Source organism: Rutidosis leptorrhynchoides, chromosome 8, assembly GCF_046630445.1.
Source record: "Rutidosis leptorrhynchoides isolate AG116_Rl617_1_P2 chromosome 8, CSIRO_AGI_Rlap_v1, whole genome shotgun sequence".
NCBI classification, from domain to species: domain Eukaryota; kingdom Viridiplantae; phylum Streptophyta; class Magnoliopsida; order Asterales; family Asteraceae; genus Rutidosis; species Rutidosis leptorrhynchoides.
Window position 1 is genome coordinate 306863469 of NC_092340.1, and position 72089 is coordinate 306935557.

Here is a 72089-nt window from a genome sequence, read left to right on the forward strand (position 1 = left end):
TTGTGTTACTAGTATCACTAGCTTCGTTTTGATGCATAGGTTGACTAAGAAAACTTCAAAAACATGAATATTGATTTTTGTGGATTTTGGTTAGGGTTTGATAGACTTAAAACGAACTTTTTGATGCTTGAATGCCATGAAATGTTATTTGTAAGTGTTTAGTTGTAATGCACGTTTCATTACCTTCAAAACGGCATATCATATGTGTGAATTGGATTCCCGAAACTTAAAATGCATTTGATGAACTTGAACTTTGAAAATAAACCTTTATTGATCAATTGACGAGTTTTCGGTTATTGTAATTGATGTTTTTGCTTGGTGAAAAGTAGTTAGTTGTATTCCTTGTCAAAATACCTTTCCAACGATATAAGATACTTGTTTTGGATGTTTACGGTTTAGGATTTATGGGTATTTGAAGTTGGATTCGTGCTTGAGTGTGAAAACTGCCAGAATTCTCTGCACAGGTAATGGCGCGGTGCGCCATATACCCGCGTGGCGCGCCAAAGTGGTCTGTCCAACTTTGTCGATTTTTGAATAATGTTTGCTATGCTACACACCCCCGATCAACATGAAACTTGGACAACATGCTCATATATGATTTCTAAGCTCATGAAAATAGTTCGGGACCCGACCCGACCCCATTGACTTTTTCATTGACTTTGACCAAGTTTGACTTTTAGTCAAACTTAACAAAACACTTATGCAATCGTTCTAATCTTATTTTATACTTGATTCTTGCATGAAACTTGACAACGTGATTCACTTGCTATACTATTCGAGTCGTAACGAGCCATAGGACTAATTGAACACATTTCACCCGACCTTGTGTCGTAACCGGTTAATTGATACAACTTATTTGTTTAGGTCAAGGCTAAGCAACTTTCATGCACACGTTTACTTTGTGAAGTACATTTATACTCGTGCACTCGAGGTGAGATCATAGTCCCACCTTTTCAACAACTTTTTATACTTTTAAATTGTGGGCTGAGAAACATATACTTTGTTACATTTTGTACTACTTACTTTTATACTTTGAACACAAGTACAAGGAAAACAAACATTCCACAGCGAGTTAGAACAAAAATCCTCAATTCGATTATCATTAGTTACACTTGCAGGGTGTAAGCGAGAACTTATATTGTGTGGCCATACGGGTTTGACAAACCCTCATTACGGACGGTTCGCTACCTTCTACGGATGAAATATATTTTCGAGAAACAGTGTATGTTCTAACACTATTGTGATGGGGTTCTATGGAAGGAAACGTTAAGTCTTGATAATTGGGTGCTCGCGAACAATACTTTTGGAATGCAAACGATTTTGATAATCAACTATGGGAATACTAAATCTTGTGGTTCAAAAAAAAAACAACGTTTACAAATACACCTATGATTTCACCAACGTTTTTCGTTGACAGTTTTCTATATGTTTCTCAGGTTCATACTCGGCTACTTGATACATGCTTCCGCACACTTTGATTACTTGCTTGAGGTCAAGCATACATGCATACGCTAGTGATAGCACTTTTGGATTAAACCTTAAAGCATACATACTTACGCTATTTATAGCAACTGTGATTTTCAACTTATATTATGTCGCAAGTTATTTCATTTATACTTTACAATTTTTGTAATCTTAAACTTGTTGTCGAATTGTTTGTAAACTAAACTTTGCAAGTCTTGTACGTTTCAAATGAATGCGACATAATTTTGGTCAAACGAGTCTCATATAGGGACTATGACCACGCAACGGGACCTAAGTAGTCGGCGCCGTCAATGACGATTTTGACGGGTCGCTACAGATGGTATCAGAGCTGGTTTAACCTTAGCCGTAAAGGTAGTCACGCGCACCGGCTGTTAGGCCGAGCACCCATACGGACTATGCTTTTTGGCGGGTTAATCGTAGAGGGGGTTCTCACAGTGTTACCTGTGACGAAGCATTGGCTCTTACCCCTTGCGATCCCTTGGAATTTGAGGGTTGGCAGTTTGGCAGAAATGCGGGCCGTAAAATCAGTGTCTGAGGTACACTCAGTGGTCACCAAGCGGTTAGCTGGAAAGGCACTGGGTGGGTTTCTACCCCATCTGTAGCTACTTGCAGGGTCGCTACAGATGGTATCAGAGCGTTGGTTGTAGGAAACTAGGATATGCATTAGTGTGTCTGACAGAGTCGTTAGGACGCATTAGTGAATCTAGACTACAACCGGATAGTTAACCATTGCATTCTGACATACATTTGCTATAGATAGCACTTACTTGACTACTTGTGCATTATACTTGAATCATTCTTAGGCAAACTTCTTAATGGTACCAAGTTTTCATCTTACGAACTCGTATTCCGCCACTTTTTGGTAACACACGTAAATTCATGATTCATACACGTATGGATGACGACGACTTCATTAGTCACACTTGTTCGGGAACTCTGTCTCCCGGATTGTTATTTGCCACCGTTTCAACTTACTATCGGTTTCCCACTGGTGTTTCTTACTATCTACTTTTTGGTGTTACTACCATCACTACTCTAGGTGAGTATCGTCATCAACATTTATCACTACGGTTGCGTGCTACTCGTTATCATGACTCGTTACTCTTTTCATACCTGAATACCTTATTGTCTGACTCGAACCACATTGACGTGAACAATCATTTATACACTTCCCTCGGGAAATGCATCTTCAGAGTTGCACAAATTCTTTTGATTAATACGAGTCACGTTAGAGACGTCGTTACACTTTGTTTATTTTAAATTTTCACGATTACACGAACTTGATTCTATGGAGTGATGTGGGAATGGAGGTATGAGTTAGCGCAATATAACGTCATTTGATCAACGTAGTTATATTACGGTAAGTCATACCAAAGTTCTAATGACACGTGATGGTGGTTGGACTCGATCAACCTAATCACCACCATGTGCCATGTACATGACTTCACTTTTCTTGTTTGGATATCTGAAAACTCCGAGAATATTGATAACAACCATACCCGGGACACATCTTCGATTATTGTCGAACCATATTTATGCTTCCGAATGAATGGAAAATTCTTTCGACTTCAAACATATGTTATACGCGTATACTATCTCGTCTTCGCACGGTTTCATCGAAGAACTACAATATGCTTGATATGCCCACATCGAGGCGAAAATTTCTCTCGTATTACACTCGTACTTCCGTTTAAGGAAAATATTTTATCTAAATTCTCAATGGAGGGAGAGACTCTTCACGTTATACTAGTATTCGCCACGAGGGTGAATAGTCCTAACGAACGTTTTCGGAAACCGATAAATCTTTCGCGGCGTGAAATTCTCGAGAAACAGAAACTTGTTCTAACAAACATTTTCAAGTCCTAACAAACTTGTTCGAATATACCTTACAGAACTGTACCTCATTTCGGATCGAAATCCTCGTTTCACTTCTAGATTTCGGAGTGCTTTTCGAAAAGCCTCGGGACCACGTTTAAACATGAGTACCACGCATCAACCATAAACCGACGAATAAAGCAAATGTACGATTCAAACCTTGGAAACCGTAATACGAGCTTGTGTTATCAACTCCAAATTTACTTGAGAAGAGTATTTTCCTTTAGCCGAATTCTCTTACTACAATGATTTTCATTCTAGTTTTAACGTCACACCTTTTGAAATCTTATGTGACCGGAAACGTCATTCTCCTTTTGTAGAACCAAGTTAATGATAATCAAACCACCGAACCCGAGCTAATTCATGGAACAACCAAGAAACTTCTTTAACCTCAGAAAGGCTCGAGACGACCGTAGTCGCCAAAGGAGCTATGCCACTGTTAGACGTAAACTTTTCAAATTCCATGTGGAAAACCGCGTAACGTTAAAAGTCGCATCTTGAGGAGGTGTAATTCATTTCGGGAAACGTAGAAAGCTAAATCCGCGATATTTTGATCCTTTTGAAATCTTGGGGCGTATTGGACCCGATGCATACCGTTTAGATTTTCCGATTCATTTGAGCTCCGTTCATCCTACATTCCATATATCAAACTTGAAGAAGAGTCTTGCGAAACAGGAACATGTTATCATCTTCGACAAACCTACTATCGATGACAAACTTTCCTTCCTAGGAGAACCGGTTGAAATTTTGAATCATGAAACCAAACTTTGAACCAACGTAAAATCGCGACTGTCGAAGTTCTTTGAAATACCCGAGGGAGTACCTTCACTTATTCGTAGAACCGACAACGCAAGATCTCGAGGAAGAAACAACGACTACTACTTCCAACTAAATTTCGGGACGAAATTTCTTTTAAGGTGTAGGTAATGTAACATCCCGCGTTTTTCCGTTAAATTTATTTTTAACACTTTTTTTTAAATAAAATCTTTCTTTATTTAAATTCGTAGTTTCCGTTGACCAATGTTCTTAATTTTTCCCGTTATTTAATTATAACATCACTCGTTTACTCGAGCGTTTTTAAAATATTCGTTTGGTTAATTCCCGCACCCGCTTTGAAACTTGAGGGACCGAGGTTGCCAAGTGGGCAAACTAGTTGACTAGGTCAACTAGTCAACCCACCTTATCCACCCATTCATTTCACCTCCCACCTTCTCCCTCTTTTCTCTCTACTTCCCTTTCATGAACTCAAACACCCATCCTCACAAATTCATCATCTAAATCCGATTGGAGAAGAAAACATCAAAACAAATTACTTTTTCGTGATCCTCTCTTCATCCTCTTCGATTTGGTATCAATTTCATAGCTTGGGGTAAAGTTTCTAAAAACTCCAGATTTCTCTAAATTCATGTTTTGACTTGAAATGGTGTTAGTTAGTGTCTATGGCTCGTGTATAACATGAAAATATGATTTATTTGCTCGATTTGTTGTTTTGAAGTAACTAGCATGAACTTGAAAATGGGTGTGCTTAATCTTTAATTTTAGATGAGTTAATGTTGTTAAATTGTTAAAGTTCATGTTTTAATTGTGTTACTAGTATCACTAGCTTCGTTTTGATGCATAGGTTGACTAAGAAAACTTCAAAAACATGAATATTGATTTTTGTGGATTTTGGTTAGGGTTTGATAGACTTAAAACGAACTTTTTGATGCTTGAATGCCATGAAATGTTATTTGTAAGTGTTTAGTTGTAATGCACGTTTCATTACCTTCAAAACGGCATATCATATGTGTGAATTGGATTCCCGAAACTTAAAATGCATTTGATGAACTTGAACTTTGAAAATAAACCTTTATTGATCAATTGACGAGTTTTCGGTTATTGTAATTGATGTTTTTGCTTGGTGAAAAGTAGTTAGTTGTATTCCTTGTCAAAATACCTTTCCAACGATATAAGATACTTGTTTTGGATGTTTACGGTTTAGGATTTATGGGTATTTGAAGTTGGATTCGTGCTTGAGTGTGAAAACTGCCAGAATTCTCTGCACAGGTAATGGCGCGGCGCGCCATATACCCGCGCGGCGCGCCAAAGTGGTCTGTCCAACTTTGTCGATTTTTGAATAATGTTTGCTATGCTACACACCCCCGATCAACATGAAACTTGGACAACATGCTCATATATGATTTCTAAGCTCATGAAAATAGTTCGGGACCCGACCCGACCCCATTGACTTTTTCATTGACTTTGACCAAGTTTGACTTTTAGTCAAACTTAACAAAACACTTATGCAATCGTTCTAATCTTATTTTATACTTGATTCTTGCATGAAACTTGACAACGTGATTCACTTGCTATACTATTCGAGTCGTAACGAGCCATAGGACTAATTGAACACATTTCACCCGACCTTGTGTCGTAACCGGTTAATTGATACAACTTATTTGTTTAGGTCAAGGCTAATCAACTTTCATGCACACGTTTACTTTGTGAAGTACATTTATACTCGTGCACTCGAGGTGAGATCATAGTCCCACCTTTTCAACAACTTTTTATACTTTTAAATTGTGGGCTGAGAAACATATACTTTGTTACATTTTGTACTACTTACTTTTATACTTTGAACACAAGTACAAGGAAAACAAACATTCCACAGCGAGTTAGAACAAAAATCCTCAATTCGATTATCATTAGTTACACTTGCAGGGTGTAAGCGAGAACTTATATTGTGTGGCCATACGGGTTTGACAAACCCTCATTACGGACGGTTCGCTACCGTCTACGGATGAAATATATTTTCGAGAAACAGTGTATGTTCTAACACTATTGTGATGGGGTTCTATGGAAGGAAACGTTAAGTCTTGATAATTGGGTGCTCGCGAACAATACTTTTGGAATGCAAACGATTTTGATAATCAACTATGGGAATACTAAATCTTGTGGTTCAAAAAAAAACAACGTTTACAAATACACCTATGATTTCACCAACGTTTTTCGTTGACAGTTTTCTATATGTTTCTCAGGTTCATACTCGGCTACTTGATACATGCTTCCGCACACTTTGATTACTTGCTTGAGGTCAAGCATACATGCATACGCTAGTGATAGCACTTTTGGATTAAACCTTAAAGCATACATACTTACGCTATTTATAGCAACTGTGATTTTCAACTTATATTATGTCGCAAGTTATTTCATTTATACTTTACAATTTTTGTAATCTTAAACTTGTTGTTGAATTGTTTGTAAACTAAACTTTGCAAGTCTTGTACGTTTCAAATGAATGCGACATAATTTTGGTCAAACGAGTCTCATATAGGGACTATGACCACGCAACGGGACCTAAGTAGTCGGCGCCGTCAATGACGATTTTGACGGGTCGCTACAAATAGAACAAAAGAAGAATGTATGCTTCTTCGAAGATATCGATGCAAAATAAAACAATCTTCCTTTTTGGTATTGTGCCATGAATACACAAAAGAAAAAAACGTATGCCTTTTGTTGTTGTATCGGCTCACACCAACCACCAACCCTTTGATTAGTATTTGTTTTTAGGATTACCATGTCAAGAAAAAAAAAACTTTCGATTATATTTTTGTTTTTGTTGTAGCCGTCCCCAACAAGAAAAAAAAAACTTTCGATTATATTTTTGTTTTTGTTGTAGCCGTCCCCAAAAACCAAAAACATATCAACTCTTTATTTAGTTATTTTGAATGACGGTGGAGCAAATCAAAACAACCCCCCCCCCCCCCCCTTTTTTTTTTTTTTTTTTTTATGAGGCAAGGCTCACCATCCTTTTATTTTATCTATCTCCAAAAAATAAAAAATAAGCCCATGTATTATTTAATAGTCCATCGATCCATTAAGTCTTTTATGTTTAATTAAATCGCATTTAATTAACCTATGCTTTTTAGAACTATAGGTTATAATTATATATCAACAATATATAATAATTGGTGTCTAAATGCTAAAGTTTGTGACCCCATAGGCCTGTATATAAGCGGTAGTATAGATTTATGTTATGACGTGCACACTAAAATCAACAAACTCCCACTTGTGCATGCCATAACATCTAGAAACCTATACAGACATATATTGGCGTCTAGCAACACGTCAATGCCCCCGAAAATATACAAGTGTTTGTTTCAGCTAAACGAACTATCATTATTGTTAACAATGATTTAATGATTGAGTGTCTATTGTCCTTTTATTACCGATACCGAATTGACATGAGACATGGATCTAGTCATTCTTATTTGTCACCCATTCGTGTTTCTCGATCTAGAAAGACTGAATGCGATCACCAAGTTAAAAATTGATCAACTATCAATATAGTTTGGACACGGCCGTGTAAATATCCATTCACTTTCATCGAGAGGCCCAGTGGTATCATACCCTCACATAGAGGAATAAATTCCATTTTGATTATATGCGTTCGTCATGTACTTCACATCATACCCAATGATGGCCTTTATAACTACCTTGTTCAGGACAGCGTTTAACCATATCAAAGTATAATATATCATACAATCGAAAACCAACATATACATCTCAGGTCTAAGGACAAAAAGACATAACCATTTTGAGATTCACTATTGACGACGATCCATGTAGTGACATCTCATGATTGGGTCATTCCAATATTCATCATCAATGAATACATATGAATTTTAGCCTCAACTAGTTAACTATTCACCATCAGTGAATAAAACCAAATTTCATAATAATCTTAATTCATGTTACTCCCATAACATGATCGATTATGGAGATTTAGAATAATCAACAATTAATCATGGCTTAAACATGCTAATATTGAACACAGTGATATAAATGAAAATGACCATACCTAGTATCTCAATTCATTAAGATAAAACTGCTTAATGTTCTAGAAATATCCAAATACTCAATTACAGATAAAAAAGATCAGTAGCATAACGAAGTCCAATATTACTAGCATGATCATCATGCCTGTTGTGCATTAAGGGCTTCGTGAACAGGTCAGCCACGATATCATCTGTATGAACCTTAGGAATACTAATTTCATTCCTCTCAACGACTTCACGAATGTAGTCAAACTTTCGAAGAATGTGTCAGATACTTTTATGTACATGTGATTCTTTCGAAAGTATATTAACACTCGAAATATCATAGTACACCTTTTATAGAAGATTGAATGTTAGGCACTACTCTGAGTTCCGAAACAAACTTCTTATCCTGACAGCTTCCTGAGCAGCTTCTCTGGCAGCAGTGTATTCTGATTTTGTTGTAGATTGTGCAACAGTGCTCTGCTTTGAGCTCTTCCAATCAACTATCTTATCCATCATGACAAAGACATAGCCTGAGTAGGATCGAGAATCATCTCGATCAGTTCGGAAACCAGTATTTCAACTCTTCTTCCAAACCACCGTAAACCAAGAACATATATTCAGTACTTTGCAAATACTTAAGAATATTTATAACCACAACCCAATGTTCTTAACCTAGATGGTGTTGATAACGACTCGTCAAACTCAAAAATAACGAGACATCATTTTAGTACATATCATGACATACATAATGGATCCTATAGCCGAAGCATATGGGATACATTTCATTTGTCTTATCTCATCATGTGTGATAAGACTTTGAGAATTGCTCAAGGATATGCCCTTTTGCACAGGCAATGCTACAAGTTTGGAGTAATGCATGTTAAATCTATGCAAGATAAGATATGTACATTAATTTAAACTAATAAGCCATTTAAATCTATTTCTATAGATCATGATTCCAAGTATATAAGTAGTTTCTCCAAGATTCTTTATGGAAAAACATTTTTCAAGTCAAGACTTGACATCTTGCAAGTTGAAATGTTATTTCCAATAAGCAGTATTTCATCAACATACAAGATCAAGAAGACTACTTTGCTCTCACTAGATTTAATGTAAACACATAGCTCATCTTGTTTTTGAGAAAACTAAACTTTTTGATATTCTCATCAATCCAAAGATTCTAGCTCCTGAATGTTTGCTTTAATCCATAAATGGATTTAGAAGCTTGCACACTTTATTAGGATGCTTAGGATATGCAAACCCTTTCGGTTGAACCATACATAAGTCCTCGCTTAGGTCACCATTTAGGAAAGCATTTTTTGATATTCATAGGCATATTTCATAATCATGAAAAACCTCAATGGCAATAAGTATCCTAATTTATAAAGCTCGCGATCAGTGAAAAAGTTTCATCATAACCTTTTGCCACGAATAGAGCTTTAAAGGTGTTTACATTTTCGTCCATGCCAGTCTTCTCTTTGAAGACTCATTTACACCCTAATTTCTTACAATTAGGTAGAAGATTAATCAAGTCTCATACTTTATTATCTTTCATGGACTGCATCCTTGCATTCATAGTATCTCGTCATTTGGCAGATTCTCATAATCTGATATGATCTCACAGTAGCTAGAGGGTTCATCATAATCCCCTATGTGAGGTTCATCTGAATTAATCAGAAGATAATACCTCAGGTCTATAAAGAGTTCTACTAGATCTATGAAGTGCAGGTGCAACACGTTCTGACTCACCAATAGTGTGTTCAGTTTCAACGTGTGGATAGCTAGTGTTTATAGAAGGTATGTTACTTTGTGTCTCTTGAATTTCGTCAAGATCTACTTTACTCCCACTAAATTCTTGTAAGAGAAGATCTCTTAAAAAGAACTCAGCAGACCGAGTTGAAAATACGTTGTTTTCAGCTTGGTAGTAAAAGTAGTAACCCATTGTTTCCTTTAGGTATCACAAAAGTGACATTGATACTTTAAAGTGTCATGTTTCACATACACTTCACAATCCAGAATTTCAGACAAGACAACTTGGGACTCTTCCCATGCCATAGATCATATGGTGTCTTTTATACCTTCTTGGTTGGAACCATAATGAGTATGCTTGCTGCAAACTCAAATTTATATCTCAAAAAGACTGTGATATAGAGTAGTCAGACTCATCATAGATCAAAACCATATCAAGTAAAGTTCGATCTCTCCCCTCAAACACACTATTGTGTTGTGGTGTGTAAGGTGGAGTGAATTGTAAGACAATCCTACAATTCTATAGGTGGTCCAAAAACTCTTGACTCATATGCTCACTTCCTCCATCAGAGTGAAGTGATTTAATGGTCTCTCTAAGCTAATTCTTTACATTCTTTTGAAAGACTTCAAACCTTTCAAAAACTTCATGTTTATGTTTCAGCAAGTAAACATAACAATATCTACTATAACCATCGGTTATTGTAATGACGTAAGAGTCACCATCTAGACATTGTTCTAGAAGGGCCACATACATCAATATGTATAAGTCCTAAAAGATCTTTAGCTCTTTCACCTAATTCGGAGAAATGGGCCTTTGTCATCCTTTTACATAAACATTACTCATATACATCAAATGACTCAAAGACATTTGATTTCAAAAGTCCATAGAATGGAGTTTTGAAATGCGTTATTTATATGACCAAGACGACAATGTCATAGATAGGTCTTATTCAAACCTTGCTTGAATCGTTTGGCACAAGTATACATAGAATTCTCATTTGAAATGACACCATGCATATCAATTTCAAAAAAACCATCACTTGGATAGGCATTAAGATAAAATTAAAATATCAAAGTGCGTAAATGCGAGTTCAAAACCAACATCTTTCAAACTATATTGCTCATAATACTATGAGCATTATAACATTGTTCCAACAAAACAATAAGACCACTTTGAAGAGTAAGCTCATAGTGACCAATGACTTCAACCGAAGCATGATTCTCATTGTCCACTCTCAAATCCATCGTGTCTTTCTTCAGTATATTACTTCTTCTCATTCCCTTCACATTGTTACAGGTGTGAAGACCACAACCAATAAACAAGGATCCAGGAATCACTAGAAGAAGTATATAACTGTATATGAAATATACCTGAGTTTGCTAGTCTTACCAACATTGCCTTTTCTTAGCTCAGATTGGTAGATAGGACAACTTCCTTATCCAATTGCCAACCTTTCCAGAATGGAAACATTCAGCATCTTTTGTTGGGCTTTCCTTGTTGGAAGGTGGAATAATTTTCCTGGCAAATGATTTATCATTTCCTTCCACAAAGTTTTCGGCTTATTCTTTTTTTCACCCTTTAATCCTACTTCTCTTACTCATCGAACAACTTTCGATAAGCATTTTGCTGAGCAGCAGTAGCTGCGCAAACAAGAGGATTGGATAAGGGTTCTAATTTTGTTCAACTTCCATTTATGATTGAGAACAGTTCTTAGATTGCAGTGCCAGTCTAAGAAGTTGAACATTGAGTATATCCTTCTTTAACAAAGAAGGAAGTGTGTTTTGGTTTACGTTTTCATTAGTTGACACCTACAACAGATATAAGATTCAATTTAGTATTTTCGATATTGAGCTTTAATAAATTAACTACCCAAGTTTTTATAATTTTAAAAACAATTAATTTACGAAAGCCTAAGATCCACATAGAGGTTCCATAGCCACATCTGTTGATCAGCTAGCAGTTATGGAGTCTATTGGTAGGTAGCGGGTACCAATTGCATTACAAGTGCAACTCTTAGATCTTTATGAGACCTAGAGATATATGTAGTCCAACAAACCACTATTATCTACTGGCGTATTTGTCTCATCCTTTTTAACAACCCGTCCTAATCCTCCTGGACGAAGTCATCAACATTTGGTCCCATTGCGATGATCGACTCCAAGTAATGTCCTTAACATGAGCAAATGCACAGCGGAAGACTTAATTCGTACCTGAGAATAAACATGCTTAAAAACGTCAATATAAAGTTGGTGAGATATATAGGTTTGATGCTAACAGCATTATAACTATGGACCACAAGATTTCATATTTATAAACATAATACACTCGCAAGTGTATGTAAAAGTAGTTGAGCACTTGGTAACCATACTTAACATTTAAATCATCGCAGCATATTCTTAAATAATCGCTACACCGTACCAAGTGTAGTATACAGAAACGAAGTACTATGCAACCGTTGAAAACTGGTCGTCCAGCCCGGTTGGGGTTGTCAGGCCCGATAGATCTATCAACAAGATTCGCGTTTACATTCCTCATGTAAATATTAGCTACCAAGTATAAAGAAATATGCCATGGTACAACTCAACATAGAATTTATTTTTGATCATTTGTGTCCATAACGTAAATCATAAAATGCAAGTATTCTCATTCCAAAATATTTAGAGTTTAAAAGGGACTATACACTCACCATACTGTATTTTGTAGTAAAAATACATATAACATCATTGAACAAGTGTAAGGTTGGCCTCGGATTCACGAACCTATAACATTTGTATATTTATTAATACACATAATCGTAATCGAACTTATATATTATTCTTAGTGATGTGGTTTATATCATAAATATATTTTTATATAGAAAAATCCTTATTTAACATATTAATAATTAATAATACTAATAATATTAATGATGAAAATAATACAAATTTTAGTAAAAATGGCAAATTTAAAAATAATAATACTCTTAGTAATAATGATGATAATAATAATAATAATGATAACAATAATAACTATAATTATAATTTTACTAATAATAATAATGATATTGATTTTTATAATAATAATACTACTAATATTTAATAATAATAATAATAATAATAATGATAATAATAGTAATAAAAATGAAAATTAAAATATAGAAGTATATACCCCTTTTATAACTTTTTCCAAAAAGAATAGCCCACGCCGGGGCTCGAACCCATGACCTCTCGCACACCCGCCAAACCCCTTAACCATCACTCCATTTGCTGTCTTTCTGTTTTAATTCTCACTCGGTTTAAATATAATCCGTATTAAGTTATCATCATCTTCATCATCATAATCCAATTACTTAAATTCGTACCAAATCATAACCATAATAATCTTATTTGTTTTAGAAATCGAAAACGAACCAAGAGTAATATGTAACACTTTGAATTTAATTAACAGAAAATAAAAAAAAAATGGAGAACAGGAGGCCTGCTGCTCGACTGATACCACAAAAAAAAATATGATTTTGAAATTGAGGGCTTTTTGGACAATGATTATAACACGAAATAGGTAGTAAAATGTTCCTTAAAACTTTCTGAAACATCAATTGATCCTAAAACCTCAAAACATAATCGAATTTCTCAATGAACGTAATTGTTGAGTTTTGAAAATTAAGTTTGACTTCGAAAATTAGAACTCGTTTTGAAGAATTGGCAGTTGAGACTTTGCATATAGATTAAGTAAGAGATTCCTAACACACCTGCACTCTTAGATTTTGAAGATTGATTCGTTTTAGAATTAAGAGCAAGAATTTTGTACGAGCAGGGATAAAAGAACAGAAAAGGAAGAAAAAAAATATAAGATAAAAATAAAAACATAGGCGATTGAATATATCAGTGTGTAAATGATGTTGATGATGAACAGTTATATATAGCAGAGACAAAATTCGATTCAGTGAGACAGGCAATCACGGGAGTACAGAAAAAATATATGACAGTGATAGAGAGAAAAAAATATATATATATATATTACGCTATATATATATATATCTGTTTCATAATCTGTATTTTATATATATTCATATTCAGTATTTATGTATTTATGTAACTGTACCATATTATGTATTTATCTATATATCTATCTATGTATTTGTATTTATATCATAATTAATCTTAATACAATAATAATAGTAATACTTTTATTAATATTAGAGTTAATAAAAATACTAATATTTATAATAATAGAAATAATATTAATACTATTAATAATTCAAATAATACTAATAATAACAATAATAAGATTAATAATAATATTAATATTAATATTTAAATGGTACTGATAATAATAGAACTAATGACAAAAGTAATAATGATAAAAATTTTAAATGAAAATGGTTATGATAATATTTCAAATTAATTGTATCAAATTTTATAATAATAATAATAATAATAATAATAATAATAATAATAATAATAATAATAATAATAATAATATATACTGAGTAATTAATATTTATACATTGATGAAGCGTGAGATAAGGTTCAAAGGTTAAATGAATGTATGAACTCATTTAAGGTAAAACGTCGGTATCTATTTTCTTAATTTCTATATTCCCAAAATTTCACTTTCTCCCAAAATAATATATAGGTTAACTAGTTAAAATTTATATTGGAAGTCGAACAGGAAACTCTACTAACATTTGTCTAGTTCCCGTTAATTAACATCTTTGTTTTTTTTTTACTTATAATTCACATTGCCATTTATTCCAAATACCGTTAAAAAGAAAGGTTCCCTAAATTGAAGTAGACCTCTTAATAGAAACTCGTGATCATACAATGTATCTAATAATTCAATCATTTGATATTAACTTTTAATTACATCGATAACTATATTGAACAAATATTGAAACAAACACGTTTATGTAAAGTAATATATATCTAATACCCATAATTGTTCGTGAATCGTCATGCATGGTCAAAGGGTAATTAATTACATAAATAAGATTTCAAACTTTCTAAACTCAACATTACAAATTTTGCTTATCGTGTCGAAATCATATAAAGATTATAGTTTAAATTTGGTCGGAAATTTCCGGGTCATTACAGTACCTACCCGTTAAAGAAATTTCGTCCCCGAAATTTGATAGAGGTCGTCATGGATAACAATAAGAATGTTTTCATGACAAATATGAGGTAATACTGGAGTTTTATCATTATTGAGAGATATAAATAAAATAATTTGATAACGCGAAGAATATAAATGAGGCTATCGCAAAAGAGTGAGATGAGTAAAAATATACTCGTTTTAACCGATGACGTAGTTTTGATTGATTTCCGGATTTTGCGGAATTTAAAGAAAATCTTATGTAATAAGATTTGGTTCTTTAGTGATTAGGGAAATCAGGATCTTCTGTGATTATATGCAATAATCTGTTTCGGTTGCTCTGTCGGATAATCCACCCCCTTTGTTTTCCTTATTTTCCACAACTCACATCTTCTACTCTTTCTCCTTAATTCCTACTTTAAGACATTCACCAATATGCTCCATCCGGTACTGATTCTTGATATACCCTAACTTTCATATCTGTTATTCTTCTTTTTCATCTACCGCCAGAAGAATCTATTTACTTCTACTATTATCTTGGGGTTATAGTGTTTCTAGTTCTTCCGTGTCTTTACGTGGCAATACGTATTGATATACACGGTTTGTAATTTCTGGGGGGTTGTTGGGTTTTATATCTTCCCTTATACTTCGATGTCCCTGCTTCTGTCTTCTATAATCATTGTCATCCACAGTTAATGCCTTCTCCTATTTGCTGCGATTTATACTCCAATTTCTATTTTGGAGTTTTCATTCTTTCGTTTCCTCTTCCCGTCCTCGAATCAAGCGAGTAATGGTCCGGAATTTGTAGGTATAAAATTCGAAATGAACATAGCTAATGCTCTAAGATAGAAATGGTAATGGAACATTTTTGATTTGTCAAATTACCAGAATATTCTGGAAAAGACCGATTCATCAAGAATTGTTTTCTTGATATTTTTAGAATTTAGATAGAATGTAAGAGCCGTGTAACATGGCACATGATGATGGTACTGTGAATCATCACATTCCATTAGAAACTCAACATGACTTACTGTAATATAATGACGATGATCAGGTGTCATTATATTATACTAATTCATGCATCAGTTTCCAACACTACTTCAAAACATTCATATTTTAAACTCAAAGGTTTCTGAATTTTGAACTAACATAGTTTCTTTTATGTCAAAGATATTACGGAGAGATAAATGATCTCAGATAAGGATGCTTATGAAAATATCTTCAAAAATATCGAGGATATTTATAATGAAAGGCACGATGATATCTTAGAATTTCTTACATCGATAGATGATGAAGAAGATTTGTCTGTGAAGGTTTTAGAATGAGAAGTAAGGTGTTTGCTAACAATTTCAGCAGGCACTGAATCATTTGGATCCTTTGAAGGCAGGTTCAGTCACAGCCTCTTTCATACTTTGCTCCATCCGTTTTTCAGTTCCAAACCTTCTCTTTTTCTGAGCTTTACCAACACACTATACTTTATCGTCAATGTTTGACTTGTTAAAGTCGTTTACAGTTTTTGCTGCTTCATCAGTATTTCAAGAACTACTTCGCAGTTCAGGGTGCTTTTCAGAAACTTCACATTCGAAGTATGAAATTCTCAGGGATAGACGTTATAGGTATAACTGGGGAAGTTTTGCGAGACTTTCAAAATACTGACTGCGGGTTCCGCCAAAGAAACGACGAGCTGCTGGTACATCTGCTGATGATGTCGTGGAATATAAAAGGTTCTCCGGTAACGATGGCGAAAGAACAACGCGCATATATCGAGGTTATAATAAGACTAATCTTACTGAGAAGTCGAAGTTAATTTGCTGGAGCTGTGACAAAATTGGCTACTTTGAAAAGGAGTCATAAGGTTGTTTTTGCTAATAAATGGTAAAGGATTCAACACAGATACGTGTTAAACTATGAATTTGGGTTCAAGAGTTTTTCAGGTGCATAAATCTTTTCTTCCGTAGATGAAGTATGGGTGGTACAACTTCTCGGTTGAGGTGTTTACAAGAATCATGAAAAGATTTGAACGTGGATTGTAACTGTCGAGATACAAATGAGTTTTAGGATAAAATCAAGTGACAAACTTGAAGAATTGTTTAGTTTCATGTGTTATAATCAATATTTTAATTCATTTTAATTGTCCAAAGTTAGCAGTCCAATTGTCCAATGGTCCAATAGTCCAATGAATCATATACAGTTATATATATATATATATAATATTCGAATTAATTAATACGTATCGTGACCCGTGTACCGGTCTCAGTATTAATCACAACTCAAACCATATATATATTTTGGAATCAACTCCAACCCTGTATAGCCAACTCCAACATTCACATATAGAGTGTCTACGGTTGTTCCGAAATATATATATATATGGATGGGTCGATATGATAGGTCGAAACCTTGTATACGTGTCCCGTTATTTAGAGTGCGTAAAGTAAATAAATATATATATCATGACCTGTGTACAACGTATTGTCTTAGAATTAATCCGACGTATTGTGTACATGTGTCCCGATTTAAAGTGCGTAAAAGTAAATAACATAAATTAAATGACAATAAATTAAATTGCGATAAAATGTAATACGAAATTAACAGTTAGCTGGGAACAGTTAGTTAGGAACAGTTAGCGTGGAATCTTAACAATATTTCAATTAGTTAATCCGTTTGTTTCTAACACTTTTTATTTTGTCCAATGTTTTCTTCGTTATGCCACTTGTTGGATTCTGATAGGTCAAAATCCAAATATGAAATTGAATGAAAATGGTTATTTTTCAGTGAACGGATTCGTATTTCTGTGGATGTAAGCAGGATAATAAATGACTGTTGAATCAGATTCGAAGAATGTACAGTGTAACTTATTAATGTGAAATCTAAATATTCCTCGAGTATTACCTACCCGTTAAAATATTTTTACCATTAACAGTTTGTACGGAAGAATTTTTAATTACAATCTTTATGAAAATATACTTGCATATATATTTTCTTCAGATGTAATCATGGATCTAATGAGTCAATAAGATATTAAACTCAATTGATTTATCGTTAGTACTTGATTACATGATATCTAAAACATTAGAGATTACATAATCGTCATGTCGAACGAAGATAAATGAGGTAGAACGATATGTAAATCGAAGATAATCGATGTAGAACGATATGTAGAACGAAGATCATACTCGAAGTACAGATGGGGTTATTGAGGCGTGTGAGGTTGATATCCGAGGTACAGATTGTGATGCTGAGATTTACGACACTGTTGTGGTTTGGGGGTGATAAGATTACTGTTGACGTTGATGATGGTGGTGCTAATTATGCTGCTGGTGCTGCTTCTGGTGTTTGTATCCTTCGCACAATATTCTCCAAAGTCGTCACGCGAGCGCGAAGTTCATTAATCTTCTTCTATTATACCGGGATGATTGGCGGTTGGAGCGAGCGGATGAATAAGATTTGAAATATGGGATAGTATGTAATCGTGACGAGATACTCTAGAAATGACAGAGAAAATGGTGTTTCGAACAGTTTCACCGGTAAGTGCTTCAGGTTCATTGCCAAGAGAGCAATTTGGTGAATGGAAAGGATCTTCGATGTGGAACGATCTTCGGATATCAGATGATATTCTAGCTATATAGAATATCTATATATAATACTAAAGATTTCGTAGACTACAGAGGAACCTACGGCATATGTCAGGCAAGTCTACATATGTGCTAAGATATGAACTATCAGATACGCTAAGATATGAATTTTGTCTATACACTATCGATGCACTAAATGCAGTAAAACGTGTCTAGACTTAAGAATGATAAGCAGGTAAATTTTCTAAGGATAATACATAGATGATTTCCGACTATATATGATAAGCAAAACTTTTGATATGTAGACATGGTCGAAGTCCAGACTCATTAATGTATCCTAACAACTACTAGTCAGACACACTAATGCAGGACCTGGTTCGCTAAGACCACCGCTCTGATACCAACTTTAACAACCCGTCCTAATCCTCCTGGACGAAGTCATCAACATTTGGTCCCATTGCGATGATCGACTCCAAGTAATGTCCTTAACATGAGCAAATGCACAGCGGAAGACTTAATTCATACCTGAGAATAAACATGCTTTAAAACGTCAACATAAAGTTGGTGAGATATATAGGTTTGATGCTAACAACGTTATAACTATGGACCACAAGATTTCATATTTATAAACATAATACACTCGCAAGTGTATGTAAAAGTAGTTGAGCACTTGGTAACCATACTTAACATTTAAATCATCGCAGCATATTCTTAAATAATCGCTACACCGTACCAAGTGTAGTATACAGAAACGAAATACTGTGCAACCGTTGAAAACTGGTCGTCCAGCCCGGTTGGGGTTGTCAGGCCCGATAGATCTATCAACAGGATTCGCGTTTACATTCCTCATGTAAATATTAGCTACCAAGTATAAAGAAATATGCCATGGTACAACTCAACATAGAATTTATTTTTGATCATTTGTGTCCATAACGTAAATCATAAAATGCATGTATTCTCATCCCAAAATATTTAGAGTTTATAAGGGACTATATACTCACCATATTGTATTTTGTAGTAAAAATACATATAACATCATTGAACAAGTGTAAGGTTGGCCTCGGATTCACGAACCTATAACATTTGTATATTTATTAATACACATAATCGTAATCGAACTTATATATTATTCTTAGTGATGTGGTTTATATCATAAATATATTTTTATATAGAAAAATCCTTATTTAACATATTAATAATACTAATAATATTAATGATGAAAATAATACAAATTTTAGTAAAAATGGCAAATTTAAAAATAATAATACTTTTAGTAATAATGATGATAATAATAATAATATTGATAACAATAATAACTATAATTATAATTTTACTAATAATAATAATGATATTGATTTTTATAATAATAATACTACTAATATTTAATAATAATAATAATAATAATAATAATGATAATAATAGTAATAATAATGAAAATAAAAATAAAAATTAAAATATAGAAGTATATACCCCTTTTATAACTTTTTCCAAAAAGAATAGCCCACGCCGGAGCTCGAACCCATGACCTCTCGCACACCAACCAAACCCCTTAACCATCACTCCGTTTGCTGTCTTTCTGTTTTAATTCTCACTCGGTTTAAATATAATCCGTATTAAGTTATCATCATCTTCATCATCATAATCCAATTACTTAAATTCGTACCAAATCATAACCATAATAATCTTATTTGTTTTAGAAATCGAAAACGAACCAAGAGTAATATGTAACACTTTGAATTTAATTAACAGAAAATAAAAAAAAATGGAGAACAGGAGGCCTGCTGCTCGACTGATACCACAAAAAAAAAATATGATTTTGAAATTGAGGGCTTTTTGGACAATGATTATAACACGAAATAGGTAGTAAATTGTTCCTTAAAACTTTCTGAAACATCAATTGATCCTAAAACCTCAAAACAGAATCGAATTTCTCAATGAACGTAATTGTTGACTTTTGAAAATTAAGTTTGACTTCGAAAATTAGAACTCGTTTTGAAGAATTGGCAGTTGAGACTTTGCATATAGATTAAGTAAGAGATTCCAAACACATCTGCACTCTTAGATTTTGAAGATTGATTCGTTTTAGAATTAAGAGCAAGAATTTTGTACGAGCAGGGATAAAAGAACAGAAAAGGAAAAAAAAAATATAAGATAAAAATAAAAACATAGGCGATTGAATATATCAGTGTGTAAATGATGTTGATGATGAACGGTTATATATAGCAGAGACAAAATTCGATTCAGTGAGACAGGTAATCACGGGAGTACAGAAAAAATATATATGATAGTGATAGAGAAAAAAATATATATATATTACGCTATATATATATATCTATTTCATAATCTGTATTTTATATATATTCATATTCAGTATTTATGTATTTATGTAACTGTACCATATTATGTATTTATCTATATATCTATCTATGTATTTGTATTTATATCATAATTAATCTTAATACAATAATAATAGTAATACTTTTATTAATATTAGAGTTAATAAAAATACTAATATTAATAATAATAGAAATAATATTAATACTATTAATAATTCAAATAATACTAATAATAACAATAATAAGATTAATAATAATATTAATATTAATATTTAAATGGTACTGATAATAATAGAACTAATGATAAAAGTAATAATGATAAAAATTTTAAATGAAAATGGTTATGATAATATATCAAATTAATTGTATCAAATTTTATAATAATAATAATAATAATAATAATAATAATAATAATAATAATAATAATAATAATAATAATAATAATAATAATAATAATAATAATAATAATATATACTGAGTAATTAATATTTATACATTGATGAAGCGTGAGATAAGGTTCAAAGATTAAATGAATGTATGAACTCATTTAAGGTAAAACGTCGGTATCTATTTTCTTAATTTCTATATTCCCAAAATTTCACTTTCTCCCAAAATAATATATAGGTTAACTAGTTAACATTTATATTGGAAGTCGAACAGGAAACTCTACTAACATTTGTCTAGTTCCCGTTAATTAACATCTTTGTTTTTTTTTTGTTTTTGTTTTTTTTTTACTTATAATTCACATTGCCATTTATTCCGAATACCGTTAAAAAAGAAAGGTTCCCTAAATCGAAGTAGACCTCTTAATAGAAACTCGTGATCATACAATGTATCTAATAATTCAATCATTTGATATTAACTTTTAATTCCATCGATAACTATATTGAACAAATATCGAAACAAACACGTTTATGTAAAGTAATATATATCTAATACCCATAATTGTTCGTGAATCGTCAGGCATGGTCAAAGGGTAATTAATTACATAAATAAGATTTCAAACTTTCTAAACTCAACATTACAAATTTTGCTTATCGTGTCGAAATCATATAAAGATTATAGTTTAAATTTGGTCGGAAATTTCCGGGTCATTACATCCTTGCCTCGAACTCAGGTCTCACCGTGAATGCGATTAAGTCGTCCAATTTGGAAACAGTGGAAATTCACGCTAGTCTCACTAGATCGAAAAATCCACCTCGTGGCTAAAATTCAGCCTAGTCTCACTAGATCAGAAAAATAACGAGGAGTATTTGCAAGCTCATTGGATGGCATGACTTAAATTTGACGGGTATTTTAAAAAAGTTTTTGTCAACGAATAATGCATGCACACAAGATTCGTTACAATATTAGTTAAAAAAATATTTTAACCAATTATATATGTCGATTTTGTTTGTGCGTCTAATTTGTTATTTAATTTATAGCATATAAAAATAACAAATACACAAACGTGTATCGTTTTAAAATAATTTTAAAAGATGTCACCCATATATATATTATTTGAGTTTTAAAATCATCAGTTTTAAACTCGTTAGAGTTTAACTTTTAAAATCATCAATTTTAATCTTTAAACTCGTTACGTGCTTTATTCAACATTTTCATCAAAAACATTTAGCATATACTATAATCAACAATTATATATATATAAATGCGAAAAATAAAACACAATCATGCATCACACACATACATAGCCTAGCCCAAAATCCTATGCTTGATCCCATGAGCCGACATGGGATCAAGAGGTCAAACTAAGGACAACACCATAGCTCCCACTTGATTCAAGAACCAAGTAAAGCTTGTGTCAAACGCCATCGTTGCTAACTTGATCCATTCGCCATCTTCTAAGCCAAAACCTCGTGTCGTATCTTTATCTTCAATCTTTAATCTTCATCTTTTTACATTTATTTAAAATTGAAAAATACAACTAATCTAATACTTTTACAATTTAAAATAAACTAAATTACAAAACTATGAAATTGAAAATAAATACAATACAACTTTGGCTTCTATGGCCTCCAAATAAATCAAATAACCAACATGGCTTAAAACTGCCATGATCAACAATCACAACATACAATCACACAAACCAAACACATAGGTCGGGGCATCATGGGCTATGTATGCAAACTACATTTTTAATAACTACATTATTAAAATCTATATATGGTTTGTCAATGGTTACAATGCATGTGTATAACCATGGAATAAAACAATCAACAATTATAACAACTATTCAAGCCATAACTATTAAATCTACAATTTAAAATAGTGATATTCTGTGATGACCCGGAAATTTCTGACCAAATTTAAACTTAATCTTTAACGTTTCTGACACGATAAGCAAAGTCTGTAAAGTTGAATCTCAAAATTTTTGAACTATTCAATTACCTTTCGATTGTTCTCAACGATTCGCGAACAATTATAGGTAAACAGATACATATATATACCATAACTTGAAAACGTAACAAAGTGTTGAGTATATGATACTGTGCATTAAACTTATTGGTTTGATTATCTGATTGATATATTTAGATACAGAGTTAAAAGATTATGCCAAACGATTGAATTAAAAGATAATTATTAAGTCCCTTAAAGATTATGATATTATTACGGGTCTCTGTTGTAAGGTCCACGTTGATTTGGGAAATCATTAATTCTTAACGGTATTCGGAATAAATGGTAAAGTGTTTGTTTAAATAATGTAATTTGGACACATACAATAATAAGAAATATCAACTGTTGGAATTAGATATATGAATAACTTGCGATATGTATTTTAAAACGTGTTTATTAATATTGATAATATATATTTAACAATACGATAAAATATAATATTAACTTGGTCATAAAAACGAATTGTTATTATATATATATTAACAAATAGCGAGACGATGATTTATAGAAGTAAATGATCAAAATACTCGAAAGTTTCAGATATACTTTGAGTGGTATAGTTTAGGGATAATTTAAGGCTATATTTTGACAAAGGTACGTGACACGAAATGTAAAATACAAGTTTTCTCAGCGTACGAAAGGACATTTGAAAAACCGGAACCGGAACATAAGTCGAGTGATGACGTACGACTTATCGGAACAAAAATTACAAGTCAACTATGCATGTGAATTTAATATAATATATAATTAATTATATAAATTAAATATATTATATATATTATATAAAATTATGTCGACAAACAAAAAGTTAAAAGTTTGTGAGCTGGATCAGAGGGCCATGCGATCGCATGGCCTTGAAGCACAAATCCCATGCGATCGCATGGAGTACTTTTTCAGAAAAGGTTCTTTAAATTGCGCAATTTTTGGCTCAAACTGAATCTATCTCTCTTTCTCTAGTATTATTACTCCGTAATATTTATTTAATTTATTTTATTATTATTATTATTATTATTATTATTATTATTTATATTATTAAGATTAATATTATTATTAATCTTATTATTATTAGTATTATTAATTATGTATTATACATAAAATACTACGACGAGGTCATGAGTGGGTTATTTTCAAAATGGTTTTCAAGCGGGATAGAGCTAAGGAAATTATGGGTTATTGCCGAGGAGGTTATGGGTAATGTTCGGGGGTATATTTGTGAATCAAACTTAGTGTTTATCATCTCCGTTACGTCTACGTACTTTTCTACAATATTGAATCTCAATATTAATACGTAAGCATTTATATTTTATATTTTATAAATTAATAGTGTATACATACTAGTGCTCGAGTGTATATATTTATACATGCTTGTATGCTAAATTTCGTCGTTAAACAGTTTATAATAAATCACTAATTAAATACATATATTACGGGTAAAAGGTATATGATATACATGTTTTCAGAAAGCTGGCGAAAAATCAATAACTTTTCATTTATATATCGAATAGTTTCGAGGAACGAATCAAAAGATATGGTCAACTGAATTATAATTGACATTAATTGGAATTGCTTTTTGAATCTGCAATTAATACTTAAATAACTTGTTTACGAGATTGATAAAATGGATTTTTGAATATTACCAACCGAGTAAATGAATCCTTATATAAGGTACGTCTCGTTTGTTGAACTATTGTCAAAATTGACTTTTTGAAACAACTTTGGATAACTATCATATGTCGATCTCGAGCATTAGGATTGTGATACACTATGACCTAACCTAGCTTGATAGACATTTATTGACCAACATATGTTCTCTAGGTTGAGATCTACGATTATTTGGTAATCCGAGTTTCGATCACATTACGATGAACAACTTTATGTGCTGCTAAGGTAAGTTTCATTGATCCCTTTTTAATTGCTTTTGCAATATATTTTTGGGCTGAGAATACATGCACATTATTTTAAACGCAATGGATACAAGTACATACTAAATTCTACACTGAGTTTGAACTGAAAATCCCTTAGCTTTGGTAACTTGTAACTGCCAGTTATAAGAACTGGTGGGCGCGAGTAGTAGTATATGGATCCATAGGGCTTGATATCCCCGTCCGAGCTAGAGCGCTAGCCTTTTAACGGACGTATGCTATTTGATAAGCGTACACGTTGGTTTGCATGTATTATTAAGATGATTATACAAAGGGTACAAATTATATATACGTTAAGTTTAGTTACCAGGGTGCTCAATTTTGTAGAATATTTTGATAAACGTTTCGGATGAAACAACTGAAATCTTGTGATCCACCTTTATATACAGATTATACGATACATTAAAACTATGAACTCACCAACCTTTGTGTTGACACTTGTTAGCATGTTTATTCTCAGGTTTCCTAGAAGTCTTCCGCTGTTTGCTTATATGTTAGACAAGCTATGTGCATGGAGTCTTACATGGCATATTTTTCAAGGAAACGTTGCATTCACCAAATTATCACCATGTATCTTATTTTGACTGCATTGTCAACAGAAGTACTATTGTAAACTATTATTTACGGTGATTGTCTATATGTAGAAATCATCAGATGTCAAAAACCTTTGATTTAAATATTCATTTATGGTGTGCCTTTTCAAAAGAATGCAATGTTTACAAAACGTATCATATAGAGGTCAAATACCTCGCAATGAAATCGATGAATGACGTGTTCGTCCATATGGATTTGGAGCGATCGTCACAGTTGGTATCAGAGCGTTGGTCCTAGCGAACCAGGTCTTGCATGAATGTGCCTAACTGATAGTTGTTAAGATGCATTAGTAAGTCTGGACTTCGACCGTGTCTGCATGTTAAAAGTTTTGCTTAACATTTCTTGTCGGAAATTACCTGCTTATCATTCCTAGTCTAGACACGTTTTACTGCATTGATTGCATGAATAGTGTATAGACAAAATTCATATCTTAGCGTATCTGTTACTGTAAACTTTTCCTGACATCTTCCGAAAATTTCTCCGTGATTTATGGAATTTGGTATTATATATACATATGTAAATTATGTATTGAAGAATACCAAACTAAATTCTATAATCTAATTCATATAAAAAAAAATCATCTCCCTAATTATACAAGATGGATCCCGTATCTAGTTCAAATTCCTTAAACTCTGACAGCTATTCCGATATGGATATTCACCTGAATTCCGAAGACAGTGTAACCGGAATGGATCAACCAATTAGCCATCATCTATTCTGGATGAATTGGGGATGGGTTCGTAGCCTACTTAATTATTGGAGACAAGAAGAAGGCGATCCTTTCCATCCACCACATTGCCCTCTTGGCGAAGAACCTGAAGCACTTACCGACGAACCTGTTCGTAATACCATTTTCTCTTTCATCTCTAGAATATCTCGTCATGATCATATACTCTCTCAAATTCTGGATCTTATTCATCCACTCGTCCGAACCGCCAACCATCCCGGTGTAGTAGAAGAAGTCAACGAGCTTCGCGCTCGGGTAGTGGCTTTGGAGGATATGGTGCAAAGGTTACAAGCACCAGCAAAATCACCGGCATCAACAGTACCACCGACAACAACACCAACAGTACCATTACCACCACCAAAAACATCCGCATCGCAAACCTCAACTTCACAATCTGTTCCACGAGCATCAACATCATACGCACCGTAGTTACCAAGAAATACCAGCAACAATAACCGATGAAGTATTAACTCATTTCCCCTGAAGAAATTTTATGTATATTTAATATATATGAATTTTGAAATCAAAATAAATCTTTTCGTACCAAGTTATTACGTGTGAATCTTAACTGGTAGGTACTACTCGGTTAATTCATATTACTAATATGCTATGATGTACATCCTTCGTTAATGACTTAACCATCGTTAACTACAATCTCTGTTTCCAACTCAATGAATTCCATTTCATAATAAACTAAGTATATTATTCAATTATATGGTTGATTTTGTACTTTCATCTTCGATGTATTCGAAACTTTCTAGAAGACATCATTCGTACCTTGCGAAGTTAGCAAGAGTTCCATGAGCACCAACATGATTCACTGAGAAAATATCAATAAAACTGAGTATTGATTACATTAGTGAAATACTCCGTAAAGATTATTAAATCTTTAATGTTTTAGAGATTATTCATTTCTAATTCAAGTAAAAAATCAAATGAGCTTAATATGATATTAACTCATCAAATCTGTATTACATCTGAAGAAAATATACATACATATATTTTCATAAAGACGGTAATAAAAATTCTTTTGTACAAAATATTACTTGTGAAATCTTTAACGGGTAGGTAATTCTCGGGAAATATATAAGTTCACAATTAATATGTTATACTGTACATTCTTCAACTTTGATTCAAAAATTATTAACTATGCTCACAGCGATATACAATCGTTTCCATACAAATTCAATTACATATTCTGATATTGACGGATCAGAATCCAAGTCAAGATTTAACGGGTGACATCATTCTTAGATCTCTACATCTTTCAAAGCTATACTTTGACTTCAAAAATGTGAAAGATCCTTTAGCATTGTTATTACTGAAAATAACCTTGCAATTTCTTTTCAAAGTATCCAGTATTATCAACCGTTCAACCGTTCAAAGTATCCAGTATTATCAACCGTTCACACGACAATTAAAACGGTGTAAAAGCGGCTCTGATTACCACTGATGGAAAATCGTGTGTACTTTTAAATTTAATAAACGCAGCGGAACGATAAAAATAAACATATTTTAATTTATTAATAAACATTTTTAATTAACATTAAAATAAACATCATTTATTTCATTATAAACTTTCACACGATTAATGGTTCACAACAAGATCCAATTACACCAATAATAATTGTCAAATAATAAATTCACAAAGTGGAGTTTAGATATACCTTCGCGAGCGATGCAAGAACGGTAGAAACAATTGTCCACGTCTAGATTGAAACATATATTCAAAGTATATGAATATCTCTATGGTTGATCCACACAACACTTCAAACAACACCAATCGAATGCTAGTCCGTGTATAACCCGAAAACAATATCGTATATTGTTTATAAAGAAAAACAAGACTGAAAAGAAAACTTCCTTTATTCTTTATGTTTGCGTAAGACCAAACAAAAGAAATTCAATTAAATAATCACCATGAATATTTAATAGAACAAAAGAAGAATGTATGCTTCTTCGAAGAGATCGATGCAAAATAAAACAATCTTCCTTTTTGGTATTGTGCCATGAATACACAAAAGAAAAAAACGTATGCCTTTTGTTGTTGTATCGGCTCACACCAACAACCAACCCTTTGATTAGTATTTGTTTTTAGGATTACCATGTCAAGAAAAAAAAAACTTTCGATTATATTTTTGTTTTTGTTGTAGCCGTCCCCAAAAACCAAAAACATATCAACTCTTTATTTAGTTATTTTGAATGACGGTGGAGCAAATCAAAACAACCCCCCTTTTTTTTTTTTTTTTTTTTTTTATGAGGCAAGGCTCACCATCCTTTTATTTTATCTATCTCCAAAAAAAAAAAAAAAAAAACCCATGTATTATTTAACAGTCCATCGATCCATTAAGTCTTTTATGTTTAATTAAATCGCATTTAATTAAACTATGGTTTTTCGAACTACTAGTTATAATTATATATCAACAATATATAATAATTGGTGTCTAAATGATAAAGTGTGTGACCCCATATGCCTGTATATAAGCGGTAGTATAGATTTGTGTTATGACGTGCACACTAAAATCAACAAGAACATTTAACAACTCTAGGACATAGCTAGCCCATATTATCATTGGTTTGAACTAAATACCGTTGGAACAGAGAAGCATCTCATTCAACGAAATGGGGTGCCGACAATGCATTTACTTTTGCTTTCAAGTATATTTAAGTCATCCACGGAGGACGAGTACAGGGTGGTTTTCTTGGTGGGAGTTTTTGTTTTGCTTCCTTATTTATGGTAGTGTGAATCTTGTGTACGTTGATTGTTCTTGGTTTATTTTTTGGTAAATAATTTAAATAATTTATTTATGTAGTTCGTGAATAACAAATTCAATGCAGTTCATTCATTAGAAAATCATCTGCCTTTCATCAAATTTTAAGAGTTAAGAACTTCAATTTTTAACCAAATATTGAGGGGGAAATTGACCAAAATACATTTACAACATAGGTTCGAACATGGTTCGAACACAACCATGTTCCAACGCTCCATTCCTAGATTTTAACCAATAATATGTAAGTAGCATCTAGTGACGGAACTTGAACTTTTTCATCAAGGGGGCGAGATCGATACAAACAACAATCTCAAATTATAAACGCAAAAAGTTTACTTTATATATTTATTTATGTGAAACATAACTATTAGTTAGCAAGTCAAAAGAAACCAAAACAACCAATTAAAAAATAATGTACAAAGATTACAGTTCAGCAGTTCAACTCGACGGCCTTTAATGTTTTTAAATTCATCAATTATAGCTTCAGAATCATATCTTTCGGGGTACCTGTTGAAGCTTTATAACGTTTACTTTTTTATTCTGTTGTTTCATCATCACTATTTTTCTTAGAAAAAAACAAGTAATCTTTATTGTATTTTTCATGATACTCGTGTAAATATACAGTCTTTTATCTTATTGTTAAATCTCAATTAAATATTATAAGCTAAACAAGTGAACAACCAAAAAGAAGAATTAAATGTCCTAGATTTATTTTTATTAAATACACATTCAAATTCAATGTAACGTAAGTATCATTAACTAGTAGTGTGTAATGCCCGTGCGTTGCACGTAGTAGGCAATGTCTCATTGTCAGGGTAATAAGCTTAGTTTGTAAGATCAAGCACTGAATAATGATTAACATGACAAAACATGACGGGGTGTTTTTGTTTTCATTTAGCTTCAAGGGAAGGCAACAATACGCAGTACCAACAAATAATAAGTATTGAATTGAGAGTGCAAAGTAGATATCAACTGTCATGTATCAACTGAATAAATTTATTGATAGTAAACGTGAAGGGAAATAGTTTTTTGTTGGCTTAGTACTATGGAGTAAAGAAAACCAGTGGTGTATGCGTGTTTGTGAATGGCATGTAGGGAGCATCAGTGGACGGTAAGGAAATGCAAAATAGACATTTTCAACTGGATTTGGCTATGGAGATCATGCGTATATTTACCCTGCAATGAACACGTGTAGGCTGTAATTAATGCTCAAATAACAAAAGTTTTTCTACGCTTGAGAATGTACGCCAATGATATATGTAAAATGGGGCAACTAATGACAACGAATTATTGATTCGTCGACACATGCCGGGAATTCTAAAACACTGCAAATGAATATCGGTTGTGAATAAGTAATAGGCACCTGATGTTGAATAATTTTCAAAGTTTGCACGTACATAAAAAGAGACAAAGTAGTCCATGCATTCCGGAAGGTAGTGGGATGAGACAGATTGCCTGCAAAGAAAGTCAGGGAACAATGTTATTGTTATAATGAGATTCGGGTAATTGGCGTTTATAGAAATATCTAAATTTACATAGAATGTGCAAGTGCTGGAAAAGTAGTCTCTTCTAAGGATCAGGCAGCCTGTACGTTTACCTTTTTTTTTTTTTTTTTTTTTTTTTGGCCTGACTGTAACTGGATGGGCGTATGTAAGTAGAGGTAGGCTACACGATATTTTATTTTTTTATTTTTATTTTTGACTTCCTTTAACTGGATGCGGCTATGTAGGAGATGCATAATTTAACCTGCAACGAAAACGGGTAGGTTGATATCAATGAACAGATAAGATTAATTTTTGTTTTTCAATTGACTATCCCTAAAAATTAATGTCATATGAGAATAAATAATAGACATTTGATGTTCAATAATTTCGAAACATTAGACGTATGTAGAATGGGATACACCATTCCATATCTGTGCTAACGCTGTGGCAGCCTGTACGATCCTTTTTTTTTTACTGTCTTTAACTGGATGCGGCTATGTAGAAAATGCATAAATTTAACCTGCAACGAACACAGGTACGCTGGTATGAATGAGCAGGTAACCCTTTTTTTGACAATTGACTATCCAGAAAAACTAATGTCAGGTGCGAATAATTATTAGGCATTTGATGATATTAGACTTACGGAAAAAGGAAGAACTCAATCCATCTAACCCACCAATCAGTGATTCGGGATGGATCACCTGCAAATAAAGTCAAGGGATACTGTTAATGGGATAATTAGAGGTGGGTAAGTGTCTTTCAAAGTGTTTAACTAAATTGACATAGCATGTATAAGCACTCGAAAGCTTTTCTGTTCTTAGAGTCAGATATAGTTGGCGTTGCCCTCTTTTTTTTTTTTTTTTTTTTTTTAACTGTGTTGCAGACAAAGAGGTGTAAACAGCATTAGTATAGCAGATGATATGATTGGTTTAGGCTGACCTTTAAATGTTTGGAGATATGTTGGCAAAAACTTCTTTGTACACCACATTTCGGGTGTGGTGTGGCAACGCTTCAGGGTTGCCATTGACTATGAGTATTTTGAGGCCATCTGGGTTGGTTACTCTTGAAAGAGCGACATATAGTTGACCGTGGCTGAAGACGGGTTTAGGCAAATAAACACCTACAAATTGGAGTGTTTGACCTTGGCTTTTGTTAATCGTCATTGCATAGCAGGGTTTTACGGGAAATTGTATCCATTGCATAATAAACGGCCATTTGGATTCGGTAGAGGTGAGGACTATCCTTGGTATAATAGCCATGGTTCCTATGTGTGAGCCGGTTATAACTCTAGCATATAGGATGAATTTCTGAAACTCAGTTATAATTAATCGGGTTCCATTACACAGACCAGCGCTTGGGTTTATGTTTTGTAAAAGCATAACCGGTTGCCCTATTTTTAGTTTGAGCTTGTGTGGAGGGACACCTGGGAAGTTCAACTTATTTAAGAATTCAACTGGATATGATTGATGCTGCTCTAATGCGTCAGTGGAACCTTTGCAAATTTCATCTGAGCTTTTATAGGGTTTTTTTTTCACCATTTAGCCGTTTAAAGATATGCTTGTTAATCTCAGTGACATCATCATTTCTTGGGGTTAAAATTGCGCGTTCACGCAAATAATCTTCGTCGGTTTATTTTAGGCCGAACTCCGGGAAAATAGCATCAACAATGGATTCAATTGGGCTAGGGGCCGGGGTTAGAAGGAACTCCTCTGGAATTTCAATCCATGCTAGTTCGTCTTCACCTTCTTTTGCATGCGCGGGTAGGTTACCATCTCCTATATCTAGGACCCATTTGTTGAACAATTGCTTGCGACTGTCAATCATGCCATCGCTGGTGTATTCATTCACTCTCATTATCCGTGATAGCGTATGAATTTGACAAAATTTCCATAGGTCAGATTGGTTGATGCAAGCGTGTACTACCTCTTGTCTTTTGCCTTTTGGTATCACGGGCAAAATCTGCCGAAAGTCTCCCCCAAGTAAAATAGGCATACCTCCAAAGAGTTTGCGTCTATTTTCTTCGGCTTTAGCGCCCAGAATATCTCGTAGTGTTTTGTCCAACGCTTCAAAAGCGTATCGCTGAGTCATTGGAGCTTCATCCCATATTATCAGTCTAGCCTCATGGAGTAGTGCCGCCAAATGTGTGTTTTGTTTTATACCGCATGTGCTATTTTCCAACAATTCAAGGGGGATCACAAATCTGCTATGTGCAGTCCTGCCACCTGGTAATAGCAAGGAAGCTGTTCCTGTATTTTAGAACTGTTAGGTTGTGGACGTTTGAAGTATGCAGCAGGTAATGCAAAGATATGTATAGGTAGTAAAAAATTAATATGGTAACTGAGTAGGTAGAGTATGAATACCTGATGAAGCAACGGCAAGTACAATCATTCGCTCTGACCTTAACTTGGTAAGGATGGTGTTGTATAAGAAAGTTTTCCCCGTGCCCCCTGGCCCGTAGACAAAAAACAGGCCACCTGCTTGTGCATTTACGGCTCCAATAACGCTTTAATATACTTTAAGCTGATCAGGGTTCAAAGAGCTGTAAAGGTTGTCATGGACGGTTTTTAACTCTTGTATGTTGTAGTTTAGCTCTTCTCGGATTAAACGGTTGTCTAGATGGCTTATCAGGGATGGATCTGGTTGGGGCAGGTCTGGAAAATCTGATAATGCTTTGCCGTTTTTGTTTAAAAGCATTTGTATTTCTGCCAAGAAATAATTTTGAATCTGTGCCTCCTTGAGAATCATATCTGGATACCCTAATTGTATTCGTTTTTTATGCAGGATGTCATCCGATAATGCTTCCCAGCTAATTTCCCATAGTTTGAGTGGTTGGCTAACATTACAAAAAAGTAACATCGTGACAAACAAATCACGAAGTTGAGCCCTTGACGCCCATAGTCTTGCCTCTGATATTGCTTCTGCCCATTCTTTGTCGTCGTTGATCAGCCCGTATGCGAAGTAAGTGTCTTTAAAGGTGTTGTGCACTGTGCCATCAAGTGTGCGAAGTTCCTCAAAAGAGCGGGGCCCTTTAACTACGTTTAACAGCATTATTAGATAGTACCTTTCTCCAGAGGCGGGGTGTGAATACACGATACGGCCTATACAACCCCGTTGTTTTCTTGGTTCCCATGTTTTTGTAGTCTGATTCCAAACATAATGTGTAGTTATCTTCGTGTATGTCAGTTTTCGTGCATTTGGGTCACGTTTGTTAAGCTCAAACCATTGGGTGAACATCGTTTCTTTGATACTTTCCCTATGTAGTAGTGCAGGGAGGCTCTCGGAATCGTGGAGTGTGATTGTGTGATGGTTTGGTAGATGATAGGATAACTTCAGCACTGATGGTTGTGAAAAGTGGATGTTGAATGAAAACATCCGCCAGACAGCCTCACATGGAGATACATAACGACAATCCAAGTAATTCTTGATTTCGTCTACCTCAATTATTGTTTCAACGGATGAGTCACCAGTTCGTGTGAGATTCTCCTGGATAACGATGGTTGCTCTGTCTGGCCCTTTGTTTAAGTATTTAAATAAGTACTTTATTGCCCTAGATCTGTTGCACCACTCGACATTTATATGGGCATTGTATTTGAGGAGTAGAAACCGATTGTAAGGGACGACAAAACTGTTGTCAAGTGCCACCTTTCCTTTATTGACTTTCATTCCATTGTTGCGGCGTCTATAGTTAGCGTATCCATCTTCGGCGATTGTTGTCTCCGCGTAATACGGTTTGGGGAAATGTTTTGAACACTTTCGATCAATTATGCAAGGTGCGTCCATGTTATTCCCACCACATGGTCCATGTAACATGTATTCAGTGACCACTTTATAGCCGGCTGGATCTTCTATTTGAGAAGGTATTTCCGCGGAAATGAGCTCATCAATATTGGATGGTGATTTACATTTATATTCATGTGTTAACCAGATGAGCATATGAACATGAGGTAAACCACGTTTTTGGAATTCGATGATGTATGTAGCTGTTGAAAAAATATTGAATTTATAATGTTAATATATAGGGAAATGTTAGGTTGAAAGGATACAATTAGCATACAACGCTAAAAGTAAGGGGAAAAAAATAATTAGGGGGGGATAAAAGGTACCTGCTTGGCATTTTCCAAATATATGTGCTTTCATTATATCGCGCATGAGTTCATCAAGCTTTTGTTTAAATAGCCTTGTGACGATATCGGGGCGGTCGGGCGCTTTTTGGCCCTCGATGTAGCAAAGCATGCCATCTATTTCTGGCCATCTAGGGTTGGAGGTGAAGGTGATGAACAAATCAGGGTTGTCATATTCCCGACATAAAGCCATAGCATCTTGATAGTTTTGGATCATATAACGTGGGCTACCTGTATGCGAAGATGGCAAAACTATTCTTTTTCCAATTGATGAAGCTCTCGTATCTCCTCGTGTAACAGCGTCACAAATGTTATTATATAGGTCGATACACAGGTCATTTTGGTGAGCGCGGACCCATTTTAATCTTTGTTCTTCGACTGCTGTAAAAGCATCCACTAAATATTGTTGGAATAACCGCCCGCCTCTAAGGAGGGTGGTGCCCTCATTTTCTCGTTGTTGAATCCTGTAGCAATAGAATTCTCTCATTGTTACATAACCCCGGTTAGTCTGCCTACTACCAGTATTATTATGGTATGGTATTTGTTCATGGTAACCAGTTTTGCCATATGGGAATAGCAAAGGATATTGCAATGCCATGTAGAGCATGTGAAGTTCAGATATTCTTTTTGGCTTGCTGTTTTTTTTTGCTAACAATGATATCCCGGGTCGAAGAACAGTGGCCTAAATCACCTGTTACCAAAGCAGCAACTTCAGCGACATTAGGTGTGTTATATTGGCGCGAGTTGGTATGGTTACCGATGAGTCGGAGTTGAAAGTCTGTTGTTGTGTTGTTGACGTACCAATCCCTGGCCATTCGAAATGCTTGAGCAACAGCGCTAAATTTCAATCAGCATATTAATGATGTTTGTTGTGAGTGTTTGGTCTGGAAGGTCTTTGGAATGAGGATCTAGGAAAGCTGACATGCGATTCCTGGATTCATTATCGGTGTCATAAAAGTATAGTTGTGCATATTTTGGTCGGCTGCCTTCTTGGGGTAATAAAGAACCCATTGTATGGTACGCCTGCCCACTGATTCGAAATGTGTACGGCCCTCTTCCACGGTTGATGGAGTGGTCAATTTTAGCACCAAATAATGTGAAGCAAAACATGCCATTGTAAATTCTGATTTGTTCCCTGAATTTTGCGGTTGTCGGGTCAGTGTAGTCTAGGAGTTTTTTCAACAACGGAGGAGGGTCTCTGAGGTGAGGTAATAGCACTTTACTATTTTGACAACAAAGTGAGAAGGTTGGTCTGTTTGTTTGCTTCTGCTTGTCACTCCTTTCTTGATACCACATTGTTGCATTGCAATTTGAATATTTGTGTGAGGGTGGACCTTGATCATGGTAAGCCACATGAGCACCTGAAAATTGCATACAATAATGTCAGAAGTATGTTGAAATGGTTTGTGTATAACATGGGTTAGGTAAAAATAGAAGGAAGGGACCTGATAAGCTTGATGCCCTTTTCATAAAGAGCTTTTTTTTCCCGGTAGGCTGGGCTGAACAACCTGGTGAAATGTGCACGTCGCTGTCAGTGACCAGTTGGTTAAAGCAGCGGAAACTAAATGTCTGGGAAAAATGTATACAGTAGTAGCATTGGGTAACATCAATTTGCCCCATGCCCCAGCCAAGGTGGCGTTAACTAACGAATAGCCGGGTTTAGTGAAACAGGAGTCAACATGAATAAGCATGTAATTAATTAAAAGCCACACGTAGATTTATACCTGCGGTGTCTGTCTGGCCTAGCTGCACTATAAAAGATGATGGACTGCTATTAATTGACAAAGGCTGATCAGAGGCTGTAGGGACTTGGGTATGGAGTAGGGTTTCCTTTTTTTTGGCCATCGAGACTCGTGGTGTAACAGGAGCTTGATTTGATCAGAAGCGTATGTGATTAAAGAAACATGTTAGCATTGAACTGGGTAAAAACAATACTACACCATGTATCTGTTTTTTTTTTTTTTTTTTTTTTTATTTAGGGTTTTTTTTTAAACAGGGTTCAATCTAACGGCCACTTACCCACGTGGAGTGTTGAGTTTAAGGCCGACCAAAGTCTGCAAGTGATCATTCAGTGGCCTCGTTACTGATTGAATAATGAGTGAATTATGGAGGAGGCTGGTCAGGGATACATAGGAGCCATTCGTACGTGGTAACCCTGTAGGATGTTAAATAATAAGTACCGAGTGACAATATGTTTTAGTGTACAGCAAATTTAACTTTACATTTACTGGCATACATGGTTGATCTCTATAGTTCTAGGAAGCTGAGCTACCTCAACGTTTACTATCATACCTGGTATCGCCCTTGTAGGGTCAGTAATTTGTAAGCCACAATATGACGAACGTTTTCCGTCTTGCATAACATTTGTTGTTGAATGAATTCTTACTGAGTTGTGAAATAAGTTGGATAGGGGAGAGTCTACATTCAAGGTAAAAAAAAATTTCTCAGTGTTAATCAAAGGTGGAAACCAGCATAGAAGGTTGCCTTGCCTGATACTCGAGACTTTTTATTCTTAATTGGCGGAATGAGGGTCGGTATAGAAGGTTGCCTTACCTAAGGACCGTGCTACGGAGCTTGCTAGACCAAAGTGTCCCCTGGTTGGCTGTGGCTTATCCTGATGAAACCATTGGGGATTTAACATCCTAGCATAAGTTCTACTGTATATTTTACCGTCTGCCAATCACAGGCATGATATTTAAAAAATGTCAGCATTTATTTAAGATGGTAAACCTAATCTATATTTTCCTCGGATATATGTGTATAATAATAAGCATGTGTAACCCAAGCAACAATGATGTATTGTAATTATATTTAGAAAAATGGAATGTTATTGCATTATTCCCGGTGTGTAGGGGTTCGGACTGAAATAGTTAAAGGAAAGTTAGAAAACAGTGTGTTACCTGGAAGGGTTCGAGTACCAGGATTTATGGGGTGGCATGGTCCAGCGTTGATGCTGTCAGGTTCTTCAAAATCTGTATCCCATTCGTTATTTAATTTAAGACCATAATATGAAAGTGTTTTCCCATCACGTGTTGTTGATGTTGAGGTGTACACTGATATGGGGCCATTTAGGAAATCTGCGAAATGCAGGTAATTGAAGTGGTTTGCAAATTACGGGGGGCAATAGCATAACTTGTCAGTAAGTGTTTACTATTTTAAAACCGGGGTAATTACCTGCTGAATTTGGGGTGCTCTTGATGGGGCGGTTGTTAACACCCATCTTCTGCACGGTTACTATTCCTGGCAGAGTTAAACGACATTTAGGAAACGATTGATGCTAATATGAGAAGAGGAATAAATTTATTAATAAATATAACGAATATCTACGTTACACATATATATTAACCTAAGGTTTACTACTATGTATTACTTTATTTCTTTTCAATATAAAAATAACCAAAAAAGTGCAAGTTGTTTGATCTGTAATTTAAAACAACCACTTTGATATGTTACCCAGCCAATTTATTTATGTCTACAAAAAGATGAAAGCTGGAAATTTAAATACATACCATGCTATATATATGTATATATATATGTGTATATATGTATATATATATATATATATATATATATATATATATATATATACAGGTCCCTATATATACAGCTATATAAAATTGGGGATGTATAAGAGCTGTGGTAACCACCACTGCTGCTATAATTTTCAGTAAACGGTCCGTAACCGCAGGTGCGCGAAACAGAAACAGAATCATCAATTCGAAACTGGGGTAATTACCTGATGAAGCTGGCGTGTTCTTCATGGGGCGGTTGCTAGCACGCATTTTCTGCACGCTTACTGTTCGTGGCAGGTTAAACACATATATATACATATAAACACATATATACATATATACACATATACACATATATACACACACACACATATACACATATATATATATACATCTACATGCAAAAATGTGTATTTATATATATATATATATATATATATATATATATATATATATATATATATATATATATATATATATATATATATATATATATATATATATATATATATATATATATACAGGTCCCTATATATATAGCTATATAAATATATGAATAGGCTACAGCCATCCAAAGGAATTTTAGGGTAATGGGTAATCGGAACTTGTAGGTTCAAGCAGCGGTTGCAAGTTCCAACAACAGTAAGGGGCATAGCATTTAATCAAATGGGAGGATGTCTTATTGAGCGGAACCCTAAAAGGAGCCGCAAAGTGGCAAGGATTGCGAACCAGCGGAAACCACTGCACATTGGCAGGTGCACACTGGTGGGAGCACCTCAAGGGAACATATATCAGAACAGTAAAAGAAGCAGGAATGGCCACCGCTGTTAATTCAAGCTCTCTCAACAGTATGTATTAGGAAAAAATAGATTGTGTTTTTAACCACCTGACCCGTTAAAGACAAAAACATATACATAATTAACAGTTCATGTGAACTCAAACTGGTATAACACATAAAGCATTCCATAAGTTACACAAATCCTAGCAAAAATCTAACTATGTTGAAAGAGTAGTTATACATACCTTTGCAGCATTTTGTGAAGGCCACAATTAGGTCAGTTCTGTTTACGGGAGTGGCAAAACATGCGGCGCGGGTAATATAAGATTGGTGGAGGGAAATGTATGTACCTGGTTCATTGCAGAGTGTGTCATTTATTCACAGGCCACAAAATGTATGTGTTTTCCCGTTACTTGTAGTCGTTGTTGATGAGCAAATTGATATAGAACCATTTAGGAAATCCGAGAGCTGCATGCCCATGGAACTATCTGCCAATTATAGGGGTCAAACAGTTTTCTATGTATTACAAATGAGAGGGTTACAGGTCAAAGAAAATATATAATACCGGTGGAAATGTTGGCAGAGGTACCAGGAGGTCTAGAGGAAGACATGTGAGATGAATGAGGCCCATGATGTCCAAACTATATTTATAGGCACCCTAAAGGTAATAGGGTTGAGGGACTCTTCATATGCCTTGGGCTTTTAGGCTGCACAACCAATTAAATATTAGAGGGGTTTCTCAATAGCTGAGGTTTTGGAATATTAAAAGTTATATATATGTATATATATATATATATATGTATATACATACAACATGAAAATGTTACACACAACAGGACTAGGAAATATTAAATTTTTAACTGACTGTATTACCTAATCAAAACATACCTGCCAAAGTTTGAGCTTTTGATAGTCACTTCATAAATGAAACTGAAATTGAATTTACCAACAACCACGATAATTGTTTTCATGTGTGGACGTTAAATCTATATAAATATATATTGTAGTGACCCGAACTTTTCCATGTTTATATATATATTAAATGAAATTGTTATTTACATGATTAAGTGTTTCCAACATGTTAAGCAATCAAACTTGTTAAGACTTGATTAATTGAAATAGGTTTCATATAGACAATTGACCACCCAAGTTGACCGGTGATTCACGAACGTTAAAACTTGTAAAAACTATACGATGACATATATATGGTTATATATATAGTTAACATGATTTTATTATAAGTATGTATCTCATTAGGTATTTTAACAATGAGTTATATACATAAAAATGAGACTATTAATTTAAGAAACTCGAAAACGATATATATAACGATTATCGTTATAACAACGTCTTACTAGGTACATATGAATCATATTAAGATATTGATACACTTGGTTAATTATGTTAAATGATAATTAAATATATTATTAAGTGTATTAACAATGAAATACATATGTAAAAATAAGACTACTAACTTAATGATTTCGAAACGAGACATATATGTAACGATTATCGTTGTAATGACATTTAACTGTATATATATCATACTAAGATATATTATATATCATAATATCATGATAATATAACTATTTAACATCTCATTTGTTATAATAAACAATGGGTTAACAACATTCAACAAGATCGTTAACCTAAAGGTTTCAAAACAACATTTACATGTAACGACTAACGATGACTTAACGACTCAGTTAAAATGTATATACATGTAGTGTTTTAATATGTATTCATACACTTTTGAAAGATTTCAAGACACTTATCAAAATACTTCTACTTAACAAAAATGCTTACAATTACATCCTCGTTCAGTTTCATCAACAATTATACTCGTATGCACCCGTATTCGTACTCGTACAATACACAGCTTTTAGATGTATGTACTATTGGTATATACACTCCAATGATCAGCTCTTAGCAGCCTATGTGAGTCACCTAACACATGTGGAAACCATCATTTGGCAACTAGCATGAAATATCTCATAAAATTACAAAAATATGAGTAATCATTCATGACTTATTTACATGAAAATAAAATTACATATCCTTTATATCTAATCCATACACCAATGACCAAAAACACCTACAAACACTTTCATTCTTCAATTTTCTTCATCTAATTGATCTCTCTCAAGTTCTATCTTCAAGTTCTAAGTGTTCTTCATAAATTTCAAAAGTTCTAGTTTCATAAAATCAAGAATACTTCCAAGATTGCAAGTTTACTTCCAAGTTTTCTAAATCCATTCCAAGTAATCATCCAAGATCAAGAAACCTTTGTTACTTACAGTAGGTTATCTTTCTAATACAAGATAATAATCATATTCAAACTTTAATTCAATTTCTATAACTATAACAATCTTATTTCGAGTGGAAATCTTACTTGAAATTGTTTTCGTGTCATGATTCTGCTTCAAGAACTTTCAAGCCATCCAAGGATCCTTTGAAGCTAGATCTATTTTTCTCATTTCCAGTAGGTTTATCCAAGGAACTTGAGGTAGTAATTATGTTCATAACATCATTCGATTCATACATATAAAGCTATCTTATTCGAAGGTTTAAACTTGTAATCACTAGAACATAATTTAGTTAATTCTAAACTTGTTCGCAAATAAAAGTTAATCCTTCTAACTTGACTTTTAAAATCAACTAAACACATGTTCTATATCTATATGATATGCTAACTTAATGATTTAAAACCTGGAAACACGAAAAACGCCGTAAAATCGGATTTACGCCGTCGTAGTAACACCGCGGGCTGTTTTGGGTCAGTTAATTAAAAACTATGATAAACTTTGATTTAAATGTTGTTATTCTGGAAAAATGATTTTTATTATGAACATGAAACTATATCCAAAAATTATGGTTAAACTCAAAGTGGAAGTATGTTTTCTAAAATGGTCATCTAGACGTCGTTCTTTCGACTGAAATGACTACCTTTACAAAAACGACTTGTAACTTATTTTTCCGACTATAAACCTATACTTTTTCTATTTATATTCATAAAATAGAGTTCAATATGAAACCATAGCAATTTGATTCACTCAAAACGGATTTAAAATGAAGAAGTTATGGGTAAAACAAGATTGGATAATTTTTCTCATTTTAGCTACGTGAAAATTGGTAACAAATCTATTCCAACCATAACTTAATCAACTTGTATTGTATATTATGTAATCTTGAGATACCATAGACACGTATACAATGTTTCGACCTATCATGTCGACACATCTATATATATTTTGGAACAACCATAGACACTCTATATGTGAATGTTGGAGTTAGCTATACAGGGTTGAGGTTGATTCCAAAATATATATAGTTTGAGTTGTGATCAATACTGAGATACGTATACACTGGGTCGTGGATTGATTCAAGATAATATTTATCGATTTATTTCTGTACATCTAACTGTGGACAACTAGTTGTAGGTTACTAACGAGGACAACTGACTTAATAAACTTAAAACATCAAAATATATTAAAAGTGTTGTAAATATATTTTGAACATACTTTGATATATATGTATATATTGTTATAGGTTCGTGAATCAACCAGTGGTCAAGTCTTACTTCCCGACGAAGTAAAAATCTGTGAAAGTGAGTTATAGTCCCACTTTTAAAATCTAATGTTTTTGGAATGAAAATACATGCAGGTTTTATAAATGATTTACAAAATAGACATAAGTACGTGAAACTACATTCTATGGTTGAATTATCGAAATTGAATATGCCCCTTTTTATTAAGTCTGGTAATCTAAGAATTAGGGAACAGACACCCTAATTGACGCGAATCCTAAAGATAGATCTATTGGGCCTAACAAACCCCATCCAAAGTACCGGATGCTTTAGTACTTCGAAATTTATATCATATCCGAAGGGTGTCCCGGAATGATGGGGATATTCTTATATATGCATCTTGTTAATGTCGGTTACCAGGTGTTCACCATATGAATGAATTTTATCTCTATGTATGGGATGTGTATTGAAATATGAAATCTTGTTGTCTATTGTTACGATTTGATATATATAGGTTAAACCTATAACTCACCAACATTTTTGCTGACGTTTAAAGCATGTTTATTCTCAGGTGAATACTAAGAGCTTCCGCTATTGCATACTAAAATAAGGACAAGATTTGGAGTCCATATTTGTATGATATTGTGTAAAAACTGCATTCAAGAAACTGATTTCGATGTAACATATTTGTATTGTAAACCATTATGTAATGGTCGTGTGTAAACAGGATATTTTAGATTATCATTATTTGATAATCTACGTAAAGCTTTTTAAACCTTTATTTATGAAATAAAGGTTATGGTTTGTTTTAAAATGAATGCAGTCTTTGAAAAACGTCTCATATAGAGGTCAAAACCTCGCAACGAAATCAATTAATATGGAACGTTTTTAATCAATAAGAACGGAACATTTCAGTTGGTATCCGAGCGTTGGTCTTAGAGAACCAGAAAATTTGCATTAGTGTGTCTTATCGAGTTTGTTAGGATGCATTAGTGAGTCTGGACTTCGACCGTGTTTTCTTTAAAAATGATTGCTTAACATTTTTTGTTGGAAACTATATATTATTAACATGTATATATTATGTGATATATTAATCTCTTAACATGTTTGATATTGTGTGATAGATGTCTACCTCTAGCACAAATCCCATTGACTCACCTAATAATAACGAAGAGTCGAATATATATTGGACTGATTCACAAGTTCCCGAAGAAGAACCGGAAGAAGAATCAGAACCGGAAGAAGAATCAGAACCGGAAGAGGAGGAACTGGAGGAGGAAATAGAACCGGTGGGGGAAATAATAAAACGGTTAAGTAAAAGAAAATCCTCAACCAACCGACCAAGGTTAATTATTGTCAATGGTGTTTCCGCCAAGGAAGTAAAATATTGGGAGGATTACCAATTCTCCGATGAATCGGATTTCGACGAGAATTCCGATGATGTTATAGAAATTACCCCAACTGAATTTAATAAGGCAAAAGAAAATAATAAGGGAAAGGGCATAAAAATAGAGAAATCTAATTCCAGCCCCGATGAACTTTATATGTATCGTCAACCCCCGAAGCCCTTAAGTTGTAACAATGACCCGGGAACCTCTAAACCACCAGGTTTTTCTAAACCGTTGTGGAAAACGACAGCTCGTATTAGGGGAACATCATATATCCCTAGAAACTTGGCAAAACGAACCAAAACCGAAGATAAAGAAACGAGCGAGTCGGAATAAGATAGTTGTATTCGTGTGGTGTAATATATGTAATATAGTGTGCTTATGCTTTATGATATATGTAAAAATTGCTTGTATTAATAAGTATTTTTTTTTATGAATCTAACTCTTGTCTATTTTACAGTATAAAAACACAAAATGGATAGACAACCCAATATTTTAAGAGACCTACCCGGAGACATGATTGATGAAATCTTGTCTAGAGTCGGTCAGAATTCTTCGGCACAACTATTTACGACGAAATCAGTTTGTAAGACATTCGAAGAACGTTCCAAGAATGTCTTGGTTTATAAGAGACTTTCGTTTGAAAGATGGGGGATATCACATTGGGAAACCCATAAGTTACGATGTCTTTACTTTGACGCATATATTGCGGGGAACCCAAATGCTATTTTACGCAACAGGTTAAGAAATTATTTTCACTCAATGTATCCGAATATAGGACTTCATGATTTAGAAAAAGCGGCTAACATGCAACATAAAGAAGCATGCTATGCTTACGGGTTAGTAATGTTCGCTTCTCACCAAAGTGAGAAAAAGAACATCGGGCTACAGCTATTAAACAAAATGTTCCCACAAGTGACGGAGTCGGTAATTGGTGTAAGAAATGAGGTTTTTAGGTTATTACGAGACTGTTGGTCATTACGTAACCCTCGTCCCTTTGACGACGTTACAACACGCTGTCTTATCAACGGCCATAACGGTTATGTTCCACAAGACCAAGGATGGGAAGTAGTCCTAGTAAAACCAGAATGCATGACTTATTTCTGGACGTATGAATTACGTGTATTTATTGCCTTTGTTGAACGACTTGTGTACTAGCTAGAATTATCTTCACAACTATCTTGTATCAAAGTTATTGTGTGCTATATTTCATGCTTTATGTAAAATAAGCGGTATTGTAAGTTTGTAAAATATTGTATAAAAGTTTGAACGCGAAATATTATTATAATCAGTTTTTCATATAGAATTGTAGTAGTTGAATTGTATATTAGCTACTAAGTATGAACTTAACGGGTAGGTACTACCCGAATTTAAACTTATAAAACGCTAATATGAAGAAAAAGCTTTTATAAATGAGTTCATATTATGCTACGAAATACTATTAACTACTCTTAATATTCTGTATGATTAACTTGTTCCATTTGAATATTTTGAAGGAAATGGCACCGACTACTCGACACACCGTGAATATGAATGAAGAGGAATTCCGTACTTTTCTAGCTTCAAACATAGCCGCAGTACAGGCTGCGCTACATACCAACAATAACCTTGGATCTAGCAGTACAGGAAATCGTGTAGGATGCACCTACAAAGAATTCACTGCCTGCAAACCTTTGGAATTTGATGGAACCGAAGGACCGATCGGATTGAAACGGTGGACCGAGAAGGTAGAATCGGTGTTTGCCATAAGTAAGTGTACTGAAGAGGACAAAGTGAAGTACGCTACGCATACCTTCACAGGTTCTGCGTTAACATGGTGGAATACCTATCTAGAGCAAGTGGGACAAGATGATGCGTACGCACTACCGTGGTCAGCATTCAAGCACTTGATGAACGAGAAGTACCATCCCAGAACCGAGGTCAATAAGCTCAAGACAGAACTTAGAGGGTTACGAACCCAAGGATTTGATATTACCACGTACGAAAGACGATTCACAGAATTGTGCCTATTATGTCCGGGAGCGTTCGAAGATGAGGAAGAAAAGATCGACACGTTTGTGAAAGGATTACCGGAAAGAATCCAAGAAGATATAAGTTCACACGAGCCCGCCTCCATACAACAGGCATGTAGAATGGCTCATAAACTAGTGAACCAGATTGAGGAAAGAATTAAAGAACAGACGGCTGAAGAGGCCAATGTGAAGCAAGTCAAAAGAAAGTGGGAGGAAAACGGTGATAAGAATCACCAATACAACAACAACAGCAATTACAATAATAATCGCAACAATTATCCCAACAATCGCAACATCAATCACAACTACAACAAACGGCCCAACAACAACAACAACAACAACAACAACAGCAACTACAACAATCGTCCCAACAACAATAACAACCGCAACAACAACAACAACAATCAGAAGCAGCTATGCCAAAGGTGTGAAAAGTATCACTCGGGGTTCTGCACCAAATTTTGCAACAAGTGTAAAAGAAATGGTCATAGCGCGGCGAAGTGTGAGGTCTACGGACCAGGGGTTAACAGAACGAAAGGAACAAATGGTGTCGGAACGAGTAATGGTGGTGCAAGTAGTGTCAGAGCAAGTTATGCCAATGTAGTTTGTTATAAATGTGGAAAACCGGGCCACATTATTAGAAATTTCCCGAACCAGGAGAACACGAATGGACAAGGCCGCGGAAGAGTTTTCAATATTAATGCGGCAGAGGCACAGGAAGACCCGGAGCTTGTTACGGGTACGTTTCTTATTGACAATAAATCTGCTTACATTTTATTTGATTGGGGTGCAGATAGAAGCTATATGAGTAGAGATTTTTGTGCTAAATTAAGTTGTCCATTGACGCCGTTGGATAGTAAATTTTTACTCGAATTAGCAAACGGTAAATTAATTTCAGCAGATAATATATGCCGGAATCGAGAAATTAAACTGGGTAGCGAAATATTTAAGATTGATTTGATACCAGTAGAGTTAGGGAGTTTTGATGTAATAGTTGGCATGGACTGGCTAAAGAAGGTGAAAGCAGAGATCGTATGTTATAAAAATGCAATTCGCATTGTACGAGAAGAAGGAGAACCCTTAATGGTGTACGGAGAAAAGGGCAACATGAAGCTACATCTTATTAGTAATTTGAAGGCACAAAAACTAATAAGAAAAGGTTGCTATGCTGTTCTAGCACACGTCAAGAAAGTACAAACTGAAGAAAAGAGCATCAATGATGTTCCCGTCGCAAAAGAATTTCCCGATGTATTTCCGAAAGAATTACCGGGACTACCTCCACATCGATCTGTTGAATTTTAAATAGATCTTGTACCAGGAGCTGCACCAATAGCTCGTGCTCCTTATAGACTCGCACCCAGCGAGATGAAAGAACTGCAAAGCCAACTGCAAGAACTATTAGAACGTGGTTTCATTCGACCAAGCACATCACCATGGGGAGCTCCTGTTTTTTTTGTCAAGAAGAAGGATGGTACATTTAGGTTGTGTATTGACTACAGAGAGTTGAACAAACTTACCACCAAAAACCGTTATCCACTGCCGAGAATTGACGACTTATTTGATCAACTACAAGGCTCGTCGGTTTATTCGAAGATCGATTTACGTTCTGGATATCATCAAATGCGAGTAAAGGAGGATGATATTCCAAAAACTGCTTTTAGGACGCATTATGGTCATTACGAATTTATGGTTATGCCGTTTGGATTGACTAACGCACCAGCTGTGTTCATGGACCTTATGAACCGAGTGTGTGGGCCATATCTTAACAAGTTTGTCATTGTTTTCATCGATGACATACTTATTTACTCAAAGAATGATCAAGAGCACGAAGAACATTTGAGAAAAGTGCTAGAAGTATTGAGGAAAGAAAAACTGTACGCTAAGTTTTCAAAGTGTGCATTTTGGTTGGAAGAAGTTCAATTCCTCGGTCACATAGTGAACAAAGAAGGTATCCAGGTGGACCCGGCAAAGATCGAAACTGTTGAAAAGTGGGAAACCCCAAAAACTCCGAAGCATATACGTCAATTTTTAGGATTGGCTGGTTACTACAGAAGATTCATCCAAGATTTCTCCAAAATAGCAAAACCCTTGACTGCATTAACGCATAAAGGGAAGAAATTTGAATGGAAGGATGAACAAGAGAAGGCGTTTCAATTATTGAAGAAAAAGCTAACTACAGCACCTATATTGTCATTGCCTGAAGGGAATGATGATTTTGTGATTTATTGTGACGCATCAAAGCAAGGTCTCGGTTGTGTATTAATGCAACGGACGAAGGTGATTGCTTATGCGTCTAGACAATTGAAGATTCACGAGCAAAATTATACGACGCATGATTTGGAATTAGGCGCTGTTGTTTTTGCATTAAAGACTTGGAGGCACTACTTATATGGGGTCAAAAGTATTATATATACCGACCACAAAAATCTTCAACACATATTTAATCAGAAACAACTGAATATGAGGCAGCGTAGGTGGATTGAATTGTTGAATGATTATGACTTTGAGATTCGTTACCACCCGGGGAAGGCAAATGTGGTAGCCGACGCCTTGAGCAGAAAGGACAGAGAACCCATTAGAGTAAAATCTATGAATATAATGATTCACACTAACCTTACTACTCAAATAAAGGAGGCGCAACAAGGAGTTTTAAAAGAGGGAAATTTAAAGGATGAAATACCCAAAGGATCGGAGAAGCATCTTAATATTCGGGAAGACGGAACCCGGTATAGGGCTGAAAGAATTTGAGTACCAAAATTTGGAGATATGAGAGAAATGGTACTTAGAGAAGCTCATAAAACCAGATACTCAATACATCCTGGAACGGGGAAGATGTACAAGGATCTTAAGAAACATTTTTGATGGCCAGGTATGAAAGCCGATATTGCTAAATATGTAGGAGAATGTTTGACGTGTTCTAAGGTCAAAGCTGAACATCATAAACCATCAGGTCTACTACAACAACCTGAAATCCCGGAATGGAAATGGGAAAAAATTACCATGGATTTCATTACTAAATTGCCAAGGACTGCAAGTGGTTATGATACTATTTGGGTAATAGTTGATCGTCTCACCAAGTCAGCACACTTTCTGCCAATAAGAGAAGATGACAAGTTGGAGAAGTTAGCACGACTGTATTTGAAGGAAGTCATCTCCAGAAATGGAATACCAATCTCTATTATCTCTGATAGGGATGGCAGATTTATTTCAAGATTCTGGCAGACATTACAGCAAGCATTGGGAACTCGTCTAGACATGAGTACTGCCTATCATCCACAAACTGATGGGCAGAGTGAAAGGACGATACAAACGCTTGAAGACATGCTACGAGCTTGTGTTATTGATTTCGAAAACAGTTGGGATCGACATCTACCGTTAGCAGAATTTTCCTACAACAACAGCTACCATTCAAGCATTGAGATGGTGCCATTTGGAGCACTTTATGGTAGAAAGTGCAGGTCTCCGATTTGTTGGAGTGAAGCGGGGGATAAACAGATTACGGGTCCGGAGATAATACAAGAAACTACCAAGAAAATCATCCAAATTCAACAAAGATTGAAAACCGCCCAGAGTCGACAAAAGAGCTACGCGGACAGTAAAAGAAAAGATATAGAGTTTGAAATTAGAGAAATGGTCATGCTTAAGGTTTCACCTTGGAAAGGCGTTGTTCGATTTGGTAAACGGGGGAAACTAAATCCAAGGTACATTGGACCATTCAAGATTATAGATCGTGTCGGACCAGTAGCTTACCAACTGGAGCTACCTCAACAACTCGCGGCTGTATATAACACTTTCCACGTCTCAAATTTGAAGAAATGTTTTGCTAAAGAAGATCTCACTATTCTGTTGGACAAAATCCAAATCAATGAAAAACTTCAATTCATTGAAGAACCCGTCGAAATAATGGATCGTGAGGTTAAGAGACTTAAACAAAACAAGATACCGATTGTTAAGGTTAGATGGAATGCTCGTAGAGGACCCGAGTTCACCTGGGAGCGTAAAGATCAGATGAAGAAGAAATACCCGCATTTATTTCCAGAAGATACGTCAACACCTCCAACTGCTTAAAATTTCGGGACGAAATTTATTTAACGGGTAGGTACTGTAGTGACCCGAACTTTTCCATGTTTATATATATATATTAAATGAAATTGTTATTTACATGATTAAGTGTTTCCAACATGTTAAGCAATCAAACTTGTTAAGACTTGATTAATTGAAATAGGTTTCATATAGACAATTGACCACCCAAGTTGACCGGTGATTCACGAACGTTAAAACTTGTAAAAACTATACGATGACATATATATGGTTATATATATAGTTAACATGATTTTATTATAAGTATGTATCTCATTAGGTATTTTAACAATGAGTTATATACATAAAAATGAGACTATTAATTTAAGAAACTCGAAAACGATATATATATAACGATTATCGTTATAACAACGTCTTACTAGGTACATATGAATCATATTAAGATATTGATACACTTGGTTAATTATGTTAAATGATAAGTAAATATATTATTAAGTGTATTAACAATGAAATACATATGTAAAAATAAGACTACTAACTTAATGATTTCGAAACGAGACATATATGTAACGATTATCGTTGTAACGACATTTAACTGTATATATATCATACTAAGATATATTATATATCATAATATCATGATAATATAACAATTTAACATCTCATTTGTTATAATAAACAATGGGTTAACAACATTCAACAAGATCGTTAACCTAAAGGTTTCAAAACAACATTTACATGTAACGACTAACGATGAATAACGACTCAGTTAAAATGTATATACATGTAGTGTTTTAATATGTATTCATACACTTTTGAAAGATTTCAAGACACTTATCAAAATACTTCTACTTAACAAAAATTCTTACAATTACATCCTCGTTCAGTTTCATCAACAATTATACTCGTATGCACCCGTATTCGTACTCGTACAATACATAGCTTTTAGATGTATGTACTATTGGTATATACACTCCAATGATCAGCTCTTAGCAGCCCATGTGAGTCACCTAACACATGTGGAAACCATCATTTGGCAACTAGCATGAAATATCTCATAAAATTACAAAAATATGAGTAATCATTCATGACTTATTTACATGAAAACAAAATTACATATCCTTTATATCTAATCCATACACCAACGACTAAAAAAACCTACAAACACTTTCATTCTTCAATTTTCTTCATCTAATTGATCTCTCTCAAGTTCTATCTTCAAGTTCTAAGTGTTCTTCATAAATTCCAAAAGTTCTAGTTTCATAAAATCAAGAATACTTCCAAGATTGCAAGTTTACTTCCAAGTTTTCTAAATCCATTCCAAGTAATCATCCAAGATCAAGAAACCTTTGTTACTTAAGGTAGGTTATCTTTCTAATACAAGGTAATAATCATATTCAAACTTTAATTCAATTTCTATAACTATAACAATCTTATTTCGAGTGGAAATCTTACTTGAAATTGTTTTCGTGTCATGATTCTGCTTCAAGAACTTTCAAGCCATCCAAGGATCCTTTGAAGCTAGATCTATTTTTCTCATTTCCAGTAGGTTTATCCAAGGAACTTGAGGTAGTAATTATGTTCATAACATCATTCGATTCATACATATAAAGCTATCTTATTCGAAGGTTTAAACTTGTAATCACTAGAACATAATTTAGTTAATTCTAAACTTGTTCGCAAATAAAAGTTAATCCTTCTAAATTGAATTTTAAAATCAACTAAATACATGTTCTATATCTATATGATATGCTAACTTAATGATTTAAAACCTGGAAACACGAAAAACACCGTAAAACCGTATTTACGCCGTCGTAGTAACACCGCGGGCTGTTTTGGGTTAGTTAATTAAAAACTATGATAAACATTGATTTAAAAGTTGTTATTCTGGAAAAATGATTTTTATTATGAAAATGAAACTATATCCAAAAATTATGGTTAAACTCAAAGTGGAAGTATGTTTTCTAAAATGGTCATCTAGACGTCGTTCTTTCGACTGAAATGACTACCTTTACAAAAACGACTTGTAACTTATTTTTCCGACTATAAACCTATACTTTTTCTGTTTAGATTCATAAAATAGAGTTCAATATGAAACCATAGCAATTTGATTCACTCAAAACGGATTTAAAATGAAGAAGTTATGGGTAAAACAAGATTGGATAATTTTTCTCATTTTAGCTACGTGAAAATTGGTAACAAATCTATTCCAACCATAACTTAATCAACTTGTATTGTATATTATGTAATCTTGAGATACCATAGACACGTATACAATGTTTCGACCTATCATGTCGACACATCTATATATATTTCGGAACAACCATAGACACTCTATATGTGAATGTTGGAGTTAGCTATACAGGGTTGAGGTTGATTCCAAAATATATATAGTTTGAGTTGTGATCAATACTGAGATACGTATACACTGGGTCGTGGATTGATTCAAGATAATATTTATCGATTTATTTCTGTACATCTAACTTGGGACAACTAGTTGTAGGTTACTAACGAGGACAGCTGACTTAATAAACTTAAAACATCAAAATATATTAAAAGTGTTGTAAATATATTTTGAACATACTTTGATATATATGTATATATTGTTATAGGTTCGTGAATCAACCAGTGGCCAAGTCTTACTTCCCGGCGAAGTAAAAATCTGTGAAAGTGAGTTATAGTCCCACTTTTAAAATCTAATATTTTTGGGATGAGAATACATGCAGGTTTTATAAATGATTTACAAAATAGACACAAGTACGTGAAACTACATTCTATGGTTGAATTATCGAAATCGAATATGCCCCTTTTTATTAAGTCTGGTAATCTAAGAATTAGGGAACAGACACCCTAATTGACGCGAATCCTAAAGATAGATCTATTGGGCCTAACAAACCCCATCCAAAGTACTGGATGCTTTAGTACTTCGAAATTTATATCATATCCGAAGGGTGTCCCGGAATGATGGGGATATTCTTATATATGCATCTTGTTAATGTCGGTTACCAGGTGTTTACCATATGAATGATTTTTATCTCTATGTATGGGATGTGTATTGAAATATGAAATCTTGTGGTCTATTGTTACGATTTGATATATATAGGTTAAACCTATAACTCACCAACATTTTTGTTGACGTTTAAAGCATGTTTATTCTCAGGTGAATACTAAGAGCTTCCGCCGTTGCATACTAAAATAAGGACAAGATTTGGAGTCCATGTTTGTATGATATTGTGTAAAAACTGCATTTAAGAAACTGATTTCGATGTAACATATTTGTATTGTAAACCATTATGTAATGGTCGTGTGTAAACAGGATATTTTAGATTATCATTATTTGATAATCTACGTAAAGATTTTTAAACCTTTATTTATGAAATAAAGGTTATAGTTTGTTTTAAAATGAATGCAGTTTTGAAAAACGTCTCATATAGAGGTCAAAACCTCGCAACGAAATCAATTAATATGGAACGTTTTTAATCAATAAGAACGGGACATTTCATATATATCAAAAAAAAAAATCAAAAAATATAATACTTAAATGATTACGTACACGTTGTCTCATTTAGTGTTCAACACTTAGACCATGTTGACCTTCAACATAAGCCTGTCCACCTAACTTTGCAGGCTATAACCGAATTGCAGTTTTCAGTTTCTCAGGCCATTTCATAATTTTGTTGTTCCTGAATAAAGTCAAATTTCCAGATGCAGGATGCAAAGTTAAGATTGTTACGAATAGTAGGCCTTGGCAATGGAAGCCCTTGATTAAGGTAAGCGAACTGCCTGTCATCTTTCATCTTGTTGCAGATGTTCAGATGGAATATTAAGAACGCTAAGTACATGCACACTATAATATTAAATTATTAATTATTAATATAACCAAGGGGAATTGCCATTCAATGGTGAAGGAAGAACATGTGGGTAGTGAAACTGACTAAATTGTGAATAAATGGGATTCACCAAATCACCCATATACATACAAATGGCAACAATAAATTGGGATCAACATATGTCTATCAGAGTATTAATGGGGTCAAGCATTAGTCCAAGGGTTTGAATTGCATGCTTTATTTAGGTAACACTAAAATACAAACCGTAAATCAATTAGGCAGTGTCATATGTAGATATATGCAGATACAGATTACCTAAAACACACAAAAGCTTATGACACATTGACACTTAATGATCTTGATTCTGGGTGGTTCCTGTGACTATTATGTAGATATATAGTCAGTGTCATACGTTGACTATTATAGTCGGTGTCATACGTTGACTATTATTTGTAGATATATAGTCAGTGGCATACGTTGACTATTATTTGACTGTTGTTGACTATTAACACAGATTTAGCCAAAGTAAAATAATTCAGGTAACTTGACTTTTTGTTTGGCTTTTTTGACTTCTATAACAATGCATATACCAAAGTCTAGTTAAATGACATAGTTTGACTTCAGGTTACTAAACACACACAAATGTTAAGTAACAGTATCTTGCTAATGCTGACTTTGAGTACCGCTTTATTTTCCATTGTTAAAATCAATCTTTAAAATTTAATGATAGCTAAAGGGAAAAGGGGGAACCGTGCACCCAACCGCAGCCTACATAGCCCCATTCAGGTACAGCCAGGGAAAATAAAAAATTCAGACTGCCTGATCTTTAGAAAATGTAATAATGATTACAATCAGAAGTTATGAGAAAAGGGACGCCGCGAATGGGGATATCAACTGGGATCGAGGTTGACATGCTACTTAAGCATCAGCAACACGTGGGATACAAAATGAATTGCAACAACCAATGAAACACTAGGGAAAAAGCCTTTAAAAAGGGAAAACACAATTTATATTATTATTATTAAATAGCGTAGCTACAAACGCTGAACAGAAAAATGACAAAAAGGCCTAACAGTGCCCGAAATTCCAAAACATCACACAACAGGTTGTTTTATTTATTTATATACATAGGCACTTGTAGTTGGCGTGGCGCAAAAGCTGGTGTAGTAACTCGATTCCGAGGCTTGGTGTGGTATCCTCAGAGTCGGAGCTTTCAACAACAAACCTAAAGAAAAAGGAAAATAGTGAGTGAGAAAATTAGTTGGAGGGTACGTATATAAATATATATAAATATATATATATATATATATATATATATATATATATATATATATATATATATATATATATATATATATATATATATATATATATACACACACATAAATATGTGTGTATGTATATGGATACAGGGGGGAGGGGTAAGAAAGGGGCATGTGCATATATATGTAGATAGTAGGATGAACATTACTTGTGACGGTTTGGGCGGTCTGATTCCTTGGCGGGAGTAGTGACGGCTAATTCCCGTTTTTTCCCTGTGGGTGTAGAGACGTATGGGTCGACGGTTGGAGGCTGGGCTTTATTGCCTGTGACAGGAAGTATGCTCGCTTTGGGGGTGGAATTCAACACGCGCAGACAGGTGAAGCTTTCATGTGACCCGTGCTCATAGTGTGTTAGAGTCTGAGTTTTGTTGATGAGGCTTGCTATCGGGTTAGGTAAGACGTGGCTCGGGGAGTCCTAATCAAAAGAGAAAATGGGAATACATGAGAAAGCAATGCTAATGGTTTATGCAAACCTAGGGAGCAAGCTTGCTGGGCACGTTTAAACTGATATTAGAGTACTAAGTTAAGAAAACAGAGGGTTAGTTAGGAAATAACCTCATCAAGCTCTGCTACCAGAGATTTAGCAGTTGCTTTCACCAACTTTTCTGTCGTTTCGTCAAACAAAACAACAACAGCCTCGCCTGTCCCGTCCGTGACTTCGAGTTAGATTTTGAACCTGGCGGGAAGAGTAACAACATAGTGGTCAGTTTTGTGCACGGGGCAAACATATAGTGCAAAAGTAACATTTCCTATTGTAGGCTGTGGTCAATTAATTACTTTGTATTTGGGTATAGCACATCCGCAGCACATGACTCGCACCAATAGTGGCCATCCTGCCTTGTAACACCTTTCTTAGCTTGGAAAATGTTGCAACTCACGTAATACCAGCCATTTTTGGTGCGGACATTCGCTACATGGACAGTGCACTTGAAGATCTCAACCTGAGTGCAATAGTGGGGTTAACATTTTACCATCTTCAACAATTACGTATTTGTGTCATTCAAGGTTCAGGATGATACCTTTGTAGTCGATGACTCGGAACCTTTTCCTTTGTGAGATGACCTGAGCAAATCAGCTAGGGTTCCTTAGGTTTGTGCCGAAGCAGGGATCTCTATTGCAAAATACTCGAGGTTACCGCATAAGTCCTTACCACTGGTGCACAATTGATACTTGCAAATTAGTATAAACGTAGTAAACGACTCATACATGTAAAATGTGTAAATAGTTGTAGTGTAAACCAAAGTTTGTTAATGAATTCTGCCAGGATGGGAATTGTAGGGTCTTCCACAGCCAAAGTGGACGATGTACTGGAGACATTCAGTGTACCTGAAAAAGTGCGGGTGAAAAAAATGTGCATTACTAACAAAGTGACTGTAAATAACCTGGAGCGTTGCCCTTGCATACCTAGGTAATTATACTTTACAGTCACTGACGATAGAATAATGCACCGAGGATCCGGGTGGAAGGATTTCTTCTGGACAAAATAGCGGCCTAGTTTTCCCCATAAAGTAACCTGTATCGTGCGCCCACTGTTTCATACATGTAATGCGGGTGTCAGAGAAAAAAGAAAAGAAAAAAAAAATTGTTACTGGCGCATAAATAAATGGAGGTTGCATAATGTGCTGAGTAAAGTCGACAGGATTTTGTGGTAAAGTTGATAACTGTGTAAGTCCTGAAATTAGTAGCCCAAAATATACGTGTGAGGGATTTCGGCCGACAGTATTATTTTTGTTCAACCAAAGCCCGTTAACTTTATAAGTGTCATTAGTAGTTAAAAATGTGCGTGTGAGATATGGTTCTTTGATGTCCTATGTTTTGATAGTAACCTCATGAGTCAATCTGATTATACAGATTTCAACTTGGCGATAACGGGCAAAAAATTAAACGGAATATCATAGTCTGATCCTCTGATAATGTATGGCGCGGCACAACTTGTATGTCAATTATAGTTTGTATGTGGGTTTGTTCCCTAAGGTTTTTTTTTTTTTTTTTACTTTTAAACTTTAACAGTGTATAACTGGAACATTAAGTGAATAATTATCGAAGTCACTAATCAATCTCTGTATTTTACAGTTTGTTTGTAGGTGTGCGTTTTTTTTTTGGGGCAAAAAGTAGTTTTTTAACTATAAAATATATATCTGTGTGCTATTTTAGCAGTTTAAAAACTGTTTTAAATGGCTTTATTTTCACCTCAGCCGCTTTAACAACTCAACTTTTTTATAAAAAAAAGGCTCCAGTAATTTAATTGTCTAGATCCACCAGTGCACGGTAGTTGAGATTTAATCAAGATTAACAACTAAAATATTGTTTTCATCGGGCCTATTCTGTTTAAACAATACTAATAAACTTTTACTGAGTACCCGACTACCCGTGTATCCAAACCACAAACTATAATTAGATTATAGTAGTGTATCTAAAATTTAAACCTCGTTTTTGAGTGTAAATGAAATATATATATATATATATATATATATATATATATATATATATATATATATATATATATATATATATATATATATATATAAGGTACTGTAAACGAATAGGTTAGTAGGTATCACCTATCATCAGCCAAATCGAAATCCAGGGTAGTGGCACCCGACTTCTGGTCAACGGGAGATCCAACATTCACAACATACCCGACCACATCTAAAAAACAAACAATAAGCACGATATATAAGATTGTGTGTAGTTGCAAATTACATTTATATATGGGCGATATAAATGGGTATGAAAACAGACCAACTAAATATTTGCCATTTGTAGGTGTCAGAGCTTCAAATGCGACACAATTGAATGGATGGCGGATGAAACCAGCAGTGTCATTAGTGGGCTGTTTTCGCAGGCGCGTAGAACCTTGTAATTGAATCATCACCTGGTTGACATTGAGCAGCCGATAGTCTGGTTTGTTTGGAACAACATCAAAATCAGATAGGAAATAAACAACACCCTCTTTTAGCCTATGAATAAAACAGTGAGCGATATTATTCTTCGCTGCAAGTTGTATTACATCCCCCTGTGGCGGTTCATAAAAAACAAATTAGTGATGATGCTGGAGAAACACAAACAACATAAAGACACATCTATATACAAAACGGGTTACAGAAAACACCAGAGAAAGATAAAGATAAACACATACATATATACATATATGATTTCACATGAAAGTATTCGTACCTTCTCATCTGAAGCTATAAAGTCTGTGGTCAGATACTTGCCGTACGCGGTGTGGGTGTCCCAGGCTCTGCAGATCATAACCCTGACAGTTACTTGTTTTCCTTCTTCAAGTTGGTCTAGAAATACGTACGAAGTTTCATCAACAACTTGTGAGCCACCAATGTTAGCCATTTCCGCCATTTATGATTTGCAGATTGCCTGAAAATTGAGGATTGCTTTGAGGAATGGGTAGTTGATTAAGGCTATGCATTAATTTATAGGGATCTCAGACTTCTCATAACTGAAGGCATCGTGACCATCAGGAATACAAACAGAGAAGGCATACAGAACATGAACAATTGATGAGTTACATGACAATTAATGGGATATCCATCTCATGAATACTAAAACGGTTTTAAACCGATCATTCTCATGTTCGATACTCGCCTTCCACTGCATTAAATGCCATCACGATTTAATAATCCGGTCATGGAGGCGGTCTGAGGTATACAGATGAGTATTGTTAATCTGAAGGGACGTAGCTAACATAATTTTGGTGGTGGATATGTGAAGGGACGGTGAGCCCTAATTTTGTTTTTAAGGTCGACACTGTTGGGCGGGCAAGAAGACTGGTAGGGGTTTTTTTTTTTCCATCCTAGATATAAAAGGGAAAAGGGATAACTATACCTAAAAAACTAAAGAGGGAAAAAGGCATAAATAATACCAAAAAAAACTTATGGTTATTCTTATGACCTATTTAATATTTCAATACTCAATGATAAATAACATAAATAAAAAGTAATTTTCATGAGGTAAATAGTATAAATAAAGGGTAATGTATATGGAGTAAAGAATATTTATTAGGCCTATTTAAGTTTTCTAGACTCAATTTTTATCTATATATAGATATAGATATAGATAGATAGATGTGATCAATGTACCGAAGCAGCCCAAATACACATTCAATTGTAACATAGTAATTTTGTGTAATGGAAGCTGTAGATTTGTCACAGACCGAATTGTGAATCAGAAGAAGTAGAAGATGTTGAAGATGGCGAATTTGTCCCGGATGATTGTAATGTTTCGTCGGTTCCGATTGATGAATTTCCGGCTAAGTCCTCTACGCCGGAGTCCAATTCAGGCGACGGTCAGTTGGTAGGTGATGCACAAGGGTCGAGGGTTTTAGATGTGATTTCCAACAATGGTCGCCCAAGTCTCGAGGAAAGTTACTGCACGCGTGACAATAGGGACGGCTTGGAAGTCCCGATGCTATTTCAAAATCTTCTAGGGTCTGAACAAGCTATCGGGCCAGAAGTTTCTTTTTCCCCTAATGGGTCTTCAGCTAAACGTGATGGGCCTGAACAATCTGTTGATCCTAACTTAATTAAAGTGAGTTGTGTCGATTTACAGGATACCATGGTAGCTCGTTTTTGTGTTAAATTGAGAAAGATCCATCCACTGATTAAAAGTTGTTTCATTAAGTACGTTTGGGGAGGAAGAAATATGAAACGTAACCGATGTCAGGATAACTTTTGTTGGCACGAAAGATATTTTATCGAGAATGTGATGAATGAATCGGTGGAGGATGATGATGAAGTTGGGTGTTGCTTGAAATGTCCCGTTCATATTGATTATAAACGTTCCATATTAATTGATTTTGTTGCGAGGTTTTGACCTCTATATGAGACGTTTTTCAAAGGCTGCATTCGATTTTAAAACAAACCTTAACTTTTAAAATATTACGACGATTATCAAATAATGATAATCTAAAATATAGCGTTTTCACACGACCATTACATAATGGTTTACAATAATATTACACATCAATATATGCCTTCGAATGCAGTTTTTAAACAATATTATACAAGCATGGACTCCAAATCTTGTCCTTAATTTAGTATGCAATAGCGGAAGCTCTTAACAATCACCTGAGAATAAACATGCTTAAAGCATCAACAAAAAAATGTTGGTGAGTTATAGGTTTAACCTATAAATTTATCAAATTGTAATAATAGACCACAAGATTTCATTTCTCATAAATACACATCTCGTATCAGGTATTTCACAAACTACATAGAGATAAAAATCATTCATATGGTGAACACCTGGTAACCGACCTTAACAAGATGCATATAGAATATCCCCTATCATTCCGGGACTCCCTTCGGACATGATAAATTCGAAGTACTAAAGCATCCGGTACTTTGGATGGGGCTTGTTGGGCCCAATAGATCTATCTTTAGGATTCGCGTCAATTAGGGTGTCTGTTCCCTAATTCTTAGATTACCAGACTAAAAAGGGGCATATTCGGTTTAATAATTCAACCATAGAATGTAGTTTCACGTACTTGTGTCTATTTTGTAAAACATTTATAAAACTGCATGTATTCTCATCCCAAAAATATTAGATTTAAAAAGTAGGACTATAACTCACTTTCACAGATTTTTACTTCGTCGGGAAGTAAGACTTGGCCACTGGTAGATTCAAGAACCTATAACAAATATATACATATATATCAATTTATGATCGGAATATATTCACAACATTTTTTATTACGTTTTTATGATTTAAGTTTGTTAAGTTAGCAGTCCTCGTTAGTAACCTACAACTAGTTGTCCACAGTTTGATGTACAGAAATAAATCAATATATATATATATATCTTGAATCAATCCATGACCCAGTGTATACACGTCTCAGGCTAGATCATAACTCAAAGTATATATATTTTTGGAATCAACCTCAACCCTGTATAGCTAACTCAAACATTACTGCATATAGAGTGTCTATGGTTGTTCCAAATAATATATATAGATGGGTCGATATGATATGTCAAAACATTGTATACATGTCTATGGTATCCCAAGATTACATAATATGTATAATACAATATAAATTAGTTAGGATATGTTTAGTCTAGATTTGTTACAAAATTTTCGTAGCTAAAACTAGCAAGTTTATCCAATTTTGTTTTACCCGTCATTTCTTCGTTTCAAATCCATTTTAAGTGATTCAAGTTGCTATGGTTTCATAATGAACTGAAATTTATGAAACTAAACAGAAAAAGTATAAGTTTATAGTCAGAAATACAGGTTACAAGTCATTTTTTAAAGAGATAGTCATTTCCGTCGAAAAAACGACATCTTGATGACCATTTTGAAAAACATACCTCCACTTTGTGTTTAACCATGATTTTTGGATATAGTATCATGTTCATATGTAATATAATTTTTCCAGAAAACAAACTTCCAATTCAAAGATTAAGATACTTTTTATTTTTTTAACCCAAAACAGCCCCCGATTTCACTACGACGGCGTATGTCCGGTTTTACGGTGTTCTTCGTGTTTCCAGGTTTTAAATCATTAAGTTAGCATATTATATAGATATAGAACATGTGTTTAATTGATTTTAAAAGTCACGTTAGAAGGATTAACTTTGTTTGTGAACAAGTTTAGAATTAACTAAACTATGTTCTAGTGATTACATGTTCAAATCTTCGAATAAGATAGTTTTATATATATGAATCGAATGATGTTATGAACATCATTACTACCTCAAGTTTAGTAGGTAAACCTACTGGAAGTGACAAAAATTGATCTAGCTTTAAAGGATTCTTGGATGGCTTGAAAGTTCTTGAAGTAGAATCATGACACGAAAACAAGTTCAAGTAAGATTTCCACTCGAAATAAGATAGTTATAGTTATAGAAATTGAATCAAAGTTTAAATATGAGTATTACCTTGTATTATAAAGATATATTACTGTAAATAAGAAAGATTTCTTGAGCTTAGATGATTACTTGGATTGGATTAGAATGCTTGGAAGTAATCTTGCAAACTTGATAGTATTCTTGATTTTATGAAACTAGAACTTATAGAATTTATGAAGAACACTTAGAACTTGAAGATAGAACTTGAGAGAGATAAATTAGATGAAGAAAATTGAAGAATGAAAGTGTTTGTAGGTGTTTTTGGTCCTTGGTATATGGATTAGATATAAAGAATGTGTAAGTTTGTTTTCATGTAAATAATTCATGAATGATTTATAATATTTTTTGTAATTTTGTGAGATATTTCATGCTAGTTTCCAAATGATAGTTCCCACATATTTAATGACTCACATGGGCTACTAAGGAGCTAATAATTGAGTGTATATACTAATAGTATATACATCTTAGAAGCTGTGTATTGTACGAGTACGAATACGGGTGCATACGAGTAGAATTGTTGATGAAAATGAATGAGGATGTAATTGTAAGCATTTTTGTTAAGTAGAAGTACTTTGATATATGTCATGAAGTCTTCCAAAAGTGTATTAATACATCTTAATACACTACATGTATATACATTTAACTGAGTTGTTAAGTCATTGTTAGTCGTTATATGTAAGTGTTGTTTCGGAACCTTTAAGTTAACGATCTTGTTAAATGTAATTGATCCATTGTTATTACACTTAAATGAGATGTTAAATTGTTATGTTAACATGTTAACATGGTGTATTAATATATCTTAATATCATATAAATATGTGTAAAATACTATTACAACGATAATCGTTACATATATGTATTGTTTCGAAATCCTTAAGTTAGTAGTCTCATCTTACTCGTGTAGTTCATTGTTAATACGCTTAATGATATATGTAATTATTATTTCATGATGTTAAACATAGTGTATTAATATCTTAACATGATACATATGTATTTAGTAAGACGTTGTTGTAACGATAGCCGTTATATATATCGTTTCGCGTTTCTAAATTCACTACTTTCATTTTATTTATATAACTCATTGTTAATGTACTTGGTGAGATAATTACTCATCATAATATCATGTTATATATATATATATATATATATATATATATATATATATATATATATATATATATATATATATATATATATATATATATATATATATCATGTTGTTTTTACAAGTTTTAACGTTCGTGAATCGCCGGTCAACTCGGGTGGTCAATTGTCTACATGAAAATCATTTCAATAAATCAAGTCTTAACAAGTTTGATTACTTAACACGTTGGAAATATTTAATCATGCAAATATAGTTTTCATTTAATATATAATCATGGAAAAGTTTGGGTCCGTACAGTACCTACCCGTTAAATAAATTTCGTCCCGAAATTTTAAGCGGTTGAAGGTGTTGACGAATCTTCTGGAAATAGGTATGGGTATTTTAGCTTCATTTGATCTTCACGCTCCCAGGTGAACTCGGGTCCCCTACGAGCATCCCATCGAACCTTGATGATCGGTATCTTATTTTGCTTGAGCCTTTTAACCTCACGATCCATTATCTCGACGGGTTCTTCAACGAATTGTAGTTTTTCGTTGATTTTAATTTCGTCTAAAGGAATAGTGAGATCTTCTTTAGCTAAGCACTTCTTCAGATTCGAGACGTGAAAGGTATTATGTACATTGGCGAGTTGTTGAGGTAATTCAAGTCGGTAGGCTACTGGTCCGACACGATCTAAAATCTTGAATGGTCCAATGTATCTTGGATTTAGTTTCCCCCGTTTACCAAATCGAACAACGCCTTTCCAAGGCGAAACCTTAAGCATGACCATCTCTCTAATTTCAAATTCTATATCTTTCCTTTTAAGGTCCGCGTAGCTCTTTTGTTGACTCTGAGCGGTTTTCAACCGTTGTTGAATTTGGATGATTTTCTCGGTAGTTTCTTGGATTATCTCTGGACCCGTAATCTGTCTATCCCCCAATTCATTTCAAAAAATTTGAGATCTGCACTTTCTACCATAAAGTGCTTTGAACGGTGCCATTTCTATACTCGAGTGGTAACTGTTGTTGTAGGAAAATTCTGCTAATGGTAGATATCGATCCCAATTGTTTCCAAAATCAATAACACATGCTCGTAGTATGTCTTCAAGCGTTTGTATCGTCCTTTCGCTCTGCCCATCAGTCTGTGGATGATAGGCAGTACTCATGTCTAGACGAGTTCCTAATGCTTGCTGTAATGTCTGCCAAAACCTTAAAACAAATCTGCCATCCCTATCAGAGATAATAGAGATTGGTATTCCATGTCTGGAGACAACTTCTTTCAAGTATAATCGCGCCAACTTCTCCATTTTGTCATCTTCTCTCATTGGCAGAAAATGTGTTGATTTGGTGAGACGATCGACTATTACCCAAATAGTATCATAACCACTTGCAGTCCTTCGCAATTTAGTAATGAAATCCATGGTAATGTTTTCCCATTTCCATTCCGGGATTTCAGGTTGTTGAAGTAGACCTGATGGTTTCTGATGTTCAGCTTTGACCTTAGAACACGTCAAACATTCTCCTACAAATCTCGCAATATCAGCTTTCATACCTGGCCACCAAAAATGTTTCTTGAGGTCCTTGTACATCTTTCCCGCTCCGGGATGTATTGAGTATCTGGTTTTATGTGCTTCTCCAAGTACCATTTCTCTCACATCTCCAAACTTTGGCACCCAAATTCTTTCAGCTCTATACCGGGTTCTGTCTTCTCGAATATTAAGGTGTTTCTCTGATCCTTTGGGTATTTCTTCTTCAAATTCCCTTCTTTTACAACTCCCTGTTGCGCCTCCTTTATTTGAGTAGTAAGGTTAGTACGAATAATTATATTCATAGCTTTTACCCGTATAGGTTCTCTGTCCTTTCTACTCAAGGCATCGGCTACCACATTCGCCTTCCCTGGGTGGTAACGAATCTCGAAATCGTAATCATTTAATAACTCAATCCACCTACGCTGCCTCATGTTCAGTTGTTTCTGATTAAATATGTGTTGAAGACTTTTGTGGTCGTTATATATAATACTTTTGACCCCATATAAGTAGTGCCTTCAAGTCTTTAATGCAAAAACAACAGCGCCTAGTTCCAAATCATGTGTCGTATAATTTTGCTCATGAATCTTCAATTGTCTAGACGCATAGGCAATTACCTTCGTTCATTGCATTAATACACAACTGAGACCTTTCTTTGAGGCATCACAATATATCACAAAATTATCATTCCCTTCAGGCAATGACAATATAGGTGTCGTAGTTAACTTTTTCTTCAACAATTGAAATGCTTTTTCTTCTTCATCCTTCCATTTAAATTTCTTCCCTTTATGCGTTAATGCAGTTAAGGGTGTTGCTATTTTGGAAAAATCTTGGATGAATCTTCTGTAGTAACCAGCTAGTCTTAAAAATTGGCGTATGTGTTTCGGAGTTTTCGGGGTTTCCCATTTTTCAACGGTTTTAATCTTTTCCGGATCCACCTGAATACCTTCTTTGTTCACTATGTGACCGAGGAATTGAACTTCTTCCAACCAAAATGCACACTTTGAAAACTTAGCGTACAGTTTTTCTTTCCTCAACAACTCTAGCACTTTTCTCAAATGTTCTTCGTGCTCTTGATCATTCTTTGAGTAGATCGATGAAAACAATGACAAACTTGTCAAAATATGGTCCACACACTCGGTTCATAAGGTCCATGAACACAGCTGTTGCGTTAGTCAAACCAAATGGCATAACCATAAACTCGTAATGACCGTAACGCGTCCTAAAAGCTGTTTTAGGAATATCATCCTCCTTCACCCACATTTGATGATATGCAGAACGTAAATCGATCTTCGAATAAACCGACGAGCCTTGTAGTTGATCAAATAAGTCGACGATTCTCGGTAGTGGATAACGGTTCTTGATGGTAAGTTTGTTCAACTCTCGGTAGTCGATACACAACCTGAATGTACCATCCTTCTTTTTGACAAACAAAACAGGAGCTCCCCATGGTGATGTGCTTGGTCGAATGAAACCACGCTCTAAAAGTTCTTGTAATTGGCTTTGGAGTTCCTTTATTTCGCTGGGTACGAGTCTGTATGGAGCACGAGCTATTGGTGCAGCTTCTGGTACAAGATCTATTTGAAATTCAACGGATCGGTGTGGAGGTAGTCCCGGTAATTCTTTCGGAAATACATCGGGAAATTCTTTTGCGACGGGAACATCATTGATGTTCTTTTCTTCGGTTTGTACTTTCTCGACATGTGCTAAAACAGCATAGCAACCTTTTCTTATTAGCTTTTGCGCCTTCAAATTACTAATAAGATTTAGCTTCGCGTTGCTCTTTTCTCCGTACACCATTAAGGATTTTCCTTTTTCCCTGATATCGGCTGAAAAGTCATGTTTTTACCCCCGATATTGAGTCCTAAAAGCATAAAGTTTAAGACTTTATCAGCAAAATTATCACTTTCTCGGTTGAATTTGTAAATAAAGTAATTATAAAGACAATGCAAAAATAATCAAGAGAAACGGTGCTAAAACGAAGATTCTAGAGCGAAAACGGTGAAAGACAAGAAATTAAGTAACGATCCAGGGAATCAAAGCTGACCACACCAAAAACGGGCCACCATACGGCATGCCTGTATGGGATACGGCCTGCCATACGGCCCAGATAACGCCCTCGGAAAACGGGCTGCCAGCCATACAGCCTGCCAAAGATGGGCCACCATACGGCCTGCCATACGGCCTGCCGGCTGTATTTTGGAAATTTCCTAGTCTATTTAAAGGGCTTTTTTTCATCCAATTTCCACACACCTCTCTTCACTCTCTCACTAATATACACTTTCTCCCACTAGAGCTTTCAAGGCCTTCTCACCTCTGAGCGGGAAATTAAGTACCCGGAGGCGAACGCCCAATATTGTAATAAGAGCGGACTAGAGGTTGTCAGCACTTGTAATGGTCCAGATCTCGTCTGTAAACGGTGAACGCTTTCCTTAATTTAATAAAGTTATTATCTTGAGTTGCTTTCACTTTGCATGATTATCTACCTGTTACAATTGTTTATCATGTGAACACTAGCTTACTCAAAAGCATGATTCGCATCAGAAGCAATGTTCTTGAGATATTGTAAGATGATCCGGGGTTGAATAAGTGATCGCAAAAGGAGAGACTTCTATCCCAATTAGCAGTACCTTAGAATATCTAAGATTACACATCTGTTAATGTTAAGACATAGCATAGTGATTAAGTGGTAGGATATTGCTTTAGTTAGACCAACTAGGATTAAGAAAAGCTGAGACTTTCCTTTATTGGGTATACCACTTTGTTCATGTACCTAGGATTCTATCCATAAGGTCGTTTAAATCTTTCAGGTTAACGTTGGGAGTAGGGATACCTGTCTTAGCCAGAATCTTCAAGCCCTAAACTCTTAGTGACAAATCAGTTAGGTTCACAGCCCAGTTGATTGAGGTTTAGTGTTTATCCTAGGAAGTTAAACTCTTGTGATAATTCTCCTCCAGAATTCTATTCTTCATACCTATCTATCTTTTACTTTTATAATCAAATTACTATTCTATTTAGTCAATCTTAACCTATCACCTCTTGTCACTAGGGTTAACAATATAGGCACTTTTGTCCCACATTACTGAGCAAACATACAAAAATACGTACCTGAGTTATATTTACCACTTACTCGTTAAAAGGAAGACAAGTAAGTGAATTATAGCTTGGAACCCCAGCTTAATATAAATAATAAAACAACCACTACGCTCCTCGTGATAGCTGATTCTGACGTGACGCGGCCTAACAACACCGCGAAAAATAAAACCGTCCGTTTTGGCCATATCATGAGGGGTGTAAGTTTTTGGCGCCGCTGCCGGGGACTAATTTTCTGTCTGTTAAGGTAATCGTTGATTCTATCAAGCTATCTGAGATTCTTAAGTGGTGTCTAAGAAAGACAATTATATGCGGACTTGGTTATTGGATTTTCCGAATAGTCTCCAATTATATTGGAACCAAAAGGATCCTGCCTCTCCGTTGTCTGCCTAGCCACTTGTTTTAAAGATAAATTGATAAGAATCACATGCTTAACAAGCAGAGAGTTTGTCGGTATAGGATTTAAAGTCGCCATTATAGTAAACCCTTTTCAAATTATAAAAACAAAATATTAATTATGGTTTTAATATCTGTAGTTTCCAGTTCAAACTTAACCGACTACGAAGCAAGTGCAAATGGCAGTTGCTCTCCCACAACTTCGGAAATCGGCGAAGTTTTTCTTTATAAACCTAAAACAAATCTAAACCCTGATGAATCTCATCAAGACTTAGTTCTTGATTCTTGTAGTCCAAGAAGCCGGATAATTTCATCTGACTTGGAGATTTCATTGCTTTTGGATAAGTTTTACTCAAATGAACCAGGATTCGACCCTCTTCACGATCCAAAAGGGAGGCTCAGTCTTAACGAACTCCTGATTATGGAAGATGAAATACGGAAAGAATATCTAACTATTTTCAATTATCCAGACTTGTTCGAATTTAATCCCAAAGAGATACGAAACCCTGATAAAACAAAAGCTCCGTTTATTGGAAATCTGTTAAATCCTAGTAGAAGGTTAGACGTCTATAGAGAATTCATTAGGCACCTCTATTCCTCAGACTTCCATTTTCAACATTTCAAATCAATCTGTTAAAAGAGCTGCATTCTCAGACTCGTTCTCTTCACAAACTGTTAAAAGAATGCGGGGATGACCTTTTTGTCAAGTATCGGGATGCAGAAATTAATTTCAAATTCGATTTAGAATCATTCATCAGTTTTCTCCCTCACTTCACCAATAAGGAAATTTCTCCAATTCATATAAACCGTTATGTCTCGGCAATGATCTATGAATTAGAATTTTGGATTGAAAGCAAGAAACCTAACCCTATTTCAAAATATGGAAACCGAGATTTCTTTTACTTTGATCCAGCCTCATTTCTCATCAAAAGATTAAATGAAGCTTTTCCGGATTCTACCGAGGAAAGAATACATCAGAATTTCTTCTCAAAAAGAAAGGAAGTATATTCGGAACTCGTGCAGATCCTCACTATGTCAAAATTTCCATTTTCAACCCCGCAAAGGAAGATCATTTTAGAAATATCTTCAAATTTTAAATTTACTATCGGTGATCCTGACTGCGTGGAAGATCTTTTATTTCAAGACACAGTGGCAAGACTTCTTTTCGAACTAAATTATAGAGATACTGGGCCAAGGGATGGAATTTCAAACACTAAGAAAGTTAAAAGGGCTTTGGTTAAACTTATGGACGATATCGGAGATTTACAAAAGCGCGAGTGCAAGATGTTAAGAGATTTCGAAATATTTTCAGTACACTCCGCTGAGTTACTCTGGATGGTCAAAGAAGCTTTAAACTTGTCTTTCTTTCCGCGTCATTTCTGGAACTTAGTTGTAGAACCTGTGTAATTTGTGTTTTTAATAAAAATAAAATATTTTAATTTTACTCTGTTTAGTTGTCTTTCCTCTATTTATTTTAGTTAGTTATATATATATATATATATATATATATATATATATATATATATATATATATATATATATATATATATATATATATATATATATGTATATATATATATATATATATATATATATATATATATATATATATATATATATATATATATATATAATAACCGGATTAATATCCGAGGTAAAATTTTAGTTATCTTTTCTTAAAACCCTTTAAATTTTAAAATCTTAAAAATTTAAAAATTGTGCAAGCCGGGTCGGGGAAATAAGCCTGCAAGCAACACGGGCCACTTTCTTTTTCCTTTTTCTTTCCTTTCTTCTTCCTTTTCTCTTTTCTTTTTCGTGTTCTTCCTCCCTGCTCTCTCTCTCGACCGACGGCACACCACCACCCCAACAAACCCAAAACTCAACCAAAATCGACGAATCAAAGCTCGAATCTGGTTCTCTCTAGCCTTCTAAACTCGATTCCACCGTCAATTTCGCACAAAAGGTACTCTTTCTTGATGAAAATTCGAATTTTCTCCTAGGGTCAAATTTTTGAATTTTTAGAAAAACCTTGTTTTTGACTCAATTTTGGATTCCTTTATGCTTAGATAGATAATGTGATTGCTTTGTGTTAGTTTTTAGGCTTGATTGAGGCATTTTGGATAGTTTTTGGCTCTCGATTCGTTAGTTGAGGTTTTAGGGTAAAATTTGGTGAAATCTTTGGAAATTTGATATTTCGCTAGCTTAGTTAGGCTTAGTGATTCATAAGGAATGTTTAGAAACTGATTTTGGAACAAAGTAGGCTTGTTTGCTTAATTTTGATAATTTGGTCAAACTACACGTAATTAGGACTATGGTTTTTCCTATAGTTAAAACGTTTTTTTAAAACTTGGGATTACCTTAAAACTAGTTCAAATTAGGATGTCATTGATTTGCTTGCAAAAATGAAGCCTATTCCTTGATTTTTCTTATTTTGTACGTTTTGAACAAATTGATTATTTTTCGGTCAAACGGCTCTAATCTTTGACTTTAACATGTTACAGCTCAAGTTTGATGATTAAAAATATTTAATGTAATTAAAAATGATCATTAGGATCATTGTATGCTTAAAAATCATCACGTTTAGTTCAAAATTGCTTATTACGACTAAATTGCTATAATTATTATTTTTAGCAATATTTATTGTAATCACGGGTACACTTTGAATTTTGCTCAAAAGTAAGTTTATAGTTCGTTTAAATGTTGTTTGTAGTAATTTTGGCTATATTTGACTATAACAGGATTTTGGAAAATGCCATTTTTAAAACCCTCATTTCGAATTTTTTTCGAAAAATATGTGCATTTTTAGATTCTAAGTCTTAATTTTTGGAGCATAACCTATTTTACTTGATTTTTGCAGATGGCTAATCTTTTACCAAACGCGTATGAGTTTCCCCACTATCTTCGCGGGCAAGAAAACCCGATTGATAATGAGCCAGTTATGAGAGTTTGGATTAATCGGGCTAAAGCGGGTAACAAATATATCAATTGGACGATCTTGGAACAATGTGGATGGGCTGATGAGCTCAGACAAATCTTAACCTTTCAAGCTGAGGGTAGAACACACCAGGCATGGAAACAGTTGCTTGAGTTAATTGAAACGACCTACAATGAGCCATATGCAGAATTTATGGCTACCTGGAGTTTCGATTCGGATGTAGATCAGGAAGATTATAGTGAACAGGAGTGTATCCATTTCTGACACCAAAACCACACATATCACCAGACTCTCGCACCATTTGCGAAACACTTGGAGTTGTATAAATCATCGCAGCTCACCCGGCCGATATTCAAGAGAGGATATGCCACCTTGAATCACATCGATCATCAAGCTTTCTTGCGAGAGTACACCACTGATAATGGGCCATGGCAATCGGGTAAAAAGGCATCCAAATTCGCCAACCCCGTACACCGAATCCTCCACCACCTAATCACCAAAACCCTCCACCCTAAAGCCAAACATGGCAGTGCTGTTATGATTGGCGACATGCGCCTGATGCACGCCAAGTTGAATAACCAAAATATGCAGGTAGCACATATCCTAGCTCAGGCTTTCACTAATGAGAATAATTCGGCGAGAACAGTCGTGCCGGTTTTAGGGGGCGTTGTTACTAAGTTGCTTCGGAGCATGCATGTTTTGGGAAGTATTGAACGGATTAATTATAGGACTGGGGCCGTGTCAGAGGAAATAGGGTATAAACTATTAAGCTACTGGAATTACATTCGCGTTGAGGGTGAGCAGTTAATCATTCAGGCAAACCCAGAGATACTTGGTTCTGAAGATCGGACAGTGCCAGGGGTGAGAGTACAAGGATTC

At 34.5% G+C, this 72089-nt stretch overlaps 3 protein-coding genes across 3 annotated transcripts; all 3 read right to left on the reverse strand.

The window, feature by feature from the left end:
• Positions 1 to 31726: 31726 nt before the first annotated feature.
• Positions 31727 to 32323, reverse strand: LOC139864395 (uncharacterized). The gene has a single exon (XM_071852973.1). It carries the CDS (start codon positions 32321 to 32323, stop codon positions 31727 to 31729), a length of 597 nt encoding a protein of 198 aa, XP_071709074.1.
• Positions 32324 to 32414: 91 nt separating this feature from the next.
• LOC139864396 (uncharacterized) lies at positions 32415 to 33173 on the reverse strand. The gene is made up of 2 exons (XM_071852974.1): positions 33146 to 33173; positions 32415 to 33031 (listed from the first exon to the last, which is right to left on the reverse strand). The coding sequence occupies exons 1-2, from the start codon at positions 33171 to 33173 to the stop codon at positions 32415 to 32417; spliced, it is 645 nt and encodes a 214-aa protein (XP_071709075.1).
• Positions 33174 to 33290: 117 nt separating this feature from the next.
• On the reverse strand, positions 33291 to 35504 carry LOC139864397 (uncharacterized). Its single transcript, XM_071852975.1, has 2 exons — positions 34889 to 35504; positions 33291 to 34765 (listed from the first exon to the last, which is right to left on the reverse strand). Exons 1-2 carry the CDS (start codon positions 35502 to 35504, stop codon positions 33291 to 33293), a joined length of 2091 nt encoding a protein of 696 aa, XP_071709076.1.
• Between the last annotated feature and the right edge of the window lie 36585 nt (positions 35505 to 72089).

Bases quoted from the DNA above. Each gene is read 5' to 3' on its own strand.
- LOC139864395 (XM_071852973.1), bottom strand. From the start codon at position 32,323: ATGGTGAAAAAAAAACCCTATAAAAGCTCAGATGAAATTTGCAAAGGT.
- LOC139864396 (XM_071852974.1), bottom strand. From the start codon at position 33,173: ATGATTGTACTTGCCGTTGCTTCATCAG. The intron at 33,032-33,145 runs GTATTCATACTC...TCTAAAATACAG, and splicing joins ACTTGCCGTTGCTTCATCAG to GAACAGCTTCCTTGCTATTA.
- LOC139864397 (XM_071852975.1), bottom strand. From the start codon at position 35,504: ATGGCATTGCAATATCCTTTGCTATTCCCATATGGCAAAACTGGTTAC. The intron at 34,766-34,888 runs GTACCTTTTATC...TTTTTTCAACAG, and splicing joins ATTTGGAAAATGCCAAGCAG to CTACATACATCATCGAATTC.